General features: G+C 39.8%; 4 protein-coding genes across 10 annotated transcripts; 2 read left to right on the top strand and 2 right to left on the bottom strand.

The window, feature by feature from the left end:
• The first annotated feature begins 237 nt into the window (after positions 1-237).
• neurod6b (neuronal differentiation 6b) lies at positions 238-10,769 on the top strand. Of its 7 annotated transcripts, none has more exons than XM_058650254.1 (6): positions 327-465; positions 1,948-2,218; positions 2,286-2,415; positions 4,689-4,764; positions 5,568-5,630; positions 6,835-10,769. In XM_058650254.1, the coding sequence occupies exon 6, from the start codon at positions 8,465-8,467 to the stop codon at positions 9,458-9,460; it is 996 nt and encodes a 331-aa protein (XP_058506237.1). In that variant the 5' UTR covers positions 327-465; positions 1,948-2,218; positions 2,286-2,415; positions 4,689-4,764; positions 5,568-5,630; positions 6,835-8,464; the 3' UTR covers positions 9,461-10,769. The 7 variants fall into 7 exon arrangements, with proteins under 7 accessions (XP_058506208.1, XP_058506237.1, XP_058506229.1 ...); XM_058650246.1 differs by having other exon boundaries at positions 6,000-10,769; XM_058650216.1 differs by having other exon boundaries at positions 5,568-8,129; positions 8,460-10,769.
• A 15,627-nt stretch (positions 10,770-26,396) lies between these two features.
• On the bottom strand, positions 26,397-29,343 carry xcr1b.2 (chemokine (C motif) receptor 1b, duplicate 2). The gene is made up of 2 exons (XM_058638458.1): positions 29,306-29,343; positions 26,397-29,164 (listed from the first exon to the last, which is right to left on the bottom strand). Exon 2 carries the CDS (start codon positions 29,152-29,154, stop codon positions 28,144-28,146), a length of 1,011 nt encoding a protein of 336 aa, XP_058494441.1. The 5' UTR covers positions 29,155-29,164; positions 29,306-29,343; the 3' UTR covers positions 26,397-28,143.
• A 1,370-nt stretch (positions 29,344-30,713) lies between these two features.
• On the bottom strand, positions 30,714-32,279 carry LOC131467258 (chemokine XC receptor 1-like). Its single transcript, XM_058641062.1, has 2 exons — positions 32,219-32,279; positions 30,714-31,965 (listed from the first exon to the last, which is right to left on the bottom strand). The coding sequence occupies exons 1-2, from the start codon at positions 32,250-32,252 to the stop codon at positions 30,884-30,886; spliced, it is 1,116 nt and encodes a 371-aa protein (XP_058497045.1). The 5' UTR covers positions 32,253-32,279; the 3' UTR covers positions 30,714-30,883.
• An 882-nt stretch (positions 32,280-33,161) lies between these two features.
• On the top strand, positions 33,162-50,760 carry LOC131463592 (FYVE and coiled-coil domain-containing protein 1-like). Its single transcript, XM_058635372.1, has 18 exons — positions 33,162-33,231; positions 33,849-33,936; positions 34,804-34,910; positions 35,585-35,710; positions 37,605-37,711; positions 38,011-38,154; positions 39,463-39,559; positions 39,928-42,330; positions 42,588-42,680; positions 43,322-43,440; positions 43,590-43,757; positions 44,014-44,154; positions 44,919-45,127; positions 45,838-45,973; positions 46,308-46,412; positions 47,416-47,626; positions 48,276-48,385; positions 48,511-50,760. The coding sequence occupies exons 2-18, from the start codon at positions 33,876-33,878 to the stop codon at positions 48,584-48,586; spliced, it is 4,413 nt and encodes a 1,470-aa protein (XP_058491355.1). The 5' UTR covers positions 33,162-33,231; positions 33,849-33,875; the 3' UTR covers positions 48,587-50,760.
• Positions 50,761-54,270: the final 3,510 nt, after the last annotated feature.

Below are 54,270 nucleotides of genomic sequence, written 5' to 3'. Positions count from 1 at the left end.
AATCAAGGAGGTTATGTTGGTTTATCTGTAAGTTTGTCCCTTAGCAACATCGTGTCTTAAGTTTTTGACGGATCAATCTGAACTTTTTGTGATGGGTATGTTCCCATTCAATTTTAGTAAGATGATGTCACAAAAAACAATCAAGTTTTGAAGAAATCCCTATCTCTCATGTAACCCACATGGTTACTAACCCATTATGTAATTTAAACGTTACCATGCCTCACCACAAGGGGGCGCACTAGCCCTGTACCCACTGTCAAGTGTATACCTTTTCGCTGACCCGAGAGACCACATTAGTGAGTGAGCCGAATGAAATAGGTAAGAAATAAAACTCAGAGTTCGAAAACGCATGGTTTATCACCTCAAAGCATTGTCAAATAAGTTTTTAGCTTATTAGGAGCGAGTCTTGTATTTTTATTGGATAAGAGGAGCCGTTTCACGTGTGAGCCCTCTTAGAGAACTCCGGTAAGCCTAGCTGCTACATGCTGAGAGGCTAAGCCTCGTTGTTAGCTTGTGATATAGTTGTGTGAAATCCTTTTCATTGAGACTTTTCTTAAACAAGTCGGAACTACAGGAATGTTTCCTAATGTTTGAACCCACCGCAGCACTCTTTGTATCATCGTGAACAGTGTAAACCTATAATATCGCAAGCTAAGTTAGCACAATGCTAATGCTAATTTCGAGTGGCGCTACTGCTACGATAGCTCAGATAGTCACTGTAAAATGTAATGTGAGTGTTAACAGTGTGGCTAAGTAAGCTAACCTGCTACTACTGTAGTTAAATGAGAGAGAGACGGCATATGATGCATATTTGTGTTGATACGATGCTAGGTTGTGATAGTTATTGTTCTTTGATAACTATGATGTACGATATGTGTTTTATTGCACTGAAGCTGTTCAAATATTAATTTACGGTTTTATTTAATTTATTTAATTTAAGGTGTATAAATGCATTTATGTTAAAATACATTAATGATGGATAATAATCTTGGTTAAAGTACTGTACTGTAAATGTATACAGGCTCATTTACAGTGATTTAACCCTCTATATCCAGCATCTGAATATATATATATATATATATATATATATATATATATATATATATATATATATATATATATATATATATTAGAGATGTAACGATATTTGAATTTCATATCACGGTTATCAATATTATCACGGTATAGTTAGATGTGTTCTAAATGTTCCAAATGTACTGAACACACACTGAAATCTTTTGACCGAGTTTTATTTAAAACAATATATTTTATATTATATGATGATTATTATTATTAATTATCATCTGACTGACCCGCGCACACACACGCAGGTCCTCACTCTGTATCGGATAATAATTAAGTAGCGGCTGTCGTACACAGCATAGAAATAAAATAAAAAAACACAGAAACAAACACATTTTGGTCTGCTACGGTACCTGTCGTCTGCACACTACTCGCTTTCGCTGATCGCGCCCAATAACATGTATTTTTACAGGAGTAACGTTAGGTAACAATTAACTATCCTTTATTTGTTGACTTACTCGCTGAAAAGTAGTGGGTGGTGGTCACGGAGATGGCTCATCAAATTGAAAGTGTTACCCCCCTTCGCGGAGATTTTTGGAGCGCAGGTGGCTTCAGCCGTGTTGTCGCTGGACAGACAGTGGAAACTGCGCATGCGTGCCCGCTTCTGAGCGAGTGCAGTTCAGGTGCTGCTGCTTCTCCAAGAAATAAGCAGTATCACTGTGAGTTTTTCGGTAATCACTTGCGGTAATCAATCACGGTTTTAACAATAATCAAAATTTGAAACGGTAGTACTAACCGTCGGTAATTTTACCGCGGTTTATCGTCATACCGGTAATCGTTACATCCCTAAGCATATCTCATCTCATTTGTTTACATTAGATAACCAAGAGACATGTCTACTATACTATTTGTTTTGTCCTGCAGGATAAGAGCATCAGGTAGTTCTTGGAGGAGGGCACAGCCTTAGGCCAAAGATTTAAGATGAAAGTGGCTGATGGAGTGTGGACCAGACTAGAGGAGGAGATGAGTAGGACCTCACAACAGGTGTGAAATTGTATTCTGAGTTTGTATGGCCATCTATTGAATGCAGAATAAAAGATAAATGGCCCAGATAGAGGAAGGCCTTGAAGAGGCAGCTGTTGGCCATGATGACAACTCGTCTGATGAAGGCTGTACAGCTACAGTAGCAACACAGGTAAAAAAAAAAACATGTAGGTATCTCTGTGTATGTCCAGCTGTGAGCTTTTTTCTGTATTACACAGAAAAAAGGACCAAGACCCCCCCTCCACCATCCTCCACTAGAGGTGGTGGTGTGTTTCGGAATGTCTCCAATTACAGTCATTGGATCCAATTCAGCTGATCAACATTAAAGCAGCAACTCTAAAAGGCATGGTGAGTATTTGACCTGCTACCACTTCAGTATCTCACGTACATGGACACACTATACTTTTTACTTTGTATAATATGTAATAAATCATTTTAGAATTTTTATATTATGCAATTATGTTATATTCTTTCTCATGTAGATCATAAAACTCAAATTTTAATAAAGGTGACAAATGTGAGCAAATGGGTCTCCTCCCTGTGTCACATGGGTTGTTAGTGAAAGCATACAGAATTAATATAGAAGCTGTTAAATCATTATGTTTATCATCACTTTGGTTACATAGAGCCATGGGTTTACACTGAGGTTGGGACATTTCTAACAGAATTTTTGTGCACATCACAAAACTCTTTAGCTGTAAATGAGTGTCAGTGTCAGACACAGCGAAGGCAACAGGGAGTTCAGGACAGTTGAGAGAAGGGGAAGAAAGGAATCAACACCAAGAGTGTCGATTAGGTGAGAAAATTACTTCACTGTCAGCCGTCTCGGGTTCATGTTTGAAAAAAGAAAATCTGAGCTGCTGTGGAAAATGCAATAAAAGTTTTTCACACACCTTATGTCCAATGTGTTCGTTATCTGTGTATTCACAGAACATAAACATTTACGTATAGAGTATATAGCTGCTGTAGGTTGTCACTCACCACCTTGTCTGATTTGCACCTCAGTAAACAGAGTTTATCATCTGTTTCAAACAATACTTGCATAAAACCAAATATGTGACTCATACTTAAATATGTATCTGACAAGTTTTTATTTATCTCATCACTTTATCGTTGCATTCTGCCCACAACAGATTGTCACAGCCACTTTGAACAGTGTGCGAACAGCTTGTGCTTTGAAAGAGCGAACGAGGCGCCTGCAGCAACGTTTCACGTCTGCATCCCATGTCTGTCTGAAACCAATCTTTACATTATACATTTTCAAAAACATATCCATTATTCATACCTCCATATTTTAATACTATTAGCATTTCTTTGCCACCCACTTAAATATCTGTGTGTGTGTGTGTCTTATCAAAGGAGCAGTGACAGCCGCAGTCACTTTGTTTGTGCGAGCAGGTGAGTTGGGATTAAAAAAGCAACTCAATGGTGAAACATCTCACGGAATTAAATCTAAATCTGTGAGGTGATGTATGTTTTTAAAGACAGACAGAAGTGGGAGAAACTCTGCTTTCTCACCAGTGTATTTGTGTCGACAGACAGTCAAAACAAAGGCAGCCACACACACACAAACACACACTGAGACACATACAGTGGTGCTCCACCTGTGTGGGTGGGAGGTGTGGCCACTCAGCAGCTGAGTGGGGGCAGCATATGGAGATTCTAATTGGGTAGAACAGCACAGCTGGAGGACACTAGTCCAGGACCTGGCCTCTGGTAATCAGCTCCACAATCCTCAGCTCTCGTCTCCTCTTCATGGGAGCCTTCTGTGGTGGGTGAAGGTTGTAAAATGTGCAGTAACATCTCGCCAAGGAAACCAAACAGAAACTTAGAGGGTTTTTACAATCTTATTTTTTCAAAAAACACCACTTGGAAAGATGGCAACATGAACTTTTTTTTTAATTTTACATCTGTAACACTTTACTTTAAGTCCCCTGTTAGCAAAAGCTTTTTTTAATTATTTAATTATGATATATTTTTGATCCAAATAACAATTATTGCCATTAGGTAGGGGGACACTTTGTTTTCCCATCTTGAGGGTTTGCTAGAGGATGGCTAATAAGGGAAGTATGTGTAAGATTCTGATTATGGGCCTTTAGGATATGTAATCCATGTTTAACTCTGGATATTATGTTGTTTTTGTTTATGCTTTTTAAATCTTCTGTTAAATTTGTTTTCCTTTGTTTCTGTTCATCGTATGCATGTATCTGTGTGTATGCACACAATAGGTATACATGTATAAAAAACAATGGTAATGGTAGTAAAATCTGCATAAAAACTGAATTAGATTCTGTAATATGGACTGTACGTTTAAGGCACAATATCTGCATCATTAGTATTTTATTTTACTTTTGAAAGTTAAGTTAATGAGATATGAATATGATATGAACTTTTACTTAAGCGACATTTGCGATGTTAAACTTTTACTTATTTTCTATACTAACAAAGTAGTACAATACAAATGTCATTTATGTGTTGGTAATGTGTATTTACAGTTAAAACTCTGCAGATTTTACATTAGACTTTACCTACAGGGTCACACAGAGGTCCAGTGGCTAGCTTTGTAGCATCACAGCAAAAAGGTCACCAGTTTGAATCTTGTTCTCCCCGTGTGCATGTAGGTTTCCTCCAGCTGGGATTGGCTCCTAAACCTGTGCATCTCTCACGTACGGAGGCCCAGAAGACTCAACACTGACGGTAGACAATGATACTTTACCTATTCTGGTATATGAGGTGTTAATAAAGAGCAACATTTCCGTGATTTGGGAATGTTTAATTATATGAAAAAAAGACTACTAATCACACCAGTCCCAACATAAACAACCGCTTTATGGTGTGGTGTGAGAATGTGAGTCTGAAATTGTTTAACAGCAGACGTATTCACCACGGTATTAGCTATCAACACACACTCAGACTTGCACTTGTTTTTTTAGGGCAGCTCAAAGACGTCATCATTTAGCATTTGTGTTTTGGGTTCAGATATTTATACATACACGTGAGTGTAAAGCAATGCAAAATAAACAGCGAGAGTTGTTGAAAAACTGAAAATGAACTGTTGAGACTTGATTATAGAGTCAGCGAGAGATGGGGAGGTGGGGGCACACATGCATTGCCTTTGTGTCTTTGAGTTTATTTTTGGAGTTCAGTTCTCTTGCTTCACGCGGTTTAACTAAATAAATTAGTGTACAGAAGTGATTGCAAACACATGTAGTGAATTAGCTTTTTGTGGAGAATGATAAATCACTGGCATATCATCACATATCTCCTTGACCACTTCCAACATCACACTCATCATCCAGACACAGACTCCCTTTTAAACGCTGACATCCATTGAGAAACATTTGCAACTCAGCATGCTTTCAGCGGCGGATTCATTTGCAGCTCTACACCACGGCTCCGTGTCTATAAAAGCTGATAATGTGATAATTAAAGGAGCTGACAGGCAAGAAGTCAGCGAGATGCCTGATTTACCAGCCGCTGCTATTTGTTATCCTTCTCAGATTACAGCGCCTCCACCCATGTATTGTATGGGACATAAAGTATCAGCGGAAACAATTAATTAGGTAAGGAATGTTGTGAAAGCATGGAAAGTCGAGGGGGTCTCAGTGGAGGACGCCGTGATGGTATCGTCCCGGAAACATCACAGGATCTGATTCAAATCTGAACACAGGCGTTTCCAGCAGACAAAAGATCACTGCCATCTCTCCCTCACTCTCTCTCGCCATCCTCTCTCAACCACACTATGATTTATTACCTGAAAAGACAAGAGAACTAATTAGTGGAGTAATTAATTAATATAAATTTGCATATTTGCATTTGCAATTAGTGCAGTCAACTGATTAGTCTGAGATGGGGAGTTTGACTTATCAGATGCTTGTGTGTGTGTGTGTGTGTGTGTGTGTGTGTGCGTGTGCATGCGTGTCCTGGACCAGAACGATCAGTCGACCAGCTGAGGCATTTTGAAGAAGGGGAGGGGGCTGAGATTAAGGAACTGTATTTCTTTTATACCCCATTCCTTTATTTTGGGCTGTACACATGTACAGTATGTGTGTGTGTGTTTGTGCACATGAACACCACCCACACTCCTGGTGCATATACACATTCTGCAGTGAAGTGCTGTCACCGTAGAAAGTGTGACTTTACCGTCACATCATCTCCGAGCGACGCTTTAAACTCACTCCCAGGTGTAATCACCACGCTACACCAAGGCTGTGCGGCCGGGCCACACCGCCGCTGATCGATGTCTTGTAATGTCCAATACAGAGAGAATAAGTCGCTTTAATTGATTCTCCTTGCAACAAGGTCATTCACAGGCACAAGCTCGTGTGTGTGTGCGTTCCACATAACTGAGGAGGGCATATACCCATATCAAGTGCCAGCTGTGCCCCACTGTGGATTTGGCAGCCTGCCACTGGGCCTTTTTTCCGTGGGGTGTACTTAATGTCTATGGTCCTGAGGTAGCAGCACTGTGCACACTCCTCTGGTATGCCCAGCCTCGCCATTCAAGGCGCCTGGTGGAATTTATCAACCTATTTTATACAGAAAGTATCCATCAGTACATTAATCTTTCGTGGCTTAAACCTTAGATGTGAAGATATGCTGCTTTTTATTTCTCACTGACACATATTACGTGAGATTACATATAGGGTTCGAATCAATAATCAAAATAATGATTTTGCATAAATTGCCATATTGTCAACTCTGCTTTATTGCTCTGCATAATTGAGTAATGTTCTACAATTTTATATTCTGTTTTTCGGTTGACAGTGTTACATCTGTCCAGGGACGACACATGGAAAATAGCCTCTCTGCTCACTCTGGTACACTTAAAGTGCACTGTTTAACTCAAGCCTTCATTTTCCTTCAAATAAAGTACAAACATTAACATTCAATTGAGCAGTGACTATAGATTATAACTGCCCTACTAGTAGGAAAGACACATTTTGTCTATATGTCATTTTAAAGTCAAACACAAATGTGGTGAGAATGTAAATCAGCAGTCTGATCTGGCTCAGTCGTCTCTATATATAACATTTATGGGACACATTTTCGTATTGTTCTGTTGACAATAGTCTGATATGTGTTAAAGCGTTGAAGCTGTGACATCACATTTGTGTACATTGTATATTCACTGTGACATCACCTCTGATGTTAGTATGCTGAGCTGTGATAAAGGCTCCCGGAGCTGTCCGAGCAAGACCTTCAAGTACACAACATCACATTTAACGCACTGTGGTATACTGTGTCATTTTCGATCCTCTGTCAGTCCAGACGTGCCTTTTGTGTCCTCCTTATTTGCTGCTCCTCATTCATAATTGCTTTAATTTCATGTAATTTAATCAAGGGGAGGTCTTTGTGGAAGAGTTAAGCCTCGTGCTGCCTCCCTCTGTGTGGAGGATGAGACGCAGTTCAGTTATGCAACAGTACAAATATGAAGACCCAAGTTTTTAAGTCCCAAACTTAAAGTCCCGAAATGTATTTATTTATTTTATTTTTAATTTAATTTGGGTTATTTATTAAAATCTTGACTTGCTGTTCATTTTTGTATCTATTTAAAATACGCTGGTTGCCCCCTCCTAGCTATCTATTTTTTACTTCTCCATCTCTCCATCATCCATCTTCTGCTCATTTCACCTGTTGAGGAACTCTGTCACGCGCGCCCTCCTCTCCATTGTTCCAGGACGAAAATTCATACATTAATTCATCTTTCTCACAAGAAGAAGAAGAAGGCGCCGATATTCGTTGTTATCCCTCTCCGGTCTGTGTTTGTGACTGTAAACGCGGGCCTCCCGGTGCCCATTACCGGAGCTGCCAGATGATCGGCGCGGAATGGAGGTCCCACGGGACACTGAGCACGTGGTCTCTGCTGCCACAAGACGTCAGCGGCAGATGGCATGGGTACCCGCTGTTGGCATGAGTGTCATTCCTCAAAGAGGGGGGGAGAGAAAGAGAGAGAGAGAGAGAGAGAGATCCAGCTTTTTCCCTTTAATTAGAGGTTTAGACGCTGCAGCGCACATTCACTGGAGATATTCGGGACCATGCGAGGTGCACGCTGACCGCAGGTTAGTGTGATTTCTATCAACTTGTTTGTGAAATGTTCCTCACTCTTTCGGGTTTTATGTAGTTATGCTGAATGAATTTGTTGTATACATTTTGAATAATAATCAAAAAAATAATTACACTATCAGGTCTAACAAAACAATTGGAATAAATGCAAAGAAACTATAAAGTTGACTGTCATTGAAAGTGCTACAAGCTGTGACATTGGCCTTACACTTGTCTGCTCCTCTTCCTCTCGGGAGGAGGAACCATTCACGAGGTAATTAAGTGACAACCTTGAAAAGACGTCGCTCTGTATATAGTCTGATCCTGTCTCTGCTTTGATCGCACAGGAAATATGTTGACGCTGCCATTCGATGAACCCCATATGATGTGTGAGCCGCGGTTTGGTGCCGATTATCCCCGTGACAGTTTACCTGAGAGCCTGGAGCACGAGAGACAGCGCAACGCCGACAGGCCAGTGATGCGGGAGGCCGAGGACGATATCTCCGACAGAGAGGACGACGAAAGAGACGACGACCAAGACGAAGAAGGACTTCCTAAAAAGCGGGGGCCCCGGAAAAAGAAGTCCGGCAAGGAGCAGGATAGGTCCAAACTACGGCGCATGGAAGCCAACGCCCGCGAACGCAGCAGGATGCACGGCTTAAACGCCGCGCTGGAGAGCCTGCGCAAAGTTGTCCCGTGTTACTCCAAAACTCAAAAACTGTCCAAGATTGAGACTCTCAGACTGGCTAAAAACTACATCTGGGCCCTGTCAGAGACTCTGAGCGCGGGGAAGAGACCGGACCTCCTCGCCTTTGTACAGACTTTGTGCAAAGGATTATCACAGCCCACCACCAACTTGGTGGCGGGTTGTTTGCAGCTGAACGCCAGGAATTTCCTCACTGACCAAAACGGGGAGGTCATGTTCCCTGGCAGATCGCCCTACGATGCCATGTACTCGTACCCCGGCACAGACATGAACACGCCCCCCGGCCACAGCAGCAGCACCTTGGACAGCGGCGCCAAAACGTTCCGGCACTACAGCTACAGCGGCGCCTACGAGCCATACTTCGAGAACCCCTCCCCGGAGAGCGGGAGCCCGCACTTCGAGGGCCAGCTGAGTCCCCCGATGAACTTCAACGGGATTTTCTCCCTAAAACACGAGGAACCGCCTGACTACGGCAAAGGCAGCCACTATGGCGTGCGCTACTGCGGTGCGCCAGGGCGCACGGCTCTTGCGCACAACTCCATGTACCGAGTCTCCCCAGAGGCCCGTTTCCCGTACGATCTGCACGTCCGCAGCCAGTCCTTCCAAGCACAAGGGGAAGTTAATGGATCTTTCCATAATTAATCAATCAGCTGGACAAAGTTCAAGTTTCAGAAGCGATGCAATTTTCTCCCCCCGCAGAATGGAACCAAACTCCAGAAATACAGATGCACAGCGAAAAAAATGTCTATTTTATCATTTTAAATGCAGTATTGTTTTTTTTCTTTGAAACAAAGCAAAAGCCTGTAAATGATATATGTTGATTTCCTTTGTTCTTTATTTTGAATTTGTGTCTGATTTGAGGCAAAAAGCAGGAAAGTTGACTCTTCTAATTTTATTTATAGAAAACGAAGACATTTGCATCACAATCGATGTCACAGAAAATCTTATTAAACATCTCGTGTGTAAAACAATTCATGGTACATATATCATGACAGTGGAGGTTATACTTTTATATCACTAAATTAATTCCCGTTGCAAAATAATAATAATAATAATGATGATGAGAATAAAAACAATGGTGGAGTGTTCACTTCACTTCTGAAGTTTTCTGACCCATAATTGGACTTCAGCGATTCAGTCTGTTGGCAATAAAGGTCAACTGAGCTATGCAAGGCAGCCAAATGAAATCTTTGCTTATATAAATAAAAAAAAAAGAAAAATGATATATGTCTATTTCCTCAAGGCGTTTCTCATAATCGAATATCTAATTAAAACGGTGGCAATCACACGAAATTAATTATGAGAAAAGATCCAGTTTGGAGAGACGTGCACGTGTTTAGGAGACCTGGTGATGATGATGATGTCATCTGATGAATTAAATACAGGAAGTTGGGGGGGGGGCAAGATAAATTAAATGCATTTGTATTTGGAGTAAATAGTGTGGTAACGAGGTGAATGTATAAATAATTATTGTATTTATTTATTAATTGATTGATTTAGTTCAGCTTATTTATTCCGAGTCCGTCGATTTGAATGTGGATAATATATTATTATAGAAAAATGATATTGTACAATTCAACCACAACAGTGTGACCTTTTATGTGAATTTCCACTTGTTCGGAAGTTTCTTTATGTTTCATTGTGTACTGAGCGTTGGAAGTAAAACAAAAAAACGAGAAAAAAAAACATGTTTCATTCTTTTCGCGTGAGGTGAAAACAGACTTTTTCAACACAAACAAAAATAATAGTATATGAGAATAAAATGCCTTAAAAAAGGGAGATGGCGGCCGTCAATATGCAACGAAATGAAAGTTTGGGATTGTTTGATGTGAACTTTTTACACTTGTCCTCGCTCCTGCTGCTGCACAGGAGCAACTGTGATGCACTCCATGTTATTCCTGCACAATGTTGGTGACTGTACTCACATAAACTCTGTTGATTTTGTAACTTTTACCCGAATGATGGATGGTTATTGCACCATATTTCGAAATGTACCTCTCTTTTTTTGCGCACACACACACACACCATGGAGACTCGTTATGGATCGAAATATTCGTGAAGTAATGTGTTTATGTCTCGTGATGTTTTTTGTCGCGAATAAAATTGAGAGCAGCAAATATAATTGTTCGAAAAATAAATAAATCAAGGTAAAGGAAAGACAAGGGGGGAACAAAAGTGAACATCATTTTATTTATTTATTTATTGAGAAATTGGATCGCGTAAAATGGCCCATAACTTACGTGAGAGGCCTGTTCCTGATGCACCTGCTGAAGAATAAGACGTTACGGTATCTTTTTATTTAAAGAAAAACAACATGTTAAAGACACTGTAATCAATAATCACACACAGTTTGTGAAGCTGCAAAGCTCCGATCAGCCTTCTTTTCTTTTTTTCTTTTTTTTTTTAAATCCTTTCTCCGAAATCGTGTGATGTGATTTAATTTCATCTGATCAGGTGGCTGATTTGTGTCACAAATGCCCACGAGGTGTTGGATGTCAGCCAGAGAGCTCAGACAGTTGATCCCAGTGCTCCCAGTTAGGGAGAGAAGTGTTAATCCCAGGAGCTCCGCTGTGATTTGGAAGGAGAGGCGTCGTCGACTGGCTCCAGAACAGAAATCACTTTCTCTTTTTTTGGCGACTTGACTTTTCCGGGCTCTGTTTAGGATTTTTGCAGAGAAGCTGAGATTTAATGATGGATGAAAGCACTTCATCTTTTTCTTCTTCTTGTCTTTTATTTGCAGAAGGTTTTGGGTCATTTCGTTTAGTGGGGGGAAAAACACTGACGAAAACAAGCAGGAAATATTATTATTAAATGATTGTGTGTTATTATAATAATAATAATAAAGTGCACACAATTTGTACTTTATTATGATAGAAATAAAGCACAAGAAACACGAAGACATGACATTGATGTGGGGGGAAATTCATTTATTGGACTTTGTACCTTTTGGATTCCTCTCTCTATCTCTCTCTCACTCACACACACACACACACACTAAACACCAACATGAATCACATTTTGATTCCATCACTCCAAAACTGCACTCTCTGTCTCTGTCTCTGCAGTGAAGCTCGTTCATCTCTTGCTGCTGAAGTGCTGCAGTCATTTCTGTCCTCATCAGTAATAACCTTCAGCACCTGCCTGTGAAGACACTGACAGCCTGTTTGCAATTTTATTGACTTTAAAAAGGGGGCTTGGTCGATCTATAGTAATTTGTTTAGAAAGCCAAGTTCACCTCTGCAAACAATAACAAATGTGCTAATTAAATTACATGTGACACCTCTGAGAACTAATATCTTCCGTGTGTGTGTGTGTGTGTTGGGGGGGATTTATTGTCATGTCTCCTGCACGTAACAGAACGTGTTTGCATAGCAAGTTAACTTTAGATATTGATCAATATTGTTTTTTGCAAAAAAAAAATGATCAGGACCGGTTAATCATCACATTGTGAGGCTGTAATAAAGGGATGTTACATTATCACCACTGACATGTCTGTTGCATTGTATTGATAGGACACAATTCAATCTTGGAGAACATTGAATTTAACTAAAGGGGGGGGGGAACAGAGAGGCCCCAGATTGAAAAACACTTCTTGGAAAAAAACATGGATCTATTGTTTTTTTGTGGTGTACATAATACAATTAAACACCCATACTATATATATACATTTCATCCACACAACTGCTAATCATTTCTGACTGTGTCTAGATTTGATTTGATTCATATATTGAAAATAAATGTTGATTTTTCTGATCTGTGTTTTTCCCCTTTCCAGTGACATCAGAAAATGTAATTTTTTCTAAAGGCCAGGCCTGTTTCACTGTCTTCATTCCCTCAGTCATCCTTCTCTTCCTCCGTCTATTCATAAAACTGGAGGACCAGGTTGCTGGAGGTCCCTCTGGGGCTTTAAAGCACCTCTTTAATCCCCCCCATGCATCCTTCACTCCCCCATCCCCTTTTTTTGTCCCATTCACTGAGATCCGTTTCACTTTCACTGCCTTCTCCCTCCACGCTGCCGTGTGCATGCATGTGCATATATGTAAGCACATGTGTGTTTGGGGGGGGGGGGGGTTTAAATCCCCCTTGGGGGCCTCACATGGGTGAGGAGGAGGAGGTTTCACACCCACAGGGTCCACAGGGCGACGTACAGCAGTTTAGCAAGGGGTCAAATGTGTACACGTACCCCTACATTCATGCACCCCCCCCCAGCTCATTAAGCTGGGGGGGGGGGGGGGGGCACAGAGAGAAAGCGAGAAAAGGGGGAGAAAGGAATATGAGAGAGAGAGAGAGAGAGCATATGGCCCAGCACTGTGTGGGAGGTGAAGGACAGGAGCGGAGGATATACAAGGGGTGCCTGTGCAATCTGAGATGTTGTGTCATAATTAGTGCAAAACAAACACAAACGTTTCCATGGAGACATAAGTTTCAGACGCACAACACCACCATCATGTCAGGAAGTTGGGAAAAAGTTTAAAATGACACGGTTTCCTCTTCATATGTATTATTTTTTATTTTGTGATATATTATGGTAATTTATTATAATCAGGAGCCCCCCCCACCCCCTTTTTTTTTCTTTTTTTCTTTTTTACTGCAGTATCTGAAAAAAGCTGAGCACCAGTCAAGAAAAAAAAAATGAAAATAATGTTCCCTGCCACGTCGGCAAGCATCCTCAAATTTCTTACCCATTCCCAAGCCCCAGATGGTGTGGGATGGGAAACGTTCCCCCATTAAATTCCTAATAATCATTTCTCCTGCGGAATCGGGGGTGGTGGCAGTGGGGGTGGAGGAGGGTGGTGGTGGTGTGAGGCTGTGTGTGTGTGTGTGTGTGTGGGGCTGGGAAGTGAGGACTGTGTTGGTGGGTGAGGGGAGTAGAGGGATTTGGTGTTTTAATTAGACAGATTTAAGGAGCTGAACCCCCCCCCCCCCTCTCCAAGTGTGTGTGTGTGTGTGTGTGTGAGAGAGAGAGAGAGAGAGAGAGAGTGTGTGTGTGTGAGAGAGAGAGAGTGTGTGTGTTCATATTTCTCTGGGTGCACATGTGAACAAAATGAGTAGAGATGTAAATGTATCTGTGTGTGTGTGTGTGTGTGCGCGCTGCAGGTCATGGCAGGGCTGATGCTACAGTGGAGGAGGCCTGACACCCTGGTACTGTGGGCCAGGATCTCATTAACGTGTCAGATTGGTGGATCAGTCTCTCTGGCAGCCGGCCCGGGCCTCTCGCAGGAAGTACTTTCTCTCTATCTGTGAACTTGGCACCGAGAGGTTAGACAGGGTGGGAGGAAGGCATGGATATGGGGGATGTATTGGCCTGCCCGCAGGAGACACGAGTGGAGAGGAGAGGAAGCATTAATTACAATATTTGGTCAGATTGGATAAATATTGGGTGAAGGATTGCAGTTTAAGGGGGCTGCCTTTATCTGTCAGACGAAGTGGAAATTAATGAGCTATGAATCGCAGCAGAGATGGTCTCAGTGCAGTGAGGGAGGCAGATCCACTCCTGCCGTTGAACTATTTTGGAGGTGGAGATATGCTAAGCATGTGACAGAAGCATCTGTCACTACATCACCTTTGTGCTTTGTGCTCTTTGTCTATTGCGGTAGTCAGAGTAGGTGTATGCATGCATGTGTGAGTGAGACAGAGAGAGAGAGGAAAAGTGTGTGTGGCCACAACATGAGACACAGTATAGAGTGGGTTCTGGAGCAGGTGGGAAGCATAAAGGGGGTGTGATCCTCTGACACCCCAGCAACACCCTATTTCAGGGCAGACTGTGCTACTGGGTAAGGTGGTTTCAAATCCCTCGACTGTGAATGTGAGCATCTGGTCGTCACTGTCGACTGTCGATTACTAGACAGACGGACAGACAGCACGCCTTCATTTCTGTATCACGCCACATCCAGACAATTTGTAATAGAAATCTGCTGTGTGTCATTTACTTTTCTGTTTGTTTGTTTTTTTGGGGTTTTGTGTGTGTGTGTGTGTGTGGGGGGGGGGGGATCAGTTCTATCAGTTCTATATGGGTTTTAAACAAACAAAGAATTTGATTAGAAGAAAGAAAGAAAAAAACAGTTGGCAGAAGGAGTGTCCTTCAAACCACTGGTGCTCATGGGTTAAAGTGGAAAAAAGAAGACAAAAAATGCATGAATATTCCAAATCCAGGTTTGGAATAAAATAAAAATCAAGTGAACTTTTTATTAGATTTTTCAGTTGGGTTAGGGTTAGGGTTATGATAGATAGTATATGACCATTTAAATTTTACATGTTGATTTTCTAATGACATCCGTGTTTATCCGTTATGCTCCCAGAGGCCAAGATTAATCTTACCTCCCCACACTTGGGCACACCTTTTTAAATTATATTCACTCTTTGTCTCAATGTGTCACTACACCCTGACGAAAGGCACAAGCTGATACGCACTGGTGTTTTTTTTTGTTTTTTTTAACACCAAATCAAATGACACAGATGACATGTCATCACAAATCAATTAACATATAGATGTAACATTGAGCTGAGTCTGATACAAAACTGAAAAGTCAAGTGAAAAACAACAATTCCAAACCATCTTGATTGAGTGGACCTGGATTTTTTTTTCATGCCATTTTTGGTTAAAAGTCTTAATATACATAATTTGACCTGTTGTTTTTGTTCATAAAACCTAACAAAAATGTGCATTTGAAGAATTATCAGGCAAATCGAATGAAAGATAACAATTATTATAAGAAAAAAAAATAAAAAAAAGAATGCAATGATTTCATTGCAGGTTATAGGTTTAATACATGATTAAATGCCTTTTTTCGGGACATACAATGGAGGTTATATCTGCATTATTATCATGTATTTTACTGAGTTTTGTTGTTAGTCCTGCAGAAGAAGACTTGAAATCCTGTGGCTGGTTAACATGAGCTGTATTCATCGTGCAGTGGAGACAGAATTGCACTGCCTTGGTGTTGCCTTCTGTCTCCACTGCACAACGAATAAAACTCATCTGTCCCGCACACAAAACTGGACCTGGAGGGGTTTGTTTTTTATTCCTCTTCAGTTCCTAAAATAAACACACGTAACATGTTTGGTCAAATGAATCAAACTTTCCTTACTGTGTCATCATCATGTGTGTTCACTGCACACATCTCAGTAATCTGGTGTTGTCTGACTATAAGAACAAAAAAAAACAACGTTAAAGTTCACCTCACAAGTCACATGTTTTTATCTGAATTGTAGCATCACTGATAAATCACAGACTGACCTGATCCGAACAATAACAACATGACATTTCTGTGCTGGAGGCAGTGATGCACACGCTGATGAATATATTTGAGTCATGGGTTTGTGTACGGTTACATGTTTTTCAGTTAATGACACATCCACTGTCTGTGAGGGCAGATGCTGCACCGAACCGAAAACTGGCAAATTTCAGTTCTCACAATTGAGCGCGCTGAATGAAAAGTGTTTGCATTACACTGCTGCGCAAAAGTCTTATAGGCCACGATTGTGTTTGTTGTTTACCAATGTTATTGTGTTTATATAGGATTATTCAGAAATGACCTGTGTGAAGATTATGTGTGTGTGTGTGTGTGTGTGTGTGTGTGTGTGTGTGTGTGTGTCAGCTGACGATGCACACCTGGTTCCTATTCCTCATCAACCTCCCCATAAAGAGCTGGTCATCAGTCCACCTTTCTGCCAGATTGTTTTGTCCTCTAGTTTGGTAGCGGTGCATCTCTTACACAAGTCTTCTTTTAATGTTTTTCTAATTGTTGCCCTTGTTGTTTTGTATTCTTCATGTCCTGTACAATAAACTCCCGTGACTCTTCTTGTGCAACAACCTGCCCTTACAGTTCCCTCTGTAAACCTAAATGAGGTGTAACCCTGATGTCTTTATTCATTTAAACAAAATGGCTGCCGTGATAAAGAGAAAATCAGCAAACAAACTGTACATTCAAGATGCGGCATTCAAGCTGCTCTCAGGAAACGTTTGCCAGTCTTTCTGGAAAGTGCGTGGTTGGCAATGGTTATCATTTGCAGCATGACCGCGATCTCAAGCACAAAGAGAACAACAGTTGATAAAAACACAGGCGATCAGGGACTGAGAGAGAAAAACAAATTATATAATAAAGAAGACGTCTGGGAAGTTCTGAAAGAGGCCTGGTCTGATATATACCAGAAGAGGAATTTAACTTCAAGATAAGTCAGTTCAAAAGAGTCCATGTATTGGGGGCCTCCAATTTGAGGCTGATTTGAACAGATTATCAGACTTAATTATCCTGTAGTGTGAGTGGTTAACAGATGCAATTTTAACGTCATTGAACGCATCAGAGTTCAAATCGTAAGTATTAATAAACATGTTTGATATTTACGACTGAACAGTGACTGGGGGGCGTGAGCAGAACCCCGCAATAACCAATGAGAGTGAGTTGAGCGGGACACGGATGTTGCATCCTTTGACTTATCTTTTGCGTCTTTTGCATTTCTCAGCACGAAACATCGCACGCACGCACACACACACACACACACAACATCTATTAACTGATGACACGGACAGTCCACTTGCATGTCTGTTTATATTCTGAAGTATTCCGAGATCCCAAGTCCCTGCAATCTCCTCCCTGAAATCATTTGATTAAACGCCAAGTGTGTGGTCCTGTGTCTTGACTGGATCGTCCAGTCTGCCCTTACTTTGAATTAAAACATTGAAAATCATTTACAAAGTTGTAGTCTCACAGTTTTTAAAATCAACTCAGATTTGAAAATCCTCTAGTGTGGGCAGGCCTTCGGTGCAGTCGGGATGTAGGTAGCTAAGGTAGCTAGGTAGATAGGTAGATAGATTCAGGTACAAATGGTCATCAGCAGCTATCTGTAGCCCCGCAGAGACTAATGCTATATCACTTCTACATCACCATCAGCCACATTCCCATTTGGAAATGAGAAATCACCGACATTAAACATGTAAGAACAAGTAGGAACTTTCTCGGCTCATCTAGACTAATTATACAGCGCTTTGTGAGGAGTCATTAGGTACATAATTAACTATCTATTAGTATGGCGAAAGAATCCATTCATAATATCTATACTTAAAGGTCTAACAGCTCTTTCTTAACGTTTCATAATAACTCCCGTTCATGATTAACAAGAATCTCCATCGACCATCAAATATCACTTGTGTAGATCGATTCGAATGACCTCGCGACTGCCATGGCACCTTGCACTGCATGCAATGTGTGGAAGAATTTAATGAGAGAAAAAAAAAAAAAAATCTTTGGAGCTACTTTCTCCTGCTTGTACATGAGCAGTTTGGAAAATACAATTTGGTACACAAGCATCATCTGGCACAGACGATCAACAAACAACACTGTGCATCAGCAAATGACATTTGAATTCCTCCATGAAGGACTTCTCAGCAGTTGTAAGACATGCAGTGGAAGATTGTCGAGGTGGTTACGAATCCACCAAATGTCCAGACCTGGCAGGAGCCTCATCTTGTCCATGTATGAGCTGTCTACTGTAGAATATCTTGGTGTTTCTTTTTAGTATTCTGGTCCATTCTGCGCCATCACCAATCTGGCCCATAATGCCTTTCAAGCATTTCCTGTGGGACTCATACTGTGTTCACAGGGCCTCTCTCTCTCTCTCCCTCTCTCTCCCTCTCTCTCTCTCTTTACCACACACATACACACACACATACATGCATATGCACATTCTGTGATGACTGCAGAGAGAAGTGAGCTGTCTGCGGAGGGTTGGATTCTTGGTGCCGGTCCAAAAATATGTCACTCGGGACACGCATGGCCTGCTGGAGGCAGGAATTCTGTCGCTAATGGGCCCCGCAGCCGTCAACACCACCTGGGGATATGGGAGACGGGATGGATGGATGGGGGAGGATTGCAGGGGGAGGGAGGGAGGGAGGGAGAAGAGGGAGCGCATGCAGCATAATGTGTTGGTTATAAACAGGAAGATGAGGTTTGATGTGGACACTGAGTGATCTATCTATCTACCTATCCATCTATCTATCTATCTATCTATCTATCTATCTATCTATCTATCTATCTATCTATCTATCTGTCTGTCTGTCTGTCTGTCCGTCTATCTGTTAGCTTAAAGTTAGGTAAAAGAAGACATTGCTATCTGTCTGTCTGTCTGTCTTGCTCCAGCACGTCACATTGCTCGCCAAGCTGCCGAGATTTCTAAATCAAGTCATGAAAAGAGAGTTTCCAAATTCAATTAGACACAAACCGAGTTGTTCGCGTTCAATATGTTCTTTGAACTCGTGGAATTAATGTATTTAGAGGGGAAAAAAGTCAACATTTTCCTCCGCCATGAAAGGCAGCTTATCAAAAATGTGAAGACATAAACAGGCAGGGCAGGTGTTGACGATGCAAATGAAACGGATGACAGATGGTGAGCCCTGCGATTGCTCACTGTGCAGATAATGGATGGAGGTAATCAAATTCCTCTGAGGCTTTGGGACTTTCTTCAGAACTTTCCCATCAACTGCACCATCAAACGGATCCGTCGTCAAACACAGCCCCCCCTCGATGTCAAAAGAGAGATTGCTTATATGTTCATAAGTTACAATATTCTATTTTCTGCTAGATGAGGCCAAGTTTAGACGCTGACTTTAGTGGAAACAACAGACAGAAAGACACGGTGTCTGTGTGGAAGGCACGCTCCTCATTCCTCCACTGAAAATCCAGGTGTTGCTTTATTTTCCAAGTCTTTGATAGAACAGAACAGGACCGTGTGTGTGTGTGTGTGTGTGTGTGTGTGTCTTTGCCTTGATCAGAACACAAGCTTTACAATAATGTGCTGCGGCTATAATGGAAAAGTAACAATCACACCGGGACGCCAGCAAAACAAGTCTGCAGGGGAGACTGTGTTTGTTTTTGTCCGTCCAACAAACTCTCCTTTCATGCTCTGTGATCGAACCTTTTATAGATTCATTCACTCGAGCCGCGAGACTTGTTGTCGCTCCAAAGCGGCGGATCATGAAAACGAGCATCTGATGTGTGTAGCTTTCATATTTTTTCACTTGAGGGAGAAAAGCTGTAGTTGTGTAAATCCCCTCATCCATGCGTTGACAGCCATTAGATTTTCATACAGCCCAGTTTGAAGGTCAGTTTAATGGTCCATTTGTGTTTTGTATTCGTCTTGCTTCAGTGGAAGCTTCAAAACAAAGAGGGTCAGACAACACAATAAATGTGAGTAAAACGTGTCGTTAAAAACGCAATAATTCTTCCAGTAAGAGTGGAATTTATTTTATCGCATAACTTAATCCCATAGAATCTATCAAAGCGTTTCTGGAGTAAATAATGTGTGAACTTGGCTTCACTGTCATCAGTATGGAGCACCAGCGCTGTGGTGTCAGACGCGACTTGAAAATGCCAATTCTGAATTTGAAAAGCATTTTCCTGTCACAACACTCAAGAGCGGCATATTATTGTAACAATTCTCTTTCACACTTCCAGCCATGATAACAGCTTCAAGTGTCACACATATGTCTGCATAAAGAGCGTAGGAGAAAGTATCGCAGAAAAAAAGTATGCTGAATATCACAAGTTTTCATGTGTCAGGTGCTTTTTTTCTTCTTTAATAAAAGTGATAATTGCTCCTGCATAATCTCAGGACAGTGCGCACCATATTGCATATGTCAAAGGTGCAAAAAACATTTGCGTTGCATTCCTTTTCAACGTTGGCAGGATAACGTTACTGGTGCAGCAGTTTTCTGACAGATTGGTGAGCGACCTGCTGAGAAGAGTCTCTTTTTAACAGGGTTAAGTTGCACTCAAACTGCAGGGTAGGGGGAAAAAAGCCACAACAAGAACCATAGAAATATCCCGTACAAGCTTCCGTAAAAATAACTTGCCCCAACCAGATCAAGTGAGAGTAATTCACTTTTCCAAACTCATTTGGATAATCTCTCCCTCCCCCCCCAGTTGCCGGCTTAGATTGTGTGAAATTCCCAATTAACTATATTCCAGGAAAACCACCAAACAACTCCATGTGAAATTTCCTAATGAATTCCTTTGTCTCTGAATGCACAGATGAGGCATGAGAAAGGCACATGTACGGTGAGTGCATTAGTTAGGCGAGCCCATGCGATGGTGCCCGTTCACGGCTGACGGAGTGTCGGTATCCTCGGGCACGGCTGCCAAGCTGCCAGTCTGTGCCGTCACACCTTACTGCCTTTAAAGATTGCCCTGCAGAGATGGGGAGGGGGGGTACGGAGGGCCTCACGTTTTTTAACAACGCACAGTCTGGCAACCCAGGAGGGTTTACGACTCAGGATTGGTGCCAAGAACTGCCCACGAGAGAGAGAGAGGAGGGGGGGGGGGGTGCATGGAGATATGGGTGTAGGGCACACATACACGTGTGTGTGTGTGTGTGTTTTCCCAATAATGGGATGTACAATATATCCCACAAAACAGTATGTCAAATCAATTCATCAAACTTTCTCAGTGACATGTTAAGGGAAAAAGGAAAGTGTGAGCATATATTATGGACACACACACACACTCACATTGCCTTTTCTCAATAATCCACACAAATGGCAGTGGATGGCAGAATGTAAATGAGCTGGTTATTTATTACACAGCAACGTTCATCAAGCTGAGCTGGAAAGACTTCAATGGCCCTGATGAATATGCATGCAAATTTGTTAATTAAGTTAATTATTCTGCTGAAAATTCATTTGTCTTCCCAAGGACATTTCTGCAATGATTTTAACATGTTTCCACCATTAGTCATGCACGGCGCTATTGAAAATCATTTCTGTTCACCTTTTTTGGAAAGTTACGGCCAAAAAAAGGGGGGGGGGGTTGGGGGGGATAGAGCACACCTACAAATGAGGATGAGGAGGAGGAGGGTCGAGGTGTAGAGGACAACATATCACAGGCGTGGAGTGGGGCTGGAGGTAGACGGCAGCTGGTGAAGCCTGAGGATAAGGACGAGTAAGCCAAAAAAACATGGTCTGGATATCAGCTTACTGGGTAGAGCGCTGATGAGTTAGCGCCAGGTTTGGAGGTCCAGCTCTTATTGGGACAATCAGGCGAAACATGTTTATTCATTGTAATGCAAAGTAGGTTAGACTCCAACGCAACGCGCATGTTATGTTGTGCTATGTTATGTATTTAATACACATGGACACACCTAATTCCATGCGTTATGTTATACATGCACTGTATTGTTATGATAAGTGATTCTAAACAGATGTGGACAATAATTTATTACAATGTCTAAGCTCTGTGGTTTGACTAATCCAAGCTTATATGGTATCAGGCCTCTCAAGCATCCTCTTGATTCTTAGCCACGTAACATGCTAAAGAATTGGTTTGTTCATTGCAATGTGGTTTTAATTTGAAATAAAGGCGTCAACAATCAACACTGTGAACCCATGACCGTTGACTGGGATTTTAAACTGTGATACATTACAAATATGGGCGTCTCTTTTTATTTAATGTCTGTTTTATGTTGTGATTCCACAAAATACACAAAAAATACAGAATATTTATGAGACCAGGTGTGACGCTATGTGCTTAGATTCTATATTATAACAGGCAACATAATTGCTGAATGTATTGAGAAATATAAAATGGTGTTACACCACTAGTTGTCACTCTTGTTTATATTATCACAAAACACTATTCTCTTTACAGGAAGGCCTACAGTGTAACATAGTCACACTAACTCTTAGTTTGTTTTTCTTTTAAATTTGTTTCCATGTCTTGTCACTAATTCTTCTGTCATTTCAGACCCCGCCTTTCCTCTATGCCATGCAATCAACTCATTACCCTCACCTGGTTTGCCCCGCCCATCTCCTCACCTGCAGTCCATTTGCTCATAAGTCCCTCTGTATATATAGTAGCCAGATTGTCTTGTGTTAGTGCTTTTGCCAAGCTCACCAGCATTTCTGAGTAGCCTGTTTGGTCTGATCCTGTTTTGCCTTTCTTGGACTTCAGATTTGTTTGCATGATTGTGACTGATCTCCTGGTTTTGATTCTGCCTGTTTCCTGGAAACGGCCTTTTCCTCTGCAACTTGCGTGCCTCGTTGTTGTGCTTTTGGGTTCTTCCTCTCCAGTACCAGCAAACATGACATACATATATGCCCCCCCCCCCCCAGTTATGATGTCAAAAACACACTAAGTTTTTGGCCATAACTTTAAAAAAAAGCACGGATTTAGGAAAATTTTAGACGACAGAGATTCTGAGCTTAGATTTCGATGGTGATTTGCACATTGTTAAAAAAGAGATAGTGAGAGATAGTTGTGTGAGTCGATGTGATATCATTTGTAATATTCAACCCCTCGTATATTTATGAAATACTTTTTTTCCGGGCAACATAAATAATAAAAAAATAAATAAAGAGATAGACAGAAAAGCCAGATGGTAAAAATTGGGGGGGGGGGGGCACATCAGGACACACTGTTTGTTGCATCAAATGACCAGCTCAGAATTTGCAGGAAGTCTAGTCTGAATATCCAGATGTTGAATTTGTTAATTAAGTCTCTTTGGTAGTTAACCACTGATTCCCAATCTTACAACAGCAGGTATGAGCAGGAGAGGGCGACCCAAAGATAACGAAGAAAGAGATGTGATGGTGTGAGATATATTGTGCAGAGACGGGACGCATTTTGCTCTTTGTGCAAAATGTGTGTGTGGAAACGTGCATTAATGAGTAGTTCTGTCAAACAGGTAAATAACTAAATGCATTGATATCAGCCAAGAATTAGTGGGGGCTAATGTTTTATTTGGTGAGACCATTATAGGATGTACACGTGTATGTCATTTTGTTGTATGTACTGTGTGTGTATATATATATATATATATATATGTAGAAAATGCATCAGAATATAATCAATAATGTGGCTCAGTGATAATGAGGAGCAGTAAGGCTTCACCCATGTCCCCTCTAGTGGAGAAATGCAGAAATACAGTGGCAAACCGGCCAGGATGCAAATGGTTCTATCAAAAATATTCTTTTTTTATTATATTATGGATCCCAAAACATTTCGCCCTCGTGTGATTGAGCAAAGCAAAGGTGTGTGTGTGTGTGTGTGTGTGTGTGTACATGAATTAATGTGTACAGCCAGTGAGTGTCATCCGCTTTTGAAAGATGTTATTCCCGTGACAAATTTGATCAGGATGATGTGCATTAGCGAAATGTCACACATGCCAGTGTGTGTCACGCGAGGATTAAGTCGTCCGTATTTTGTCCACTAAAACAGTTGTTTGTACTGACAGGCCTGACACACTCAATCGATTTGCACACGTTTCCCTCACCGTCCAGATTCACGGGAAATACGACTTTACCAGCAACACACATTAGGTACACACAGAGACATTTACACATTTGCAAGGCATCAATTAAATTCACATATGGTTGGTGTAATTATCGTTACAGATAAGTGGAAATAAAGGAGAGATATCAATGTGAAAAAAGGAAGGATAGTTGCCCTGGAGAAAAGAAGAGCAGGGAGTGAATGTTAGGGCCAGGGAGGGCTAGTAGCAGAGAAGATGTAAGAAAACAACAACAGATGTTTAGCTTGTGGCTAAAAACAGGAGTGAACGACATCATTTGCTGAGAAAATGATCTGGGAAAAGAAATTGTTGTGACTCGAGGATAAGAAATGCGATGCCTGAGATTGTCTCTTCTGCGGGCTGGAGGTTTTTTTCTTGTTTCTTGGTCGTTCTGTTTTTTTTTTTTATTCTTATCATAAAGATCCTGCACTTTATCTTCCATGTATACTAAAGATATATAACCTCACTGAGGTTTCATAACCTCTGTTTTGAGAAGACAGGGGGATGGACCAAAAACTACATGCTCAATTAATTAATCTTTAACCTTATTACTTTTTTTATATATTTACAGAATACACTAATAAACAATAAAACTAAATCAACTCTTCCTTTCATGATGTATTATCAACATTATTCTACCTGCTCTTGCTGACTTTAACCCCCTCTGTCCTGTCCTTCACATCAGAGCTGACCCAAGAAAGTAGATATTTAGATATCTACACAGAGTCTAACTTGGTTTTATTTTGTAGTTGAAGTTTGCTCATTTGATGTGCATGTGGTCTACGTTTTTCAGTCATTAAAGTGATTTACTTGTTTAATTCAAGTTCTCGATCACCACACTTAGTGCTTCACTTTGAATATGAAAGTGCAAATTAATACCAGGACACCTCCGTGATTTCACTGCCCTTCTAAGATTAAAAAAACCAAACTGAGGTGGTAGGAGGGGGGCCTCCCAAATCAAATTCAGCATATGGCCCCATAAAGGCTTGGGTCGGCCCTGCTTCACATCCACAGTATACTTCAACAACTGGGATTGTCTACCAGTATAAGTTCTATTTGTCTGAAAACACTTCCTATTACAAGCTTTTAACTGGATCACATCATTGTTTCTTCTCAATAATATAGGTTTTAATCTTATAACTGCTTCATTAAAGCTGTTCATTTTCTTTCTACAGAATATTATGAGACGTTCATGTTTGATTGTGTAATTTTTTACAGTTTTGAATAGATTGTGAAATAAAACTTGTGATAGTCAGGATACTATTTCCTCTATTTCGTATAGAGCAGCGCTTCTATACCAAGTAGCACCTGAGAAAATATTGAAAAAGACTTTTCACAGGAGGCAGATTTAGTCCCAATAAGATAACTTGCTCTCTCATCATGCTCCTCTTCCTCACTGGTATAGTGAAATTAGATTAAGATGGAGTGAGAGATAAGGTGAATCTAACTATTATTATTATTTAATTTATAATAATTATTTTGTTATTTGTTTCATTTTCTGCGCACATCACATACTCTGGTATATACAGTGGAACAGTAGTTCTGATTTCCCTCCAGGTACCACCAGAGGAAGCACACGTACCACTGGGTTAGGGTTAGTAGTGCGGTACACGCACTACAGTTTGAGAACCATACTCCTGAAGGGTTTTGGGTTTTATTAAGCAATTCTCCATGTTTGTAAGGGAAGTCATATTGTAGATTTTACTGTATTTTTTATATGTAAGAAATACATAAATAAATAAACACAAATATAAAAATAAAGCTTGTTGAATTGCACACACAAGTTTGCAGTGTATATTATTTTTTGCCATACTTACAGGAGCACACCAATGATATTCTTTGCAAAAAAAGTGCCTGCCAGAGAATGTGCGAGCATGCCCGCGACTACTCTGCCCTTGACTTGTATCCATTCATCCAAGCGTGCTGGATGGTTTAGTTAATTAAGCTTAATCTACCCCCAGAGACGGATATGAGTGCTGTTACAGTGGCCCACTGAGCTGTCCCTGTACACTCTTCTCTGGACCCCCCATGGAGCCATCAGGGCTGCGCTGCTCAACCATGCTCAAGTATACTGACAATGCTCTAGAGAAACACAGTCTATCTGATAGTTGAAAGATTTGGACGAAAAGGATAAAAAGAAAAAGGCGGACTGGGTTGACATACAGTACATTTGATTTTGGAAAAGCAACCAGAAACACTCAATAAGACGAGGTCATCCTCACGTCTTTGCTTGGCTGATGTGTAAAACAGAAGAGGGAGAAATTAATTAACAAGATTCAGAGTTGCTTTATTTGCAGTTACAGTGGGTCCATGTGGGAGCGTTGCCTGGCTAATTGGTGCTTACACATATGAAGACGGAGACGAAACAGATGTGGACAGAGATATAACATCTGATGTGCACATAATCATTTTTGACATGCAGCTAGTAAGCAAAAAAAAAATGTCCTGAGCTAAAGATATGTAAGAAAAATACAGATATACCCACTATCTATCTGTCATCATTGCACAATCACCACACTGTACACTGTACAACAAGGTTGCAGTCCTATCTGCTTATAAACATATTATTTAACCAGAGTAATCATAGCATAGCATGGTTTTATTTTTATAAAAAAAAAAAAAAATTGAGGTGGAAATTACCCTTTTATTTTGTCTTGGATTATAGATTACCTTTACCTTTGAAACATATAAATAAATTGTAATGTATGACATAAAAAGTCGTAAAATGCCCATGAATGTAGTAAGTAATCAACGCAGCTACATGATCAAATGCAATTTCAGGTATTTTGATCCATTAATGACATATTGGTGCCTATACTGTCTATAGCTGCCACAGAGGCAACTGTGGCTCAGTGGTAGAGTGAGTCGTCTTTTAACAGGGAAGTTTGTGGGTTTGATTCCTTGCTCCGCTAGTCTACATGCCAATGTTTCCCTGGGCAAGACACTTAACCCCACGTTGCTCCTGCCGGCAGGGTGTCAATGGGTATGAATGATGTGTGATAGATGCACCATTTACCATTCATGTCAGTTCTATTGTAGTCAACTATAATAAAGGTCCAGTCTGTAACATTTGACATGATTGTCATCTGGTAGAAAATGAAGATGAAATAATTATACTTAAGTTCTTATAAATGTCCCATCACCTGACTGTATGGATTTGTTTTTGTTTTTATGACCCAAGAATGAGCCTTTTATATTTACTCTACAAATGCCACCATCTTTTTACAATAGCCCACAATGGACAAAATAAACATCTTATTAAGTTTTGGTGTTAACTGCTACATAGTTCCTCAATGACACTTGGAAGGGAAGAGTGAAGTGATGGATATTTAGCTGTAACATGCAACTTTGCCAATAAATGTTGCAGAATTCTTCACACTGTACATTTAAAATATTCATTTTCTTATATGGTACTGTCCAAAAGTCTCCAGAATATATCGGAAACATGTATGCAGTTAAATAATAATAATAATAATAATAATAACAACAACAACAATAATAATAATAATAATATTATTATTATTATTATTATTATTATTATTATTATTATTATTATTATTATTATTAAATTCCAGGGAAATTAAAAGCTTCTACAGGTGAAAGTGTCAAGTGTTTAGTGGAAGATTGCTAATATACAGTATTAGACCAACATCACATAATTCCAATCCAAATGCAAATGATCACAGAAATGTAACAGACATACATGTAAAAACAACAAACCTGGCGGTGCTTTAAAATTAAATCAATTAAAAAAATTACAGTAATGTTTTTCCTCAGTAAATATACAGTTTCACAGTTGTTATGGGGAAATTCAACCACAGCAAAAACAACTTGTGCAACACAGTGATAATACCTCATGTTCCGTCACAACTTTTAGTTAGAAAGAAGAAGTAAAAACAGTCAAAGTGGTTTCTAAATAACATGTAGCAATGTTAATTGATAATGTTTTTTTTTTTTTATGTACATACTACAAGGTTCAAGGTTGTACAGGTAATCGAAAGAATATACGTTCCACAGCGGCATTTCGACACCAAACTGGTGGATGTCTATTGGGCTTGCATTTCCAGTATAATAGCAGAAGTCTGTGGTGCAGTCCGAATAACAGTTGTCGGTCCTCTCTCCTCCTCCTTCTTCCTCAACAGTTGACAGGGTAAAATATGCAACAGATGTTTCCGCAACTTTTGTGAGAGCAAGTAAAGCAGAGGATTCATGCAGCAGTGAGAATACGCAAGGATCAGACAAATATGATAGGCAATGTGGAAGCTTTGCTGTACATTACATGTTTGGTAGGCGTCAACCCCTTCAAACAAAGACATAACATTATAAGGGCCCAAGCAGATGAAGAACGCTGCAACGATATAAAACACCACCGCTACTGTCCTGTATTTCTTCCGGTTTGAACTCTGCAAAACTGTCTTGAGGATGGCACAATAACAGAAAACAATGATGGCAAATGGGAGGAGGAAAAGCAGTGACAGCTGGAGAATGGCTCCCAGCTGAAAACCATTGCCTGGAGAGATGGACTCACATGTCATTGTTGTATCCGACGCATGTATGGCCTTCGCATTGATAGCCTCAACAAAGGACGTGCCGATGCTGATGCACCATGCAGCTACACATACTATGACCGCACACCTCTGCCTTCTCACATAGTTGTTTGGCCATTTGTGAAGCACCACGATAATGAAACGATCCACAGTCATGGCAGTCAGCAGAATGACACTGCTGTACAAACCAACAAAGTACGCAGCCATTACAAATTTGCACAGAAAATCCCCAAATACCCAGTGGTGCAGATAATAGGTGGCCAGGAACGGAAGTGTGGAGGTGAAGACCAAATCAGAGAATGCCAAGTTCAGGACGAAGAGATTTGTGACATTTGTCAGGGTCTCGTAAGTAAAAATGACGCACAGTAGGAGGACATTCACTGTGACACTGAGGATGAAGATCAAAATGAAAAACACACCAGTGATAGTTGAAAAGTCAAACAAGTCACACAAATATGTCGGCCCATCCCCCATGCTCAGCCCTCCATTGCTCATAGTGTCGTTGTTCATTGTGGATTTTCTAAGAGACAGAAGCACACAAATGTCATTGAGCCTGGTCAGACCTTTAAATTGAGCATTTTTGATTTCATTCAAGAATCTCAGGACAGCTGAAGAAACTTATGTACAAACGTATAATTACAGTGAGTACAAAGCAACTTACCCCGAGCATCCAACGGAGATGTCTTTGGCTGTATTGTGGGAAATAAGGAACTTCGCTATAAAAGCAAAAGCTTGGTTCCTCTTTCTTATAAGTCAAAGACGCCACACCAGTGATTCAGTGAATTCTCTGAATTCATAGGTGGACTGAAGAAATATTTAAAAAAGGTTTACAACAAAATAAACTTTATTATAAACACACAAGTAACACTTTTGACAAGAATGTATGTGTGTGTTGCAGGCTCAGCGATTGTTCCATCCACCATAGCTTCCATAAACTGCATATGTAATATTATCATCAATCTAAATGCAATCAAACAATCAAAAGTATTTATACACAAACCTTTGAGCAGTTTCAGAACACATCAACTGACCACCACTGGCCCATTTAAAATATTCTTCCCTTTGTTTGGAGAATTCTTACAGTCAACCAATTCTTACACATCAGAGCTTTAACACATACATTACAAATAATCATGAATGACTTACTATTGATAATGAAGGAGGGACGTTGCACATAAGTATTAGCACAAAAGGATAAAAGCATACATTTGAAAGCGTATGTACACACATTTTGATTGTAAAATAGACTCAAACACTCGCAGACACTTTATTTTCACTTTATATGATTTTGTATTCGGACCTCATTCTGTCCTGTTTTTAATGACACATATTCAAAAAGGAAATGACTGTGTGCCCCACGCTGACATGTTTGAATCACACAGTTCCTACAAAAATTGTCAACAGCACATTCATACAGCCAATTTCTCATTATACCACATTCCAAAGATGTTCTGTTGGATTCAGATTAAGTGACAGAGGATGCCCCTTTTTGCTCTTCTATGGTGGATGCAGCCATTAAGGATGCACAGGAACTGCAAACGTCTGGTACAGGGTGGCTTTTAATACATCCTCTGTTGGTAACAAATGGTCTAATATGTTATGAAGTACTCCCTACACAGTGGTTTCATGGGTATTTGCTTAAACGGTCCACAGATAGATGCACTTTATTCATCCAAAAACTGGAAAATGTATGAAAACAAACATCAACAGAGCTCACTTGATTTCTTATTCACACCACTCTCTGCAAACACTACAAACAGTCATGTGAGTGACCTCTGTGTTTGGTACAAACAACCAAGCCACGTAGTAAAAGTCATGTTGACTACATTTCTCTGGCCGTCTGGCAAATAAATGTCTTGTCTACATGGTTTATGAAGTTGGTGCCCAGTCATCAGCCCGTTAAGTGTTGTTGCTAATAAAGTCAGTTTAAATCAGCTAATTAGGAATATGAGCCAGCAAGCTGTTGATTATTATTATTATTATTATTATTATTATTGATAATAATGATAATAATAATTATAATAAAAATTATTATAATTATTATAATAATAATAATAAAAATTATTATTATAATAATAATGCAACCACATTAGTTGCTCTGTGAGGCAATTCTTAGGCTGCGCTTTAAATTAAAGTTACAGAAAATTAACCATGCATGTGCCCGTAACATGTGTGGATTTCAATTATTTGTATGTTATACACATATCATTTTGAATTGGCTCTTTAAGAGAGACATCGGCTACATAGAAAACTCCTCCCCACTTGTTACCGATATGATTGTAAGTCGACTGGGTAAGTTGCGGATGCTGCTGCTGCTGCTGTTGTTGTGGCCCCAGCTCTTGAGAATTTTCTTCAGGTGGTTTTTAAATTTAACCCCCACAAACACATAAAACACTGGGTTGAGGCAGCAGTGACAGACAGCAACATTCCGGCTTATGTAAAAAGCATATTCCAGAGGTTTACGTGTTTCACAAATTGCGACCAAATCCTTTGAATCGACTTCCTCTTGGTGCCAGTAATGCATTGACTGTAGAAATATCACGACGTTGTATGGTGCCCATCCCACAAAGAAAACTACCAAGAGAATAAAAATGAGTTTCAAAGTTTTGTTCTTTTTCTTCCTTTGGGCATTAGGACGCAACAATCTGCAAATAATCTGGGAATAGCAAAAAATGAATACCACTGAACTGACTGCAAAGAGACCATTTTGCTGGTAGATCCCCCACAAGCTCCAGTATGACTTTGCATAGCCACAGTATGTGTGGTCTGTGACTTTGGTGAACATGAAGGCTGGACTGGCTATCAAGATACTCACGGCCCAAATGATCACAGACGCCAAGACACCGTAGAAGCTTGTGGTTGACATAATGTCAGACAGAGGATACATGACGGCCACGTAGCGCTGAGCAGTCATCAGGATGAGGAGGACGCCACTGCTGTAGAAACCAACGTAGAACACAAAGCTGACTATTTTGCATGCAGGTTCTCCTAAAGTCCAGCCGTGTATGTGGTAGTAGGCCCAGAAGGGTAGACCCGTGGTGAAGAAAAGATCTGATACAGCTAGGTTCAGGATGAAAGCATTGGTGAGAGACTTGAGATTCTCAAACTTAGCCAGAATCCCAATGATGAGGCTGTTGCCGAACACGCTGAGGATCACCACGATGGAATAGAAAACCACGGTGAAGTTGCCTCCAAACTTTGTGACACTTGATTTGTCACACAGCTCATTTTCATAGTCATTGGAATAATAGTTTGAGTTATTGTCTGTGACCATAAAAGGTTCAGTGGTAGCCATTATTTCCTCAGCAAGAAGAAGAAAATCTGAATTGAATAAAAGGGATTCATCAATAAATAACCAACATTTTCACATCACTTTTCACAAACAGTGTTCACATTACTGAGCATAATCTAAAAGAAAACATCTTAGAAATTCTGTCAGGAAAAGTTTGATGATAAACTATTTTATGATGAGAACCAAACATTTGACACACATTATATTATATTATAGAAAATACAAACACACGGCTCTAAATTCACTTTTGACAGAGAGAAACAAAGTATCAATGTACCTTACCTTCACAATGGCTGTGCACACACCAGTCTGTCATGCAGTGAAAACCTTGGTGAATTAGGATGTGTTCCTTAGGTACTGACCACCAAGGTGAAAAGAAGTCAAACACAATTTTCAGATCATCCAAACACGTGATTGGACCATGTGAGAAGACATGTTCCCTTTAACTGGTTTCTTTTCTGATGTCATCACATTTTGCATTTTATGTGAAAATCAGAATCGGAAAAGTAAGTAATTGTCTCTCTGACGATATACTGCAGGTAACACATTTCTTAGTTATTATATTATTATATATTGTATTATCTTGATTTCTGTTAAGGAAAAAAAAATATATAAATCAAGGCTAATCTGCTCAAGCCAAATTATCTCACAGTACTTTCTGTATTTAATAAAAAAAACGATTGTTAATACTACTACTATTATTACTACTACTACTAATAATTATTATATCACATCTCAACTTTTCATCTTGAAATTTATTACATTTCATTTAATACATTTTCTATTTCATTTTATATCATTATCAGTGGTAACAGTCATGGCTTTTTTTAACATATATATAAATATATAATAACACACACATATATAGTGTGTATATGTGTGTGTTATTATATATATATATACATATATATATATATATATATATATACATATATATATATATATATATATATATATATATGTATGTATAATGTACTTATTATGGTCTTAGATTTCTGTTTTTCAGATTTCTGTGGCCGTTTCTCAATACTCAAGTAAGCAAGTATGTACTTGCTTACTTGGGAAGTATATACTTGAGAAGTACGCTGGGAGTATATACTTGCCAAGTACGGGAGTACGCAAGTATGGATATTGAGAAACGGCCCGTGTCTCTCAACCAAACTTCCCCAGCAGCAGATGGCGTCTGTTTCGTCGTTGAAGCTGTCAATCACTCACAGTGCCCGCCCCCACAACGACAGCATGTTTCTGCTACTTCACCTATAAACCGGACACTCTGGACATATTTTCACATCAAAGTACGTGTTTCATTTCCATTTTAATTCAATTTTAAGGTGTTTTCAGTGATTTGTAACCAAACCGCGGCGGTTTATGAGGTGGAATTGATGTTATTTAATAACAAGGCCAGGGAATGGAGAGCTCACAGCAGGTGCATGCCTTAAATCCATTGTTTACGTTGCAGTTTGTTGCTTAAAAAACACTTTTTAAGTGATTTAAGTCAACTTGTCTATTGTAATACGACTGTCGGAGATACATCTCATGTCGGTGAGAGGATGTCACTGTTGCTGCTTTCACCTGTCGTCGTTACAGTGAGGCTGGACTCCTCTCTGCGGGCAGAACAAGCTAACTTGGCTACGCAATGTGTTTTCTTCAGTGTGTCACGTTACCACATCCACGCAGTGTTGTGTTGTCAGCTTTATGTGGCCAGGATTCACAGCGATGTTTTTATGAAAGGGAGAGAGCAGGAAACCCATTTAGGACAGTACTATTTTTGTGCCGGTTGCGTCTTTGGTACATGTTCACTTTTACACATACTGGTGGTTTATTTTAGTGGAGGAACAGTGTCTTTATATTATGACAACATTCCAGTCACATGTTAAATTAATTTTAAATGTCTGTTTGAATCCTACTGCAGAGTCCTACTGCTCACGTTTTCTCCACAATGGCCTCCTGCTCGTCAGTTGGAGATAATCAACTACAGAGGATTATCAGAGATCTGCATGGTAATTATGCTGTCCACACATACAATAACACACTTTACCTCACTGGTTAGGTACACAGGACACATCCGTCATAACCCTACAAGTAAATCTGTATTCAAAAAGCACCTTTTCTCAACCCATGTTACCACCACACCTGATATTTGCTATTTCTATTGATCAGCATCAGCAGATTTTTATTTAATTAATCAACCAATCAAGACTTATTTCTGTTTTAGTTTCAGTTTTAATTGCTGCTCTAAAACTTTATTTTTCATCCAAAAGTTTGTTTGAGAAACTTTTTTTTTAAATTTAAAATGAAAGTATTTTCATAGTAGTTTTCGTATTATGAGGGCTGCAACAATTAATTGGTTTGAGTGTTTTTAATAAACAGTTCTGATTTTTCACCTTCTTAAGTGTGAATATTTTCTGGTTTCTTTGCTCCATATAACAAAGAAATCATTAAAACTGAGTCATTTTGGTTTGAGAACATCATCATTAAGAATTTTGGGAAACACTGATCAACATTGTTCAACATTTTTTGGACGAAACGACTAAATGGTTAATCAAATAATAATCAACCAGATGTATCTAATATATATAAAAAAGGTTGTTGCGGCTCTAATATCATTTGTTATTGTAAGACTGTTAATTATTAAAAGAAACGACAGAAAGAACACACTTGCTGTGTGCTTCTACCCCACATAAATAATTAATTGCAGCATCTTGACAGAAGGTGTTTTGTGGATGGTGACAATCTACGGCTAATAGAGAAGTTGCATGGTGAAATGTGTGCATTTTACCTTAAACTATTTATTTTTACTTTGCACGGACATGTGTTATGTGTGTGTTTATGTGTTAGTAACACCATCACTTTTTTTTTTAATTTAGATGCTGTGTTGGAGTTGAGTAAAGAATACAGGGAGTGTGGTGAACCCGTAACAGATGACAGTGCCAACCTGCACAAGTTCTTCTATAAAATAGAATATCTGCTCCAGGTGGGTTTACGTAAATCTACTAGGGCAACAACTAACTTCTGTTAAGTTCCAAAATATAATTTAAGGGGTGATGATGGAGACTGGTTGTTTTGAGCTTGTTTCTTAAAAGTCAGACAGAATTTTTGTGCAATAGGGCTGTCACTTTTCCAAAAATCAAGGCTGATAAAATTTTCAGTGAGCCATAATTTGTTCAAATAAATCTGAACACAAAAACAACCCCTGAATGGGAAATCACTGACAACAGGAAGCTCCGACAGCATTTTAGTCACAACTGACAGCCAAGGCTACCGTCTTAACACCATTCCTGATAATATTTGTCATAAACAAAAGTCTGCCAACCGGATCGGAATCAAGTGTGACTTTCAATTTTATTTTATTTTATTTGTTACAATAGATTTACGCATGGACAATAACGCATGCTCAGAGCATGCAGATATTCCTGGTATGTACGTATGTACGCAGACATTTATGAGCCTGCATTAGCTTTTTTTTCTTGCTATCTGCAGAGAGATGTTTCCTCTACAGGATTCTAAGTGGTCTTCATGAGATGGAAACATAGATTCCAGATCAAGCATTCCACGCTTAAAAAAAATATCAAGAAAAACTGACTCCCCTATTGTACAATCAACACTGCTGAGGCAGTGGCTATAATGACATCCTTTATGTTTCTTTAGTTTGACCAGAAAGAAAAGAAAACCTTTCTTGGCCAGAGGAAAGACTACTGGGATTACTTCTGTGACTGCCTGATTAAGATCAAGGGAGCTAACGATGGCATCCGATTTGTTAAATCTATCCCTGAGGTAATCTCCCAGTGCGACACAGTCACACTCTTCTTGTCTTCAGCCCTGTCATGGCATGCAACACAAGTGCATACACACTTTCTTCTGGTTTCTTCTTCCTCTTCTGTCCTGGGAACCCAGAGTTGTGAGCATCATTCTCCACTAACTGTTGTTGTAGAATAGTCTTAGTTTGTGTACTTTGTGCTTGTGTATCAGCCTGTGAGTCACATACATCTGTTTTATTTTTATATATATATATATGTATATATATATATGTATATATACATTATCATTATTATTATTATTTATATATTATTATTTAACAATGAAAAGCAGTAAAACCTTTATTAAAGGTGACATCGAATGCTTGTATCGCACATATATGTTAGTTATGGAGGTCTACTTACATATATTAACTTGTTTTCATGGTTTAAAACCTCCTAGTCACTGCAAACGAGCCGATTAAAATATCTCCTCACTGACACTCTCGTCAGCCGCGCTGTTTCAGACCAAAATCACACCCCCAGAACGTGTACTGTGTTGTGATTGGCCAGCCAACGAGAGCTTTCCCACTGTCCTGTGATTGGCCAGGTACCTGGAAGTGACGTAATAGATAGGCCAGCTCTCAGATACACAGCTCCCCCTCTGGCAAGGTGGATGCTCTGCATCTCAGCAGCTACAACGAGAGTAGTTCTTCTTCTTCTGCGGTTGAATGTACGCAACCGGATGTGCCCGGACTAGTGCCCGCACCAGGAGGCGCTACAGTGGTGAGAGGAGTGGTGAGGTACACTGATGTGGGCTTCACAGAGCCCAGGAAAACAATAAAACCCTATTTTCTCAGCAGTGGCTGAACTGTTTGTTCTGAAACTTTAGGGTTTCATAAACGAGGTAATGACGCAGATACACACACAAATGCAGCGTTAATTGGAGCTTCCGGTCTATGTCGCCTTTAAAGTGGTAGGAAGATAACTCGTCATCAGGTATCTGTGATTTGTTACAGTGTATTTGTTAAATACACCAACTATTATAAATTAAATATTAAACACATTGATTAAAGAAGTACATGGAGACGACAAAATTAGGTTTAAAAAAAACAGTAGTAGTACATTTTATTTTGAGAGTGATTTTTTTTGTTTGTTGTAGTAGTTAATCAAGATAACCAGCTGAGTTATCGTTATAAAAGTTCCTAATGAAGTCTACTTCAGCATCACATCAGTGTCAACTGCCCTCCTTAATTTCAGTCACCAGCATATATCGTTTTTCTCACATTTAGCCAGGGAGGGTTAAATGTGTGTAAATGTGTTAAAAGTGATTGATAGATGGGCCAAAATGTGCAAGTTGTCAGATATTTGAATTGTATTGTATAATCACAATATTAGCCAAAATAATCACAATGTGACTTTTTTTTTACCATATCATGTGGGATTTTTTTGCCAGTATACTTCTCTTCAAATGTAACAGTTCAGTTGATAACAGCTGACAATAGTGTTGGGGAAAATTCTTACACATATTACTTTTACTATTCTTTTGCTCATCATCATCATCTTGTATGTTCGCTACATACATAACAGAGTCTCCAGCTGGTGTCCTTATGGTAGATCTGTGAGTCTGTTGTCTTAACTAAACCCCTCTCCATCTGTCAGTGTATTTGAACGTCTGGTCAGGAAAGTCTCCATGCCATGACGATGGACCTATTTTACCTTCATTTCTTTTGGGTTCATTTAAAACTACATTTATCAAGTACATTTCTTAATACAAAAATAAAAGGTGACTATTTGAATTTATTTTATTTAGTTATTTTCAAGTAATGGTCACTGATGGACAGTTTTTAAACCGTTTTCTGACATTTTTCCTTCAGTCTCTGGACTATAAAAGGAGAACATACACTAAAGTGAATATTTTTGTGCATTCTCAGTTGAAGACGTCTCTCGGTAAAGGACGGGCCTTCATCCGCTACTCACTCGTCCACCAACGTCTGGCAGACACGCTGCAGCAGTGTCTCATAAACCAGGTGGTCACAAGGTCAGAGGAGCCAGATGTATGCGCACACAAGTCTATTTATTTTCTGTGTTAGAAATCGACTGGATTTTTTGTGGGGTTATGTGTTGGCATTTATGTTCACATCCTTTTGTAGGAAGTGTGACTCTCTGTTCCAGGTTAATATCTTATTTCTGCTTATTCTCACTTGTAGACGCTTCCTCTTTACAAATGATCAAATGTCAATTTAGTTTAAGGTTTTAGTTTCACCTCCATGTGTGTATGTGTACTCTATACAGTATTCATGCTCTTCATGTTTTTCTGTTTATATTCTTCCTATTCAGTGACTGGTATTACGCCCGCAGTCCATTCCTCAAGTGTCACCTCACAGCTGACATCATCAACCATCTTTATGAGCTCAATCAGATCCAGTTTGACGTGGCAGCCAGAGGCTACGACCTCGATGCGGACTGGCCGGCATTTGCAAGGTAACGAAAAGCAACTGTTGACACCTAACAGTTGAGTTGAGAGGTTAAGGATCATTCTGAGGGTGGAAATAATTACCAAAAATTATCGGATAACGACTTTAAGTATGATGAAATAACACACCATGTAAGTTTGATTATTAGAGAATAATGGTGCAGTATTAGGTATTTCAAAATGTGAAGAAACACTTAATTAGCTGATCACTCAGCACGGTCACAGCTCTTTTTTTGGCTTGCATGTGTGTGCAAATGTGTGTATAAGAGGATGTGGGTGCCAACAGGGTGTGAACATTGATCACCATTCATCACGTCAACACCTTTGCCAAAACTTTTCACTTCCTTCTCATTAATTTGCACTTACTCTACGGGGAATGGTTACAATTTTTTTCAAAGAAGAAATTGCGCTGTTGTTTTATGGAATTGTAACACAGTGATTATTATTTAAATCCTGTTGTACAATTAAAGATTAGCTGCAAATAAATTTTATTTGTTTCTTTCAAATTGTGATTATATTGTTACATATGTCATTTTTGTTATATTATACAAAAATGTGATCTATTTTAAATGTATTATATTAATACTGTATATATACATTAACTATGATATGTCTTAAGAGATTGAGGAAACAATAATTGAAATACTGCAAAATATTGCAAACTGTGTTTTGGTATCCTTTAGTCAGTCAATTGTTTCAAAATAGTAGTTATGACATTTATTTGAAACAATGAAAAGGTTTTGTAAATTGTGTTTCAAAAAAAACGGAGATATTGCGGAGTGGGTAAACTTTCCACATAACATTTACCTAAGAATAGTTTTAGTAACTGTCAAACAGCTCAGCCCATATTATTATCTCTAACTGTCAGTTATAAACCATAGTTTAATCTGACTGTGCTATTCATGGTATTGGATTGCAGTAGATTGTTTAAGATTGTCATTTTATAAAGTACACCTATCAAGGTTTCTAATTAGAAAGATTAATATTAGTGTGTTTAAGTTTGTATGAAAACAAAGCTGTTGCCTGTAGCTACGAAATGACACAACATTTCCTGCTTCTTTCCTGGAAACTCTCGGCATAAAATACTAAGAAGATGCAAAAATCTTGTCTTTGTATAGCTACAACAAAATCACATAGTCCCTTCCAGGAAATGGGGTCATATTAAGAAACAAGGGGAACTATTACTAAATGGTTATTGTAGATTCTGTCAATTCTGTGATTTTTTTATGTTGGGATAAGACCGTTACCTTTTTATGTCATGTTTGGTTCATCTGATGTTAAAATATCTTAATATTTGGTGTCTCATTTTGCTTAAGGCGGACTTTAGGCTCAGCCTTGTCTGCTTTCCTGTGGAAGCCTCCAAGTCGTTGCTCCAGCATCAACAGTTTGGTTGGCAATTATTCACAGTCCCAGGTACATACTCATGACTGTATAAAGCCGCATGCAATAGTTTGGTTAAATGGCACATTGTGTTGATAAGTGAAGAAACATTAAGTAAATATTACTATTGCATCAAGCATCATTATTTTATTAACGTAAAATATAGAGGGGGAAAAAATGCATTTTCAGCATGAGCAAATCATTGACAACTTCATTAAATAATTTGGACTCAATTGACATGTAATTTTAATGACTTTTTGATACAGGCTTGTGTTTACTTTTATTCACTTCTAAAAAAAATCTGTAGTTACTTACTGCATTTGGATATGCACATACTCTCTCAAACACTTATCATGAATGCTGTTTGAAGCATCTGCCCACTGTTATTTTGTTCTGTCCAGGCACAAGAGTTTCTTCCAATCCCAGACTTGAATCACAGTCTCCTTAGTGAACTGGAGGAGCCCTCTCCCTGCAGTATTGCAGAGAATCTCCGCATCGAGCTGGATCAGTCTGAGCTAAGACAGCAGGAGCTTCTCGTACAGATTCAGGAGTTAAGCAAAGAAGCTACTGAGCTAAAGGGTGTGGTTAAAGACCTTCAAGGAGAGCTGGCAGCTCAAAGGTCATCTGGCCATTTAGTAGCCACCGAAGCCCAAACTTGCCAAGAAATAGCTAATGTGGAGACAACGAATCGTCTTCACACATGTAGGGAAACAATAAACAGTGAACTTCACGACAGACTCACAGCTGCTGAGGACAAAAATATGGATCTTATCACTAAGTTGGATCAATCACTTAAAGAAAAGGACCAACAAACAGCCAGCTACTGTGACTCAGCTTGGAAAATGCACGACCTACTGGATAAACTGAAGACAGCAGAGGAGGAGAGGCTAGACGCGAAGAAGGAGGCTGAAGACATGGCCAGGCACTCTGAGCGCTTATCACAGGAACTCAAACTCAGGGAAGAAGACTTGAGAAACAGTAAGGAGAAGCTAGCTGAAGTAAAAACTGGAGCCCATGAGGAACGGGAAGAGGCAGTCAGACGGTTGGAAGAGCTCCAAGGGGTGGTCAGTCGAATTCAAGGGACATTGAGTTTGAAAGAGAAGGAGACAGGGAACCTGAGAGCCCAGCTTCAGGATCTACAATTGTCACTGGAGTGCAGAGAACGACAGGCAGAGGAACTAAGGAAAAGGCTGCAGCTAGAGAGGGAGGAGGAAGGGCAGAGATGTAGCATCAGCATAAGCCAGAATGAGGAACTTGAGAACCTCATTCTGGATTTAAGAAAAACCATAAAAAACAGAGAGAAAGAGCTAGTTGTCAGTTCAGAGAGAATCAAACACTTGGAGGAGCAGGTGGAGAAATTAAATGTTGATGTTAATGAATTCACTTTTGATCAAACCAAAAACATTGAGGAGTACAAAACACAATGCAGCAACCTCACAGATATAAACGCTAAGCTTCATCGAACAATAAAGACGAGTGAAGATAGCATTGCAGACCTAACAAAGAGCAGGACAGCCTTGTTAGATCAGCTAGCTGTGTTGAAAGCTTCAGAAAAACATTTTAAAAATAGAGCAGAGGCAACAAATATGAACGTGGAAGCCCGAGAAAAGCAGCTTTTAGACGAAAACCTGCATTTGGAGGAGACTGTTCAGAAGGCACTTGTCCAGAAGCAGGAATTGGATGCTCAATTGAAGAAGCTAGAAAATGAGATTAGAGACCTTGTTGAGGTTCAGTCATTGTTGAAGAAGGACTTGGCAAGAGCTCAGCAGGAGTTTGACTCTCTTACCATCAAAGCTTCAGTGTTTGAAAAGAACCTCACAGTGTCCCAAAGAATTCAAGCAGAGTTACTTGAAAAACTCCAAGAAACTGAGACAAAACTCAGAGACCAGACCGTTAAATGTGAGCTTCTGCAGGCTCGAGCAGTGGAACTGGAGAGAAGGCCCGAAGAGCTGCATGATGAAAAGGGAGCTGCAGAGAGTAATGAGAAAATGCTGAAGCTTCATGTTGACCATCAGAGTTCCTCGGCAGAAAACAAAGAGGGCCCAGTTAGGCTGGTGATAGCTGAGGCTCAACTGGAGCTCAACTTAAGGGAGGTGCATCGACTTCGTGAAGAGGTGGTGGAACTGAGGGCTCAGCTTTTCTCGGGAACTGCGGAGAGAATGAAACTTCAGGCCCTGCAGGAGGTGACAGAGGCTTCCAGAGAGGACCTCCGTGTTTTAGCCGAACAACTCAAGGCCCAGGTGGAGGATCTCAACCGCCGGCATGTGGATGAGATTCTTCATTCAAGGGAGCGAGAGGAGGCTCTTATCCATGAGCGAGACGTTGAGGCTCAGGCTCGAGTTGGCCTGGCTGCGGAGGTGACTGCCTCCAGGGAAGAGCTTAATAAACTGAAGCTGCGATATGAATCCTTGTGCCTGGAAAGCAGTGAATCCAGGGAGGCGCTCCATAGAGCCAACACAGAAACAGCTGAGCTTGGTGTCCATGTCTGTATGCTAACTGCTGAGAATGAAGAGGCCCGTCTGCGCTGGGTGGGCCTGTCGACAAGGATGCAAGAGCTGGAGGACGAGGCCACTCTGGAAGCTGAAAGGCTGAATAGCTGCAATGCAGAGTTGCGGCAAGCGAACCAGCAGCTACTTCATCAGCTCCATAATGAGGAGGATGTGTTGGCAACCAAGCAGCAGTTGCAGAAGCTAAGTGAGGCCCAACAGGAGGCTGAAACTCTGCAAAAGACAAACCAGGATGAGATCGAGGCACTCCACTTCCAGCTGAGCAGCCAAGCAACAAACTATGACAGCCAGCTCCAGGTCAGGCTTAAAAAAAGTCAACTATGCCGTTTTATGCTTCATTTTTTCAAATGCATTTTCTTAACCATGTTAATGTTTCTCTCCAGATGTAAGCTAATTTAAGTGTCATATTCAGTATAAATTAGAAACTTAAAGGTAGAAGAATCTCAGTAAAAAGCTATTAGCTCTTTACCAGAATGCATCAGTACAAATCTATCGCAGTGTCATTTTTACTTAGTCTTCCATGCCATTCACTTCTCATTTTTATTCCCATCCAGGGTGTAACACAAAAGTTACAGACATTGAAATTACACCTGGTGACTGAGCAGGAAAAAGTGATTGATCTGGAGAACAATCTCAAAGAGCTCAAGGTGAGACAAGGACCCGCTACTTGCACAGTTGCTTCCACGATATAATGAATCATAGGCAGGTAACTCTAGGCCCATCCACATTTCTTTTATGGATTTTGAGGAGCTTTTGAAGGCCGATGAAAGAACGAAACTGAGCTTTTCGGTCATTACATTTGTGCCCAGTGTAAATCAAATACTAAAATCAACTAATTCATGTCATGAAGTGGCTAAATCAGAGTTCAGATCTTAGAATCCCCTGAAACTAAAGATAACATGAGCAATTTAGAAAAGGCAGATTTAATGTCCAGATGTGCATTTTATATATACATTTGTGCTTATATTTTTTTTGGTTGTTGGACATCTGTTTTCACAAATGATAACTTTTCGTCATTCACGTTTTCAAAGATTTGATTTAAAAAAAAACAAAATTTTTTGCACATCCAAAAAAGCATATGCTGCAGAACACAGGGATAGGAAACCTCCCACAAATTGCAAATACATTCATCTAAATGTATATTGGTACATTTCGGATTGATTCATAAGATAGGGAAATTTGCAGATTCAACTTTGTCTGTTTTTCTACTGTAATCAAAACGTTATGGTCAAAAGTGTAATTCACAAAGAACCAGAAATAATGTCTGGCTTTGCTGTGTTGATTGCAGGCTGAGAATCAGAGATGCTGCCAACAGATTGAGGAGAAAAACCACCAGATGGCCGAGTATGAAAATCTCATCCAGCAGAAAGAAGGCGAGATAATCCATCTGAAAGAAAATTTATCAAGGTGAGATGCTGTATTCACAACCACACGTCCCGGACAAAATGAAAGCTCTGTGAAATGAAATGTTTCCAGCCGTGTGTGTGTGTGTGTGTGTTTGTTTTTATTTAGTATGGGTCTTGTGAGGAAATTGGTATTCTTGTTCTGATACGCAGGTCTGAGGAGGGTCTACAAGCAGCTCAGGAGACCTGTCAGGAGATGAGTGAAAATCTAAGGAGAGTCACACAGGACAAACAGAGCTTTGATCTCAAGACGGCTGCTGAACTCGATGACCTCTACCGCACCAAAATCAATTTGGAGGAGAGACTTGTGGAACTCATCAGGTAGAATCATACGTAATGAAACAAAAATGGAGACTCACACTCTGCACACCCAGCAAAACAATCAGGTCCTGCTCTATGTAGGAACAAAATGAAAAGATAAAACAATGTCACTGCATTTTGTTTGTGAGTGAACAAGGATGAGCGGCGATGCCTGCATTTGCTCCCCAATGCATTCAAATTGGTCCAAGAACCCCAGCTTGTACCAACTACAGTATAACGTGCATTTTACAAAAATGCTTTTTATCATTATTTGCAGGGAGAAAGACGCGCTTTGGCAAAAGACAGACGCCTTGGAATTTGAGCAGAAACTGCGTGACGAGGAGACGGAGAGAGACGTGAACTACTGTTTGGGCTGTCACAGTCAGTTCAGCTGGTGGCTCCGCAAGTACAACTGCAGGTCAGTTTTCTGCCACCAAAACCGCATTTTCACTCACAATTCCTGTGAAACACTAGTGAACAAGAACCAAGTCCGAGTCACGTACGTGCATTGGCGTTTTATCTCGGCTTTCACTTCTGTAATACAACTGTGAAGTGAGAGACCCACCCAGACAACTATGCGGTGTCCATCAATGTGTCTTTATTGTCAGGACCTGTAGTGAACTTGTAAACGATTCGGTGCCATGTAATGGGTTGTAGTAATATTTGAGGATTGACAGTTCTTTTTCAAAGAAAAGTGTAAATCTGTTCATTCTCAGCACATCGCTGAATTATTTATAATATATTCCTGTGAAAGCAACAAGACCTGCAAATACTGAGAAACTAAATGAGAACAACATATACAACTTAAAACAGCAGCAAAATGGTGAATAAAGAGAATAACGGACGATAAAGTGGTTGAAAGTCAGTGCATCAGAATAGCCATGTTTTAAAATAACAAGTACACCATAGATTGTAAATTATCTCATTTGTCTTCATTTGACTTCATCTTTTAAAGAATTTTGCAAGTGTCATTATAGTGTCACACAAAGTTTTTTGGAGTGTTTTTTAAATAGTTTTTTATTTGTGGTAAAAGATAGAAAAAAGTCTGTATGTATGAACAGATTTGAAACATGCCTTGCAGCATTACTCACTCACATAAATAATCCTCTGTACACAGAATACATTTCAAGATACTGAGTCATCTCACTCACTCCATCATGCTGTGTTTGCTGTTTTCTTTAGGCTGTGTGGGCGTCCCTTCTGCTACTACTGCTGCAGCAACACGGTGAGCACCCAACAGGGCGGCAACAGAGAGCGATGCTGTGCGGACTGTTACAACCAGCACAGTGCAGTAGTGGAGCGCCACCCACAGGAGGAAGTGGCTCACAGCACGCCACTGACACCTTTCAGCCGTTTGTTGCAGGCCGGGAGAGCTGTGACCAGTGTGTCTGGTAAGACGATGGCTTTTATTACTTCACCCCATGGAGTGGGAGTGAAGTATTGTGTGTGTGTGTGTGTGTGTGTGTCTGTACGCTTCCGCACTTGCAATATGAGCAACAGAGACCTGCTTGTGATAGACACACACGTTGCCTGCGCTTGTTGCGTGAATGGTGTGAATTCTGCCATCTCCTGTTTTCATAATCAATGGATCTGTCGTTTTATTGATTACTCGAGTAATTTTTATACCATATAACAAATAAGTGATTAAAATGTAATCGTACTGGATTGTGGACAAAACGTCAGCATTTCCAGGTTTGAAATTTCTTTTTTGACATTTTAGGGACCAAAAAAATTACTCGATTAATCAAGAAAACAATCGACAGATTAATCGAGTAATTTTTTTAGTCCATAACATTTTTTTCAAACCTGGAAATGATGACACTCTCAAATGTATTGTTTTGTCCACAATCCAATATGATCAAACTACCGTATGGTCATTTATTTGTTATATGGAGCAAAGAAACCAGAAAATATTCACAAGTAAGAAGATAAAAATCAGAAAACCTGTTTTAATAATGAAAAAAAAGTTAAAAAAAACCTATGAAAACTCATAAATGTCTAATAATAATGTATCTGCACAGAACACAGTGATACGTTAATGATGAGGTAAGAAAGTAATGAAAACGCAATAATAAACGTTAAGGTACTGTTTGTTTTTCAGGAGAAAACGAAGATGACAAACGGGATGATGGTGTTTTTGACATCATCACTGATGAAGAAGTGAGTGTCGTCAGTGACTCCCTCTCGTTTGCCACTGCCTGCTCTCCCGAACATGGGCAGCAGGGGGCGGCACAACTGTAAGTATCGTTCATGGAGTCGGTCACAGTGGGATTGAGACTGCAGCACAGTCAGCGGTCGTGATTGTGAAACACAATGTTCCAGCATTATACATGAGCACATCTGATTCAACACATGCATCCAGTATAATCTGTGCAGCCAGAAAGTCACATATTATATCAAGTTCATTCTTTTTTTCGTACAATAGTCGGGTATTTTGTATTGTCACAGCAATGTTAAAGGTAGTAAATAATAAAAAAAATGCATTATAAACACCAGGGATTATAAGTAATATATCAAAGGAAAGGACAGGAATTATTGACACACTGATAAACATGTGTTTGTTTTTTCTAGAAGCAGCAGTGCCAGTGCAGGTGACATCACATCCGAGGACACTGAGGACCTCAGTGCTGCAGTACAGGACGCAGAGATTTGCTTGCTAAAGTCGGGAGAACTTACGTGAGTGAACGCAGTGAACGTTTACACTGAAATTTACGTGAATGCAGAAGTTTCCCGTTTACATGTGCAGTGGATTGGGTCAAAATGTTAATGTCAAAACCTTCAGAGGAACTTTCATAACGATTTCCTTGGAGTAAACGTGAAGCTTACTCCTAAAACAGGAAGTGAAACATGAGACTAGGAACAGCTTCCCTGTTACTTGATCATGTGGGACCTTTTTTTTTTTTTTTTTGCAGGCTGCGAGAAACTATGCAAGTCCTCATGTCAGCAACTAAGTTACTGTGAATTATGAAAGGAAACTGATTTGACTTACATGTCTTGACAAAACACTAGTGTTGTAATACACAACGTCACTTGTTGTCTTGGTCAAGACCACAAACTTTACATAAGGGAAAGTTGGATTCATGGAAACGAGAAGCTGTGGTTTGAGCTGAGATGTTGGCAAGTTGTCAAAACACAAAAAAACAAGTTGCATTACAACATTACAGCAAACAATACACAGCACGTTACCATTCCCTCAGTGGAGTGAAAGAGATGAGAGTGTAGAGTCGATTAATGCACTTCCATTCTGTGAACAAAATGCAGGACTGTAGTTGTGTTCATGTTTTGCTTGTATTGCTAATTTTAAGTCCAAATACACTTAGACTGTCATGTTGTAGTCCCCTGTGTGTTGGCAATCTGGGCTCTAGACATGCAAAAATACATTTAAAATGCATAAATGTCGTATGAGGCACAAATGAAAATACAATGCACCTGATGTATCCCAAACTAAAATGTAGTCAAGGTTATTTGTTATCGTATTTAAAGTCATAGATACAGCATATCGGTATTTTTTACGCAACATAAAAGCTTGTGGTGGTTTGTAATTCTTTGCTATTTCAGTGCACTCTATTATTTTTAGTGAATAAAAGTTTATCTTAGTTAGTCTTGGAATAAGTAAGATAATGAGAGTAATAGTCAGTGACAGCTCTCCTACACTGCAAACCTTTGCCCCATGCTGCAGTCTTTCTGTCCCCTTCACAATCGACGACATCTCTGAGTTTGGGGACGGCGCCCAAGAGCTTTTCATCAAGTCCAGCTGTTACAGCACCATCCCCATCACCATGAGCATCCCCGGGCCCACTGTCACCTGGACTTTCACCTCGGAACCTAAGAGCATCTCTTTCAGTGTGGTCTACAGGGAGAGCACAGAGACGCCGCTGGAGCAAGCTAAGGTAAGACGTGGGGATAAAATAGCTTGGTTCATTAAGCTGTGCAGCCTTTGAAAGGAAATACACAAACATGAGCATGGCTGGTGTGAGTAGTGTGACAGTGGGGTAAAATATAGGAAACTTAAATTAAATCATTTAGCTGTGTGTCACTTCATCTTGAGTGAATAAACACAACCAGGAGGAGGATGTTTATGTTGCTCTGATACTGCTCAATGTGTTCATTAGCAACCTATTGATAAAAAAATGTGGACAAGTTAACCTCAAGTGTGGTGATCCTTTATGTCAGTGCTGTGTTTACAGTACGCTGCTGCTGCGGCTGCTGCTGCTGCTGCTGGGGATGCTCCTTTGGAATGAAGCACTACACTTACCCCAAAGTCAACAACACTATTTGTTCATGCTCTATTTGTGGAAGAATGTTAAGTCTCTCTTAATATTTACCTTCCAACTTGAAAAGAACAGGTACTCTTGCAGTTAACCTGCCAGTTGCTGTATTCTGTCACAAAGGGAAACAATCAAAAAAGACTGTCTTTACGTCTAAATTTAATACTAAATAAAATGGGAAATATGCTGTCGACTCTGTGCAGATATTTCTCTCTGCTGTCACCGTACATTTCAAACCTGATTTCTATTTGGTTTTTTTCTGTCTCTGCAGGTTTTAATCCCACTCACTCGCTGTAACTCCCACAAAGAGACAATCCAGGGGGAACTAAAGGTCAGAAACCCCGGAGAATACACACTCATCTTTGACAACTCCTTCTCCAGGTCAGTCACCCTGTTCCTTTCTTGATTGTCAAGGAAAAAAAGAAACCCTATTAACTCTGAGCAACAATTCTGAACTAGACCGGAATGAGCTAAAGGCAAACATTTCTGTCTGTCCTGATAATCAGGTTCATCTCAAAGAATGTGCTGTATCACCTGAGTCTGGCCAAGCCCGTGGTCTACGATGGCACTGACCTCCCCTGACTGTGACATGAGGAGCTCATAGAAGCTGTGGAGTTCACTTTCATGACGCCTGTCATTCAGAGCGCTTAAACTCACAAGCAGTAGTTCCAGGTACCTGGGTCGGCGTCTAGTGACTCACTCAAACAGTTCCACAATTTACACTAGATGTGAGACTGAATGTGAGCATGTGCTCCATCATATAAGCTTAATGTTGTCATTTAATTGTAGAATTATTTATTAGATTTGCATGAACTCACATTTTAACAGGTTTTGTGAACTTGTAGCAAAGGTTTGCTGCTTCCTGGAAATCGTTAAGCTGCTGTTCTCTTCAACTTTAGGTCAAATTGTTCAGTAGGTGAAGTTTCACTTTATTTGCAGCCATCACATGAAGAATACTGTTGTTAAAATTTGAAAGGGAACAGGTGAAATGGTTAAATAACCTCTATTATAATCAGAATCACAATACTTTATTAATCAAACAACATATTTATCAGTTTATGTATTACTTGCAGAAAGAGATTCTAAACGTGAATGAAGCGTGAATACATTTTTTGATTAATTAATTCCTATAAGAAGCAGACAGAAGAATCTTTTTTGTGACTTATCCTGAGTATTAAACATATCAAATCAAAGTGTGTTATCACAGTGATGCAAAAATAATACATTTCAGTAGTGACATAAGACAGTTATCAGTGAACCCACACAAAATAATAAAAGGAGAGTTTAACAGCATGGTGTAAATGATATAACAAAACACTGCAAACAGAGTTGACTTAAGTTTGTTTTAGTCTCAAAAACAGGTGTATTTAGAATGAGTTTAACCGATTTAGTTTTTCTTTTATCAATGCGTATTTGTATTTATAAAAGAGTATTTGTATCCAAAATGGCCACAATAATCTGATTTTAAAGTTCACACTTAATATAGCTTGTCCTTTTTTCACCTGAAAATCTAGGGAATTTGTTTTTGCTGTGTAATCCTGATAGAGCGTCACTGGAAGAAGCAGGGATTCTGACTCTAAAGCTGCAGCTGCAGCACATCATTCAGCTTTAACTGCCTTCACTCAGCAGACTTCACTTTCTGATGACTGCAGATGCAGAAGAGTGTAAACACTAAGAATGTGCTCGTACTACACCCTTCCAAAACAACTATGACACATGCACCCTGTATCATAGTGTGTAATAATAAGCATGGAATTAAAGACAAATTCATTAACGTTATGTTTTTATTCGTGTACAATCACCTGCACAGTCACATGATGGTGTAGATTTTATCACCCCAGAATGAGCCTTGGTTCTCCGCCACACTTGAGGTAAGGGGATATTCAACATTTACCAAGAAATGTTGCAAAATTTTACACAATGTACCTTTTTAAGCATTTAGTTTTTACTTTGTGTGCATAGTACGAGTCATCACTCGTGTTTTCATATTTTTGACACCGGAGTGATGTTTCTGCATTTGCTTAGCAGGGATACTGTTGCCTATTTTGTATTTATAGACGGCTTTTATAGATGGAAGGAGTTTGAGGTTTACTACCGTTACTGTTTACTGTTGCTGTGTCTTCAAATTACACAAAGCCGAAAAAATCAGTTTTGTACTTGAAGTTGTCCGGCGTGGACTCATGTGAAGTAGAAAATGAAAATATCTCTATTTTGAGTGTCTTACAGCTAAACCTTTGATCATACTGACTGACCTCTAAAGTGTCTTCCAACATTTTATAACGTTTCGTTTTGAATATATTCTGACATGAGGAGGAGGAATCTCACTTTTTATACATCTTCATAACAAAGTAAGAAGAGTGATACATTGCCAAATACTACATATATTGGGGGGAATGTATTCGTCTTTTTTTTCTGTATTGCTCTGAAAAGGGAGTTTCTGTTTCGATGACATTGCAACACGACAGCAATATTATGCACTTTTGAAAGGGCTTTCGTCAGTCTGCTTCCCATGAGCCTTTGTGCCATTTGATGAATGGTTTTCATTTTCCATTGTATCTAGTGAGTGTGTGTTTGTGTGTGTGTGTGTGTGTGTGTGTGTGTGTGATTGTAGTCGAGTTTTACAGCTGGATTGACCAGAGAGACTTAACCTGTAATTGATTGTTGACAATGTTTTATTGAAATGTAATTTATGTACTAAAGATTTATAATGGAGCCTATTGATGATTACGAGCAAATAAAAGAGGATAAAGTGATAATAGTGTGTGATGCCTTTGTCATCATCAGAGCATGTTGATAAGTCTGGATTTTTAGGACTTGAGCACTGACTGCATTTACATGCAGAAGTTAAAAACGATAATAAATTGGCATGGGATATTAAAATGTTATCAGACTCGGCTAATGGGATTTAACGCCGACTTCAAACGTCAACACTGGGATCCAGAACAAACACACAATCCACCTTTATAAGGAGATCCTGCTTTATTGTCGTTTAAAAACCTAAACCAATAACACAGCTGCTTTTGCTTGTCTATACTAAACTTAAAGAGCCACCATACTCAAGAATCAGAGGCTTGACATGTTCCAACAGCGTTTGTGTAAGACAGATCTTAGCAACAATCTTCATCCTCTTTCTTTTCTCTCTTTTTTTTAAAAAACAAAACAAAAAAAAACCTTATATTCAAAATGGTGTTGCAGTAATGGTAATTTGCTGATAATTGTTTGCCACAACATTTTGGACAAACACCTCCATGTCCAACTTGTGTCCTGTTTAATAAAAATGGCCGAACTCTTCCAGTTTGAAGAGTGAATATCAAGAAGTAAGTTAACCACCAGGGGGCGACTCTGCTGGTTGCTAAAAAGAACTCTATTTAAATAGAAATCTACATTAAAATGAGGCTCATTCTCAGTTGATTTATAAAGTCAGTGAACCGTTCTTGAGGACTTTTGCAGCTTTTCCTCAATAGATCGTAATGTCAATTCATAGAGGAAAATAAAGCCTATGTGACCTCTATATTCAGTCCATGCTCCTCCTGAACACACAATTGAACCTTGGCAGTTCTGAGCATCTGCTGTCTCTGTGACCGACTGTTACCCACAACGCCTTGCTTCTACTTAGGTTTACACATTATACAGAGGAGGAGTATGATCTACAGTTTCATGTGTGTCAACGTGCTGAATGCTCAAAGTAGGAATTCCAAGCAGGGATAATCTACTGGTGGGGCCACACGGTTGGTGTAGTGATTAGCACTGAAAACCCCAGTCAGAACAAGGGATGCAGTCCGTAGGTGTGTGAGCGAATGTTTGTGTGTCTCTATGTGGCCCTGTGATGGACTGGAGATCTGTCCAGGGTGTGCATGTGGAGGATAAAGCAGAAGAAAATGGATGGATGGAAAACCTATTGGTGAGGGGCTGTAACTGCAAGGCAAAAAAAGTTTATTAATTAATCAATCAGAAATTTTCATTTTTAAAGGGAAAATTAAGTAATACGCTTAACATGCACTCATTATTTATTAAGACATCCCATTTTGCATTATATTAAGCCAAATAAAAATATGTGGACTGGGACATACAGTATTTTGTTAAAAGCTACATTCAGATTGCTCCTTTTTTCAGTTGATGTGACTCAGATTTGATGTTTTCAAAACTCAGTGTTTCAAACCAAATGTGTGTCTCTTCAGTGTATGGTCCCGCATTGATGTGTATAACATACTGTATGTGGCCATGCGATATGAGTGAGAATCGATGCAGCTTTTTACTTAAAAGCATGTCCTGAGTGTTGATGTCATCAACCTGCACAGTAGCAGTGTGGCAAAATCAAACCGTGGAGGGGAGTGTCGTCCTCGAGCACAAATTGTGTCTCTGAATTCTCTCCATAAGTGATCAATAAAGGTGCATTATCATCTTATAGAGTGGTCTCACAAATATGACTGTTTGACATTATAGTTGTTTATGATGCATGCAAAAAAAGGTATTTGTGCACGTGTGTGTCATATGGGAGGGCAATCGCATTAAGATGCAGGACATTTGTAGTTATGAATGATATCCAGCGAATCTGTTCTGTATCAGAGGTGGACAATGTGGCAGGATTTTGTTATTGAGTTATGTTCTCTAATCTAACCTCTACAGGTACATGAGCTTTGAACAGCGTGTGTGTGTGTGCATGTGCATGTGTGCCTGCAAAAGGTATTGTGCTTGCAAGGTGTCTGTCACACAGATAGTGTTTATGTCGCAGACGTCATTCTGCTTCTCAAGGTTAATGATCTCATTGTAAATCATGTCACATCCACCCCTCACTCTGCCTGCTGCCCTCACTGAATCTGCACAATGGCTGTGTGCACATGTATGAACGTGTGCACTTCTACTGTATATGTTACCACTGTGGGACCTTCTTCTGACAGAAACACTGATCATGTCAGGTCCCGTGGTCCTTTTGGAGACCAAGACTTGGTCCTCATGAGGCAGAACCTCATTTCTGAGGAACTGGTCAATACTTCACCGATTTGCATTTAGCTTTGTATTACTAGAATAGGGGTAGTGTTTTTGAAAAAGGGTGCTTCCCAACCTCAGTTTCCCCTGAGTTGAGAAATATCTTCATTCTATTCTTTGTTATGTTAGCAAAGATGGCGGACACTGTTTACATTCTGGGAATGAGGTCCTGTCCCCCTACGAGTGGGTCAAGCCTCGGACCACGGCTTGGATTTGTTAGACCCACTCGTAGGGGAATGGGACAGTGTCACCCATCTTTGCTAACAGCTACGCTAACAGGACCAAGTGTCACTGGTGGCCACGTAACAAAGGAAATAATGAAGATATTTCTCGACTCAGGGGAAACTGAGGTTGGGAAGCACCATTTTTCAGAAAATACTACCAATTTTCTAGTAATACAAAGCTAAATGTAAGTAGTTAAGTATTCCTTTAAATTGTGGTTAGGCGCAGAGTTAGGCTGTAGTACAGTGTCTAGTGTGTGTGTGTTTACTTGTATTTATATCTTTGTGAGGTCCAAAAAAACATAAAAACCTATATTTGTGGGAACATTTTGTCAAAGACCCACAATTTTAAAGGGCTTTGTCAAGGCTAAGACCTGGTTTTAGGGTTAGAATTGGGTTTAGGCTTTTAGTTGTGGTGGTTAAGGTTGGGGTGTGTTGTGTGTTGTGTGTTGAATGTTAATGCAGCACTGAATGCACACACATGCAGAGATGAGGTAATTTACACACTTCAACTGATTGCATTCTTGCATATAGAGCATAAGATGCACATAAATTCCCCACTGACATAATACATGGAATCCTATAAACACACAGTTGTGATGAAGAGCACGTCTCTATACAGTAGTCCTCTCCTCCTCTGTCCTGGATATCGTTTACTTGACGGTTACGCAGACATTCCCGTTGGAATAGCGGGGAAACACTTATTTATTATCTTTCGTCTCGCAGCTCGTCGACGTCTCTCACTCTTTAAAACACTGTAATATAAAACATCCTACGACGTGTTTCCACAGAGGTTTCGTCGAGCACACTGTCACATTTGTGGGTTACCTGCCGGAAATGTGTCATAAATCATTTATCTGAACTACTCGCGTGTGAAGTGATTTGCTCCTCGCGGCTCTTCACAGTTTAAGCTCCACGAGCTGATAAGAGTAATTTAGAAATTGCAGGAGACCTGAGGTGTTACATCCTCGTCCAATAAAAGAACAGGTTATAAAGTGAACGGGAGAGAAGTAGATTCGCTGATTTAGACTCTAATCTAATCTAAAACACATTTAACTT

This window comes from Solea solea, chromosome 1 (assembly GCF_958295425.1).
Source record: "Solea solea chromosome 1, fSolSol10.1, whole genome shotgun sequence".
NCBI classification, from domain to species: domain Eukaryota; kingdom Metazoa; phylum Chordata; class Actinopteri; order Pleuronectiformes; family Soleidae; genus Solea; species Solea solea.
This window is presented reverse-complemented; position numbering and strand designations above follow the sequence as displayed.

Coding starts and splice junctions, on each gene's coding strand:
- neurod6b (XM_058650225.1), top strand. CDS start 8,465: ATGTTGACGCTGCCATTCGATGAACCCCATATGATGTGTGAGCCGCGG.
- xcr1b.2 (XM_058638458.1), bottom strand. CDS start 29,154: ATGAACAACGACACTATGAGCAATGGAGGGCTGAGCATGGGGGATGGG.
- LOC131467258 (XM_058641062.1), bottom strand. CDS start 32,252: ATGACAGACTGGTGTGTGCACAGCCATTGTGAAG. Junction 31,966..32,218: donor TGTGCACAGCCATTGTGAAG/GTAAGGTACATT, acceptor TATTCAATTCAG/ATTTTCTTCTTCTTGCTGAG.
- LOC131463592 (XM_058635372.1), top strand. CDS start 33,876: ATGGCCTCCTGCTCGTCAGTTGGAGATAATCAACTACAGAGGATTATC. Junction 35,711..37,604: donor TTGTTAAATCTATCCCTGAG/GTAATCTCCCAG, acceptor GTGCATTCTCAG/TTGAAGACGTCTCTCGGTAA. Junction 44,155..44,918: donor CTCCGCAAGTACAACTGCAG/GTCAGTTTTCTG, acceptor TGTTTTCTTTAG/GCTGTGTGGGCGTCCCTTCT.